Raw genomic sequence first — 57,474 nt, forward strand, 5'->3', positions numbered from 1 at the left:
TAAACTTTAATTGTCAATAATTTTTTATTAAAGTAGTTGGTATTATAGTTTGAAATAAAAATACTTGTTGGATAATTATGTAATAAAAACAACGTTATTATGAATAATTTAATAAAAGAAAACGATATTAATAATTATATTTGCATTTTTACATATGAAAAAAATATTAAGGCTTCATTTGCTTTCTGAAAATAATTTCTATTTTTATTTTAAGGAAATGATTTTTATTTTCTATTTACTGAAAATGACAAAACATAAATAGAAATAAAAAATTGTTTTGATAACGACAATATCAAAAATGTTTGGTACATATTTTTAATTAAAACAATGAAAATAAAATTTTATTATTTTAGTTTTCAATTATTTTATTTTAAAAGATCATTTTAAAAATTGTAAAAAATATGTTTTCTTTTGATATTTTAATTTTCCGAAAAAACAAAAATGAAAATGGCCGTTGTTTCTTAAAATTAAACCGAGCCATAATTTTATAAATATACAGCAATTAGGGGCATATTTTAACACATCTAATTTTTATTTCCAATTAGGAGAGGCATCCAATTTGACCAAATACCATAAACTCTCCCAATTATTAAACGACGCATTTCAAAACTTTAATTTGAACAATCCAAAGTCTTATTCGGTCTTCCCCTTAAATGCAAATTACTTACTTATTTACAGTGTGGCAAAAAAACTCCAATCTTTATTCATAAATAACTTTCTTTGTTTACTTTGCTCTTTTCTTTTTACTTTCTCTCTCTCTCATTGTGTCTCTTTGCCAAATCTAAGAATATAATGCTAAGAAACTCATTTGGAGAGAGAAAGAACCAAAAAAACAAAAATCACAGAAGAGTTTGTAAGAGATAACAGAGCAATGGGGTAACTTTGAACAAGATGCGGCTGAAGATTTACTATCACAGCTGCTGATCATCAAAATCCCATTTCCCGGTTTTTTTTTTTTGTGTTTTTGGTATGTTATTTTATCCAAACTTTTGTTAAAAACTTGTTCTTTTGCTGTTTTCTTAATTACCCATTTGCTTAAAGTTCATGTTTTTGTTTTTTCTTTCTTGCAGTTTGCTTAAATTTTATGTTTTTTTGTTGAAAAAGATAGCTATTTTTCCAGATTTTGTTCCTTTTTGCAAGTATTTGATGTTGGTTTTTGGGAAGAATACTTAAATTATTTCCCAGTTTTGTTCGTATGGTTCATTTCTTCTTCCTTTTTTAAGACCACTCTTAAATAAAAGTTCATGATCTTTTCCCAAATAGAACCAAAAAAAAAAAAAAACAAAACAGGGTCATGTGCTTCTTTGAATTGTAGATTTGTATGATGAAATTCCTTCTGTAATTGGACCACTGGGTCCAAACAACTTTTATGGCTTTCTTTTTTTTATTGAATCACTTTCACTGCAAAGTACAAATGCTGTATGCTATATGCTTACTTTTGGGAATCTTTGTTTTGAATTCATGGTATTTCTATTTGTTTAATTGATTCTTTACAAAATTGAAGATCTGATATAATCCTTTTTTTTCCCTTTTCAGTGGAGTGCTTGTTAGCTTTGAAACATGGAAGAGAATCTCATCGTTGCACATCATTGATCTTTGACTGAATAGGTAACTTAGGTTACATAGATTATCGGGGATTTCTATCATTCGATTATGTGAATTTTGTTGCTCTAAATGCATTCCAAGTAGTTTGACTTGAATATCTCTGGTTGTGTATAGGTGCAAGTGATTCAGAATAAAGATCTATTAGAGTAGTGGAACAGAATTAGATTGTTATTCTGGCCTGGACCCATTACTTGAGTTTTTGTAAAGACCAGGCTTTTGCAAAGCCGAAACTCGTTGCGTTATTGCTTGTTGGTGGAATTATGGCAACTTCATTACATTCCGAGTCTAGACGCTTGTATTCTTGGTGGTGGGATAGTCATATCCCCAAGAATTCTAAATGGCTTCAAGAAAATCTTACAGGTATGAGTTTTCTTTCTAAATACTTTGCCGCGATGGTCTATGATGATATATGTGTATATATATGTATATAGTTGATAATCCATTTATATCACTATATGCTACACTCAGTTGCAATGATTTTCTGTTTCAACAGATATGGATTCTAAAGTTAAAGCGATGATCAAACTGATCGAAGAAGATGCGGATTCTTTTGCAAGACGAGCGGAAATGTATTATAAAAAACGGCCGGAGCTCATGAAATTAGTTGAGGAGTTCTATAGAGCTTACCGCGCTTTAGCAGAGAGGTATGATCATGCAACCGTTGAGCTTCGCCATGCCCATAAAACCATGTCGGAAGCCTTTCCCAACCAGGTTCCTTTCGTATTGGATGATGAATCATCCTTGGGCTCTTCAGGCCCTGAGGTTGAGCCTGACACACCAGAAACCCCGCATCCTTTTCGTGCATTCTTTGATTTGGATGACTTGCAAAAGGGCTCTGGGATAAACAAAAGGGGTTTAAAGCAGTTGAATCAGATGTTTGAATCGGGAATAGTGTCTCCAAATGCCAACATTACTGTGAAGAAGGGGAATGGTGGTGAAGCCGAGGAAAATGAGCAGAGTGGGTTATCTCAGTTATCGATTGAGAATGAAAATTTGAAGAATCAAGTTCTTTCCGAATCTGAGCGTGCAGGTAAAGCTGAAACTGAAGCAGAGTTCTTGAAGAAAACTCTTGCCGAGATTCAAGCCGAAAAGGAAGATGTCCTTCTTCATTACCATCAGAGTTTAAAGAAGTCATCTAGCCTTGAGAGAGAACTTAACGAAGCACAAATGTATGCCGGGAATCTTGACGAACGAGCCAGCAAAGCTGAAATCGAGATCAAAGTTCTGAAAGAAGCATTAAGTAAACTTGAAGCCGAACGAGACGCTGGTCTTCATCAATACAATCAGTGCTTGGAAAGAATATCCAGCTTGGAGAATACCATTTCCCAATCCCAAGAGGAAGCAAAAGGGCTTAACGAGAGGGCTTTCAAAGCAGATATTGAAGTTCGGAATCTTAAGATAGAGCTTTCTAGGTTAGAAGCTGAAAAGGAAGCTGGTCTTGTTCGATACAAGCAGTGTCTTGATATGATATCATCATTAGAAAATAAAATCTCACTTGCTGAAGAAAACGCGAAAATGCTCAACATGCAAATCGAAAGAGCTGAAAGTGAAGTTAAAGCGCTAAAAGATGCTATTGCTAAGCTGAAAGAAGAGAAAGATACTATGGCTCGGCTGTATGAGCAGTGCTTGGTAACGATTGCCGAGTTGGAGAGTGAAATTTCTCGTGCCCAGGAGGATGCAAAACGATTAAACAATGAGATTGTAGTCAGTGGTGAAAAATTGAGAAGCGTGGAAGAACAGCGTGCTCTGCTGGAGAAATCGAATCAATCTCTACTAGTAGAGGCCGATAATCTGGTGCAGAAAATAGCGATTAAGGATCGTGAACTTTCGGAGAAGCAAAACGATTTGGAGAAACTTCAGACATCATTGCAAGACGAGCATTTACGATTTGTGCAAGTCGAGGCTACACTGCAAACTTTACAAATGTTGAATTCGCAATCTCAAGAGGAGCAGCGAGTTTTGACATCGGAGCTCTTGAATAAGCTTCAAAAGTTAAACGAGTTGGAAGCAAGCAACCAAAAATTGGAGGTAGAAATTGATCAAGTGCAGGGTGAAAACCGGAGCCTCAATGAATTAAACAGTTCTGCCACTGTTTCGATGCAGAATTTAGAAGATGAAATTCTCGGCTTGAAGGAACTGAAAGAAAAACTTGAAAGTGAGGTTGCAGTACAAATGGAACGAAGTAATATCCTCCAGCAAGAAGTTGACAAATTGAAGGATGAAATTGAGGTCTTGAGTAGTGCATACCAGGCATTAATTCAACAGCTGCTGTCTGCAGGTTTAAATCCTGAATGTCTTGAACTGTCAGTGAAGGAATTACGAGAGGAGAACTCGAAACTGAAGGAAGAATTCAGCAAGCAAAGAGGGGAGGCCGAAGTTCTTTACAAGAAACTGAGAAGCATGGATGATCTTTTGGAGAAGAATGCTGTTTTGAGAAGTTCAGTGTCGGAATTGAATGGCAAATTGGAAGGGTCGAGGGAGCTTGTTGGGGAATTACGGAAGTCCAGTGAGTTTCTTTGGGGAGAAAAATCTTCACTTGCCGCTGAGAAATCGGTTCTTCTTTCTCAGTTACAGAAGATGACTGAGAATATGCAGACGCTCTTTGAGAAAAACAGATCGTTGGAAAGTTCCCTTTCTGGTGCTAATATCGAGCTTGAAGGCTTGAGATCAAAGTCAAAGACCTTAGAAGAATTCTGCCAGTATCTCAAAAACGAGAAATCCGTTCTTGCAGGTGAAAGAGACAGCCTGATCTTGAAGCTCGAGGATGTTGAAAAGAGGCTATGCATCCTTGAACTCCGATTCGATAAACTGGAGGAAAAATATTCTGACCTGGAGAAGGAGAAAGATTTGACACTCTGTCAGGTAGAGGAACTACGGGATTCCCTCGGTGCGGAACAACAAGAGCGTGCCTGTTATGTGCAGTCAAGTGAATCACGGTTAGTGGATCTCGAAAACCATGTCCATTTACTACAAGAAGAAAGTAGGTTCCGGAGAAAAGAGTTCGAAGAAGAAATTGATAAAGCTGTCAAGGCTCAGGTCGAGATCTTCATCTTCCAAAAGATCATAAAAGATCTCGAGGAAAAAAACTTGTCTTTGTTGATTGAATGTCAGAAACATGTCGAGGCGTCCAAATTGTCGGATAAACTAATTAGGGAGTTGGAGAGTGAAAATCTTGAGCAGCAGATAGAAGGTGAATTCCTATTGGATGAAATCGAGAAACTAAGATCTGGGATTTATTTAATTTTCCGAGCTCTTGAGTTTGATCCTGTTAACAAACATCGGGATGTAGTTGAATCAGATCAAGTTCCTCTTTCATGCATTCTGGATAATGTTGAAGACATAAAGAGTTCACTATCGAGAAACCAGGAAGAGAAGCAACGACTGGTAGTTGAGAACTCGGTGCTGTTAACTTTAATCGGACAACTTAAATTCGAGGGCGGCGAACTTGAGTCTGAGAACCGAGCCCTTGAGTATAAGTTCGAGATTGTGGAAAAGCAGAATGCGATGCTGCAGAAAGACAAGCGGGAGCTTCAAGAGATGGACCAGCAGTTGATGTTGGAAGTGCGTGACGGAAAGATTGAGAAAGAAATATTAAACGCGGAATTGGAGAGTGAACGTGGAAAGTTGAAGAGCATGCACGGAGCTTGCTTGTTATTAGAGGAGGAAAATTCCAAGCAGCTCGAAGAAAACAGACTTTTGCTCGAGAAATTCTCGGACCTCAAAGAGGATATGCGTGTTCTTGAAGATGAGAACAGTGTTGCCCTACAAGAAGTGGTAGCCCTTAGTAGTCTCTCTCTCATTTTAGAGACCTTTGGTGCCGAAAAAGCCGTTGAAATCAAGAAATTGGAGAAGACGTTGAACAAGAAAGAAGCTGAAATCTCAGAATTGAGTGAAACTGTTGAGAAGTTACGCAATGGACTAAATGGTGTCAAAGATTTGAACGACCAATTAAATTATCAAGTCGTTATCAGAAGTGATTTGCTAAAACAGAAGACCATCGAGCTTTCAGAAGCAGATGAAAAGCTTCAGGCCGCACATAACTTGAATGCGGAACTGTACCAGACTCTCGAGGAACTGAAGAGGGAATATGAGGAATCTAAACAGATTAGAGAAAACTTAGAGAGGCAGATTGTTGAACTATCGGAAGATAACAAAGAACAGAAAATGGAAATCGAACACCTTCGTGAAGCAAATGACAATTTGGGTTCCAAAGTTGTTACATTACACAAGGAAATCGAAGAAAAAAAGATTTATGGACAAAACCTGAGTCTAGAGCTACAAGAAAAAAGCAATGAGTTCGAGCTGTGGGAAGCTGAGGCTGCATCATTTTACTTTGATTTCCAAGCTTCTGCCGTTTGTGAAGTTCTACTCGAAAATAAGGTACACGAGCTTACTGAAGTTTGTGAGACACTCGAAGAAGAAAGTGCTGTAAAGAGTGCACAAATAGGACAGATGAAGGAAAGGGTTGAGTTCTTGGAAAGTGAAATTGGAGGGTTGAAGGTCTCGATGTCTGCCTATGTTCCTGTCATAGCTTCACTGAAAGATAGTATAATATCCCTCGAGCAAATTGCCCTTCTTCAGCCAAAGCTTTGTGTTCCAAATGGTGACGAAGATAAGGTAAAATTAATTTCTACATTTAGGGAATATTTACGGTTGAAACTGTTTAGATATGCTTGCATTATACTACATTTAAAGTTCTATTTATTTGTTTTCACCAGGATGTAGAAATGGTTGATGAACTTTATGTGGTGAGCTCGGAGAAACTCGAAGAAGGACAAAGTGCGTTTTTGACATCTGGGATTTCAGACTTGCAGGAGATGTGCACTAAGGTTAAAGCAGTCGAAAAAGCTCTGGTGCAAGAGATGAATAGGCTTGTGAAGCGGAAAAGTAACAAGAACAGCCACGAGATTGATGCTTCATCTAAAGCCATTAACCCCTCTAATTCAGAAATGAAGAAAGCTATGCAAGTTGGTGAAGAGGTTGCTCGAAAACTCAAGTCGAAGAAGATGAAACCTGAAATTTCTGAATTGAGAAATGGGATATTGTTGAAAGATATTCCCCTGGATCATGTCTCTGATTCTTCATTATACAGAGGGAGCAAGAGTAAGAGAGAGACCAGCACAGCTGATGATCAAATGCTTGAACTATGGGAGTCTGCTGAGCATGAATGTGGTGTTGATTCAAAAATCAATGACATGCAAGAACGGGTGTTTGTACCGGGGGAGATCATTGCTTGTCATCAGTCCAGTGATCTAGAACCTGAAAACGAGAGTTCTTTGGGAGCATTGGTGGAGAAAGAGTTGAGCATTGATAAGTTAGAGATATCTACCAGCATTAGAGAACCAAAGAAACGAGCTAAAAACCGAAAGGTCTTAGACAGACTTGCTTCTGATGCTCATAAATTGATGGCTCTTCAAACCTCTGTCAAACAACTGAAAAAGAGAATGGAAATCAAGAAGAGGAAGAAGGCGTTCGATTTAGAATACGGACAAGTCAAAGAACAATTGCAAGAGGTGGAGGATGCAATCAAGGAGTTGTGCAACGTCAATGGTGAATTGACCAAGGATGTCGAAGGGAGTTCTTCATCTTTAGACGGGACAAACTCAATGGAATTGGAAGGACCTGGAAAGAGCAACTTGAAAAAGGTACGTGAGCAGGCAACAAAAGGGTCTGAAAAGATCGGAAGGTTGCAGTTCGAGGTGCAGAGCATCGAGTACGTTATGCTGAAACTAGAAGATGAAAGGAAGAACAAAGGGAAAACCCGAACCGGTGTCCTCTTAAGGGACTTTATCTACAACGGTGGAAGACGGAGTGGAAGACGAAAGAAGGGTTGTTTTTGTGGGTGTGCAAGACCTTCTTCTAGTAAAGACTGAGGCTAAGCATATACAGACAGACAGAAAAAAAAAAGCCCTGTTGTTGCTTGATAAGATTCAAAGCTTGCCTAATTTTCAAGGAATTTATATGCTTAGAACCTGTTTTTAGAGCAAATTATCACTTCTAGAATTAGGTCTTGATGTAATCAGTTAATAAGCTGTATACAGCACTCTATCTAGTAATTTTGAGCAAACTAGTAGAACTTGTTATATATCTAGTTCCATTTTAACCTGTTTTTATTTATAACTACAATTCAGGGTATTTTCAAGTTTGAGTTGGGTTTTTTTCAACACAGCAAGACTACAAGCTAATTTTTTTATTTGAAAAGCAAATGAAGTATAAACATCTTAAATGTGACCCTATATGACATTCATGTATTTGTCATTCATATTATGAATATTTTAAGGTAAAGATCATATTTATTTTTTACCAAAGGGTAACATATTGTTTACTCAAATATTAAGTTGCAAAATCATATCCTTTTAACATCAAAACCATGGAGAAATTCTCTACTACAATTTTTCGACAAAACTAAAATGATCAGCAAAAACTCCTAGAAGCATAAAAAAACAAGACAAATTCATGGACTATTGTTCTTCGTTCAAGCTCCAACAACCTCTGCAGGAGCCTCAGCCATTGTCTCATCAGCAGGCCTCTCTAGTTTCACACCAACATCCTCTGAGTAGTCACCATGAACCTAAATGAATAAAGAAAACAAGAAAATTAAGAAATTAACTAGGCAAGCTCCATGGGATAATAATTTTATTGAAAAGTAAGAGAATAGATGCCAGAAACTTACCTCCATCAACTTCCCGAGATCAAACTTGGGAGCCTTCAAGATTTTGACCTTACGAATAAACACATTCTGCAAAGGATAGATGCTAGATGTTGCCTTCTCGATTTCTTTTCCAATCACCTCGGGGATGAACTTTTGAACCAGTTCCTTCAAATCACAAGATGTTGCCTGCGCAGTCATTATTTCCCTCATCTTTCGGCGTATCTGAAAAACAATAATTTCACTTGGTCATCATGGGATTGACAAATTCACAGAAAGCACACAAACACTGCAAACAGTCCAAGTACCGGGGTAGTTTACCTGTCTAATCTGGCTGGACTGAGCATAACAAGTCCTTTTAACCTGGTTCGGGCGTCTCTTAGTGAATCCAATGCAGAACAATCTCAAAGTGTAATTGTCAGTTGTCTTCACATCAACATGAGCTTCAATCAGGGTTTGCCATTTACGCACCAAAGACCTCAGCCTGTCAGTTGTAAAATTCATTCCCTGGAAATTTGAAAAAGGAAAACGAATCAAAATTTTTAAACTTCTATTGCTAAAAAAGCTGGGATAATATAGTAAATAAAGGAAGTTTATATTAATCATACCCAGAAGTTGGTCAAAACATTTTTTCCTTGAACATCTTCAGCTCTCAAACGAATCTTTCTGTAAGCATGATCCTCATCACCACCTTGAAGATCAGCAAGGAAAACCTCAAACACACGGTGTTTGAGTCCTTCAGAAGCAATCTGTCAATGAAATAACCAAGTTCAAACCACATACATATAACTCAAACAGTAACTATACGTTAAACATACAGAGCAGATCTAAGTTCATTGTGCTGTTTCTATGCGGAAACTTATATATCAAGAACACACATCCACAGCATATCATAAGTAGAAGAAAGTCATAAAGGTGATTAATCGTCTAAATAACTGAAGCCGACCAAGACAAGTAAACAAATAATAAGTTACAAGTTTCTCAAATAAGTCCACTTCAATTGTTGCATCCTTCTCAAAGAAGTAACCATGAAGTGCAGAGTCAAAATAAATTTATAGTTTGATAACAGATACAAAATTTCCTCACTCAATTGAGAACCTTATGCGTTCAGTAGCCAATTTTCTTAATACAAGATATTGGTATTTCAAAAGAAATGGTAAATCAGCACTTCAAATAACAAAAATAACATCATGGTCATAAAAAAACAACCAGCAATACAAGCAAGGCTCAGCTCAAAACTGCAGTTCCCATTTTACAGAGCAAACCAGAAAATACCATGAAAAGACAACAGCATTAAACTTCCATATTAACTTCCAATAAACGCTAAGAAAAGTTCCAAGCATTGGCAATGGAATGTACAAAGAATATAAACAAAACCCAATTTCCTCGAAGGTTGAAAGAATACAATACAATGCAAACATTTTCGAAAAATAAATAAATAATTTTCTAAAAGAAAACAAACCTTGGTACCCTGAGTACGGGAGACGAGAGTTTTCCCCACATTTCTGGTAGTGAAAACTGAAGGGGCCTTGATATCGTACCAATCCTTCTTAGCAAAAGGATCCGCTCTAAACAAAAAAAAAATCAAACATTTAACGAACAGATCTGTTAGTAAAATACCCAAAGCGCGATTAAAGCTAAAAACTAGATCGATAAAAAACAGTACTCACGCCTTCTTCTTTCCTCCCTTCTTTCCCTTGGAAATCCTCTTGTTCTTCCTACATTACAAAAAGAAAGACCCAGAAACAGATCAGGTTTAATAAAAAGAAAGAAAGCCAATTTGAAGAACGAGAAAGATGAAGGAAAAGGAAATGAGTACCCGACGGCCATGCTTCACAAACTTTGCTTTGCTACAAAGAACGGAGCAGTCGGCACCTACTTAGTTTATTAAGTGTAGGAGTGGGGAGGAAAACAAAAACCCTAATTTTAGTTGCTTATATATGGATGCTTGGCTCTCTCAAGCTGTACTTATTTCCGACTGTTTGAGAATCCCGGTTTGTTATCCGGCCCAGCCCAATTAGAATTATATTAATATAAAGGTTAAATTCTGTTGTTAGTCCCTGTACTCTTTGTAAATTCAAATTTTAGTCGTGCACTTTTATTTCTAAGAATTTAATACCTCATATTATTAACACCTTCATATTTCTTTTTTATTTTGTTTGTAAAACATTTTGTAATAAAAAATTATTCACTTAGTAATTATTTAATTAAAAATGGCAATAAACCTAAATCTAATTGCATTATCAATTGAATTCCAATTTTAAATCTTAAAAATAGAAAGATAAAATTCCTTAAAATAAAAGTAGAGGGACTAAATAACAAAAATACAAATAGTACAAGAATTTGGAGCATATTTTTACCTAATTTAAATAGTAAAATAGGTAAACCCAAGTTTATATCAATTTTAATATTTTTAATATTTAACATTTTAATTTTTTTCTGATTTTTATATTTTTATATTATTTTAATCACTTTTATGGGAAAAATATTAAATTTAACTCAAAGTTGTCATGTGTCACCATCTAGTTGATCCGTCAACTTATTTTAATGGTCAATGTGGTAAATAACTAAAGCTGTTCACGAAAAAATTTAATTAGGTGTAAATTTAATACGATTGCCTTAATTGATTTTTAAATATTTTTAAACGGTTTTTTATATAAACCTTTTACAAATTAAATTAAAATTAACAGGTGTATTAATTTAAATTATAATTTGATTTTTAAGTAATTTTACAATTGAGTAAGTAAGCATACTTTTTTTATTTGAAAAGTATTTCATAATAAATAAAAAAATGTTTTTAGAACTTATTTATCATTCAATATAATTTTTGTTATATTCAAGTATGCAACTATTTTGTTTTGAAATTTATTTTAAGCATAGGACATTATTATACATTTGAATATGTTTTAATATTTAATATATAATTTATATAATCAAATTAAACTTTACAAATTATTTTCTTTTACTTAATTAAAAAGTATTATATCAAAAATATTATAATAATGAGTTACAATAAATTATTTTTGATATTTTTATTGAAAATATCATAATATCAACAATTTTAAATATAATTTAAATATACATATTTCTATATGTTTTAAAAATAAATTTATTTATCTTCATTTTAAATATTATTCCATCGACTGTATATAAAAATAAAATTATTACATTATTACATTATTTAATTTTAAAAGTACAAAAGAGATGAACATAAAGTAGAGAAAATGTTTACGCACATTGCATTGAAAAGCAAAAATAAGAGTAAAGTTCCAGCTTTTGAGCAAGCCATGAAGCTTGTGCTTATTCTAATTAAGAACATACTGACTTATATTTTAATATAAATAAATGTATATAAATACAATCTTTCAAATACATAAATAAAAAACCTAATCATCAGAAAATAAATCAAACAGAGAATTTCTATTGACACAATGTTACTACATCACTAGTCCCTGCAATTTTCGCAGGTCATTGTTCACAGTAAAACTTCTACTTTAGTCATAGAAGTCATTTTTTGGCTCCTGATTACTTTCCCTCAGTTGAATCGAGCTAATTCATTTTCGAGATTCCATTTGGTGTTATTTCATACTCTTACATCGTACCCGAAATGGGATCTGCAGTAGTTGGTGTTTGTCAATACCGTACTGGTGGAACCGCACTCACTGTCTATAAGTGAAACCGATGATCTATCGAGTTTGATGGACCAAGGGTACTGATACTGATACTGGTACTGGGAGTTCTTTTCGGCAGCTCCGACATGTGAAGACGACCGCTTCATTTTCATTGCCTTTGGGACATGATTCCGGCCTTCAGTCGACGATCTCCGCCGGCCGCTAGGTTGTCTCTCGATCGAATCCGGTCTCGACTTGGGCGCACTTTGTGACCTGGCTTTGGCTCTTGATGATTCGGTGTTGGCCATGTAATTGGGGCAGAACGAGTACTCAAATGTCTCGGATTCTGCATAATGGGGACTGCTTTGTGCTACGGTGAAAAAATGGTCTTCGAAATGACCACTGCAAGCACCGGGGCTTATTTGATCAGCCAAATATGATGATGTTACCGGTGATGCCTGATGATTTGAGAATCTGTGTTCCATTGAATAGCTGTTTCTACTCTGCAAACTTGCCTTTGAATCACCATGATCTATCTCTACAATCTTAATGTTTTCCTCCACTCCACTATCAATCTCCTACATTCTCAAATACCACATTGCAAATTAGACAGGTCAGGTTCGTTTTGAGTTGCGTAAATTTGAGTGAAATTATCGTGTTTATAAAATATTCAGATCAATTATCAAGGGGTTAATTTTTTATGTGGATCATTTCGTCGAGTTTAGTGGATTCATATTGTTAACTATTTTAATTATATTAAATTATATCGAGTTTGGATTTAGATGAATCAAAATTTTGAGATTGGATCAGAATTCACAGTTATAATAATATATTATGCGGAGAAAACGTGGATCATTGAAATGAATCGAAACTTACATGATATCCATGCCGGAGCCGCTGATCTGGTGTTGTGGACCTTCTATGGGGCGATTGTCTTCGGCTAGCAGGCCTGGAATCTTCAACCATCCGAATCCTCTGAGCTCGAGCTCGAGCTTGTGCGGTAACCAAAGCCTGCATGCATTTAAGAGTAACACTAGCTTGTCTTCTCACCAAGTGACCTCTTACCAGTGCCTGTAACTTCACTATCCCTTTCAACGCTTTCAAAGCTTTCCTTGCCTGTTCAACAATAGCACCCACTTCCGATCTCATCAAAAATGTCTCAAATAAATACATAATTAATTCAGCCATCAAATCTAACAAATTATAACATACCAGGTAAGATCGAAACACAGCTTGAATCATCTTAGCAGCCGCCTCTTCACCTGCATCAACTTTCTCATCGTCAGCACTACCACTTACCCGGATCACATCCGTCACAACCGGCGGAGCCGGTGGTGGTGGAGGTGAAGGGGTAACTACTTGTTCTACAGAATTCAACTCCCTAACAGGCGTCGCTGAAGCCGAAGATCTCCGGAAACTCCATCGTCGTTTCTCTTTAGGAGTTGTCGGTGGCAGTGGGATCGAAACGGTCGTCGTTGGATTCTCAGGGACAACTGAAGAATTCTGATTATTACTTATGTTTCTACTTTTGTCTTTCTTACCAGTCAACAAGCTTTTCAACCATTTCGCTGTCTTCCCCATCGCTGTTTAAACCATTCTAGTATTCACAAAAATGAAGATTTTATAGATCTCGTAGGGTATATTATATATCTAATGAGCATTAGGTAAGGACACTAAATGATAGCTAATTAAACATCTTCATCTACCTGTAATAAGATATCAATGGTGACATCCTCGATGTTTCTTTAAGTAAAATTTCGGGTTGGAGTTCATTAGATCGGGTTATTACAAAACAATGTTTTGGTTGATTTGGAAGGGAACATAGCAGAAAGCCATGTGAAAATGGGACCAGGGAAGATGGAGAATCCGTATAAAATACTACTGATTTTTGAGGTGTATTAATTTGGGGAGTGGCATTTCGAAGATGGAAATGCCCTGTCGGGGGTGATAGTGGGATCCACTTAGAGATTAGCAGAGTTATAGCTTTGGGATTGGTCGTTGGGATCTATGACCAAGCACATGCTCGTTCTTTCAAAGCTAAGTGTGTGCAGTATTGTTTTGTCTTTTGCACCAAGTTTTCTTCTGTCAATAGACATGGTCCCCCATTGAAGGCTGCGATTTAGGTTGTAAAAATGGAAATTTTTGTTAATTTAGTAACTGATTATAAATTTAAAAAGGTGATTATGGATTTAAATCATATAATTAACAGAATTTTATGTCAACAACTTAATCATTAATGGATTTCAAATCATCTCACTTTCAACAAAGTACGTTTTTTAAGGGGAGAGTATTTATAGTACCGAGTAAGATAATTTTCTTTCGATTATGAGTATGAAATCCATTTTAATGGTGAAGTTAAAATATTTTTTTTGAAATTAAATTATATATTTTTATGATTTTTATTATTTTAATAAATGATGTTTTATACTTTTTTAATGATTAAATCATTTTTTTTATCATTTTGGGACCAAATGTAATTTTACAATTACTAATTTAAAATTTTATAAATTATAAAAGAGTTTAAACAAAAAAAAAATTATTTTAGGGGGTCAGGGGCGGGGGCCTACCAACCCCCTAGTTTCACCATTGATCCGTTTCTGAAATTATTATTTTATTTTTATATATATAATTATAAAAAAAGTAAAAATATAAGAATGTGTTATATGAAATCTCGTATTTTTTATAATTATTTTTTAAAAGAAATGTGTTTAAATATTTATTTGTTTTTAAAATTATAAACAATTATAAACCATTAACAAATTAAATTATGAAGATGGATACATTTAACTTCATAGAGGATAAGACAAATAATAGGATACATTAAAAGTGAATTTAACAATATCTATCTCGCTTATTTCCTTGTCAGGATCAATTAAATTTATCTAGGTTACGGTAACAATAAAATAATGGATTTAATTAAGGGGGAAATGTAATTGCTTTGGTTAAGCAAAACTAACTAATTTACTTATGCATAAATGAATTGCTTTTAGATTTTTGTTTCTGATATTAATAAAATGTTGAAAATTTAGTAATTTTGTTTAATGTGATAATGTCGTTTGGTAAGCGGCATAATTTCACCGCCTTTAAACACACCAATAAAATTTCCAATCCCATGCAATACACCAAGCCCAGTAATTCGCAAATCTACCCTTGTCCTCTCCTCATCGAATGCTTTATTAGTGTATAACTGTACTATAATTGTATTTATCATATATTTATATTAGATTTAACACATGAATAAATAATTATTTTGACTTATCATGTATTATTGACAGTAAAGCACTCACGTAATCTTTTTATACGTAGTAATGTATATTTTTTTGGTACTTAATAATGCAAGGTTTGGCTGTCAATCACATGGTAGGTTTATATATGATCCCTCATGATCCTTTTTTTATCTTAATTCCGAGCTAATGGTATCTAATCTTACAAAGGGTTAAAAGCAAAACTTAAATCTTATTGGCGATCGTTTTATCACTTTGAGTATATATGGAAATATTAGGGTATCCTAAAGTTATAATTTAATAAGTAGGTTGAAATAACGAAGATGTTTGGTAAACAGAATTCTGGGCTTTTTTGGTTGATTTGGGTATAAATGGAGTATTGGGTAGTCAAATCCTCTAAATGTAGTGTTTGGCGAATAGAGGTTTGTAATGACTTGTTGAGCTAAAACCTCCAAAACAAAAAACGCAAGGATGAGCATCATTTTTCACAGCTGATTGAGAATGAGATATGTAGAATGGCATATCTGACTATGTTTGTTCAAGAATTACTCTCTTTGTCACATGCTTTCAAACCTATTAGAGGTGTCAAGATATCAGTAGACGACAACATCGTGTTTCTTAAATATTTATTTTTACTTGTTTCGATATGTATATATTTCTTGAAGATTTATGTATTCTTAATTTATTTTCAATTTACCTGTGTAAAATAATTTCTTATGCAACTTTATATTAATTGAAATATGTTACTTGACAAATTTATCACTAATTTACATACTAAGAACATGACATAATTATCACTAAGAATATAGTTTACAATTATATTGATACACTATTAATATTTATTAATTTCCACAATGTTAATATTTACAAATAAACAACTTAAGAAATTTGTTTATTTAAATTTTCAAAATTATTCACTAATTAATTTCATTAATTGATGTTTTAATTTCTTGGTAATAGTGTTTTATTTCAATAATATCATGTCATTATTTGTCATTTTACATGTATCAACTTTCACTAAGTTTTACCAAAAACTTTTAAATAAACAGTTGATAGAATCAATTGGTCAAATCAATTAATAGAATAAGTTGATTAAACCACTACTACAATCAACTATCAACCAATTATCAAACATGACCAATAATAATTATCATATTTTATAAAATTTAAAATTTTATTATTTTACTATATTTTAAAGCGACATGTGTCGAAATACTTTCCATGCAGAAAAGATATAAAAGATAAAAATGCATTTTAAAAAGTAATATAAAAAAATTGATATTCATAATTTGTTGAAATTAACAAAAAGGTCAAATCCTCACGAGAAGATCTAAAACATGGTAGCCAGCAAATGTATGTGATTGCTTATTATTCTCTCTGGCACTAATAAAACCAATTACTTTCATATACATGTGATTATGGTCGGGTCACAGGATTTGGACCGACTTTATGCATGGTGTCAATATATATATAATTACCAGTTTTTTTTCTAATTAAAATATAAATTATTTTAAATTTAATATTAAAGAATTTTAAAAATGATAACACATAGAAAACATTGAGAGTGAAAATTAAAAAAATTAAAAATTATTCTTTAAAATAATATTTTACAATAGTTGTGAACATTTATATGAATTTTAGAATTTTAAAAATTAAAAAAATTATATATGCTATCTTACATTTAAATTAAACAATACATATTTTATGATAATTTTAAATTTAATGAAATAATTAAAATAAATTTTAAATTTAAATTAATTTATAATGATAAATTTTAAAGATAACAACAAATTTAAATATGAAGATAAATAATATTTATCCTAATGATAATTAAATAATGTTTATGTTTATGTTTTTTTAAAATTTATGATAATATAATTTATCTTTATGATTTATGTAAAAATTTACTTAAAATAGAATTTATCTAACCCTTTCAATGGGAGAGTGTACTAGTAGAATGGTGAGAGAGTGTCACTGGGGAGAGAGGACGAAGCACCAGGTGGGGGCTGAGATTGGTGTGGTGTCATTTGGTCAAGATTGAAAGCTGATTTCTTTGTAACCAGTGTAGGTGGTTGAGTCTGTGTTTGGTTTGAAGGAAGCTTCAAATTGGGGTTTGCTGGGTTAACAAGGACATCAATCGAAGGAGGAACTATGGCTCAATCAACAAGGAAAGAGATTGGAGGAGACGATGATGTTGACAAGGAGACTAGTTCACCTTAATAGGTGGAGAGCAATAGTAGGAGAAGTGAAGAGAAGGGAGCTAAATGTTGGTAAGGGAAATTGTGTGTTGGGTTAAATGTTTAAGGTCGGTGAAGGGGGAGAGAAGATCTCCTTATCATCATGTGGTTTCATATACATAGGCGAAAATCCCCTTGTCTGGTAGTGCAACATCGCCAACAACTTTGAGATATGACAAATAGAGAAGTTGTTACACATTACTGCTTTGACATTCCTTTTGTTGGGGGTAATCTAAGGTTATAGGCCTTAGTGGTTCCCTATTGGGAAATAAGTACATACTTGCTAAAAAGTGAGTGGCCTAATGGAGGGTTTATTATTTAGCGAGTGGCTGGTCATGATACAGTGTAAATCAAAGGGTTGCGTGTAAGTTTTTATAGGTTGCTTCTCATGATGCCACGTGTCCAAATCAGGGTAGGGGTATAACAAATTTATTTATTATTTATTGTGGATTTGTTGTATTATGGATTATTATATGCATAGAATGAGATGATCTTATTGTTTAATTTATGTTTTTTTTTGTTTTTTTTGAGTTTGTTTAATGATTTATATTTGTGAAGCTTATTAAAAATGTTTTATATAATTGATAAATATTTTAAATTTGAGATTTATTTAATCTCATTATTTGTTATTTGTAAATAAATTTATATACATATATCAAATGATTTTAAAAAATAGCGATAATTACAAAATGATACACTAAAATAAATCATTATCAATACATACTTGTATCAATAGAAAATTTATATATATCCACCGATACTAACTACCTTAATCGTTAAAATCCAACTACAAGAAATAATTTTATTTTGTTTTTCTCGAACTTATTGTTTTTGAATCCCTAAACCTACATCTATCCATGAAAAGTTTATACAACTTAACACTATTTTAGCTAAGACCTTTCACCTCTTAAATTTAATACTTAATAACAATATTATCAATAATTACAACCATAGATGTCAATATGGTGTTGGTGTCGGCCATATTCCATATTGTTCTAAAGTAATGCTTCATCCCTATCAAAATTTTGATGTGTTTTGAATGGGGATTTAATTGAGTGGAGTTGAATACTAATAAATTTGAGTTTAATTTAAAATTCGAAGTATGAGATTCAGTTTGAGTTCGATTGAATATTTATTTTTAAGTACTCGAGCTCAAGTTCGATTAAGCTTGTATATCAACTTATGTATATTTAAGTCTGAAGTTGAGTTCAATTAAACTTGTATGTATTCAAGCTCAATTTCAAATTCGACTTGATAATTAAACTTGTATTGGCCCCTTTCCTTAGCGATACACAACAACACTAGAGCATTTTTCTTCTCCTCGTAACATTGGCTCTCCACTTGTCATAGGTGATTGACACTCTTTTCATTGTCCTTCCCTCTTAACATTGATTTTTTGTTTGTCACAGGTGAATTGGTACTCCTCTTTACCATCCTCCCCTCCTCCTCAAAATCGATTCTTCACTTGCCACAAATAACCCATATCAACAATAATGATTTACATCCTTAATTTTAACTGTATTAATTCATCTCGACTAACACGGAATGCGTACCTACCCATATATCAAAACACGTAAAAATCAACACATACGACTTTAAAAAAACAAAAAAAAAACAATACCAGTAATTAAACTCAGCCTTAACTTCCAACTATCAACGACTTATAAGCCGAAGTCCACTCCACGTTAATGCTCCCACCAGTCAAATTCACCGTCCATTTATTGACAAGGCCCCCCTTCGCCGCCTTGTTTTTTCAAACTCTTCGACCCTTCCAGGTTCCTCCAACTCAATAAAAACACAACACTTATACAAAAAACCACCCTTAGTCCTCCAACATTCCCCTCATGGCTTCTCTCAATTCCCTTCCCTTCATTGCAATCTTCCTTGTTCTTCATCTTAGCATTGCTAAATCCGACTTTTTATCACCCCTTTTCCCACCTATCTTTGGTTCGTCACTTACTTCCCTTTTTTCAAATTTTAATCCTTTTTTTTTCTTTTTCTGATTGGTTTCTGAGATCCTTGGGTCTTTTCATAACTTGGGTTTTTCTTAATTAAGATTTTTTAGTGAGATTTAATCATGTATTTGGGTTTTTTTTGTTCTTCCCTTTTTGTTGCAGATGATGTATGCAAAGAAGTGCATTGTGGAAAAGGAAAATGCAAGCCTTCATCAAATGGAACACTCCCTTATACTTGTGAATGCGATATTGGTTGGAAACAAACAGCTGCTGATCATGATGATCATCCCAAGTTTCTCCCTTGCATATTTCCCAATTGTAAATAACCCCTCTGCTTGCTTTTCTCTTTACTTTTTTAAGCCTAATCGTCACCTTTAATTGTTACCTGTTTTAGTTCCTACAAGTTATTTATGTATTGGTTATGCTTTCTATGTATATAATATCAAATCATGAATCCTCTCTGGCTTTGGCATTAATTTGATGATGTTATGCAAGGGAAATCTTGATAATTTGTGGAAATTACAAAGTGGTCTTTGGGGTAGTATTGGGAACTCTATTAGACTAAATTGAACCATTGATTAATCCCGCCTCCATCATGTGAAGCTGATTGTGTTGTTGTTTTTAAGCCTTTTTGGTAGCAGTAGTTTTTGTTTTAGAAGCCAATGAGACCTTGGTTGTGTTAGCAAGGCATTGAGCGCCCATGTTCTAGTGGCCGTGTTGAAAATTATGCTTGGGATAGTTCAGTTTAGAGCTCTTAATGATTGGTTTTGATTGGAACTATTGACAGTTGGATTGTTGGTACGGGGTTGTGATCGATTAATTTGCGGATTTCAGGTACGCTTGATACTTCTTGTGCAGCTGCTCCTTCTCCTGTGCAAGAAAAGGAAGCCAAAGCAAATCGATCTATTTTTGATAGTAAGCTTTGTACTATTTTAAGCTTTGGATTTGGTCATTTTATGTTCTTTTCTTCTTAATATTAATGCACTTGTTCATGGTTTAACAGTCTGCCGTTGGACTAATTGCGGTGGTGGATCGTGCAACAAGACATCACCGTTTACGTATGACTGCAAATGTTCAGAGGGTTATTTTAATCTTCTTAATGTCTCTGTCTTCCCGTGCTACAGAGAATGTAAGAACACATAGGCTCCCAGTTTTAGTGTAGCATCGATAATGGTGGTTAAGTAGTATATGCTAAATGAGTTTGAGCTTTGTGAACTTTAAGGTGCGATTGGACTGGATTGTGCAAACCTTGGGATCACCACGTCGAATAAATCTACTTCCGCAACACCATCATCGTCCCAAAACAATGCGAATAGAGGTAAAAACCGAGCACATAAATCTCTGTCCTTCTTTGGTTTGACTAAAGGAAAAACAGCATGCTATGACATTGTCAACCGAAAAATAAAACCCGATATTACTCCGGCTTTCATTTTTCTTAAAGTACTCATATCATGAAAGAAAATAACATCTTTCTATTTCTTCTCTCAGCTGGGTCGAAGCTGCTAGAGAATTGTCAATGGGTGATAATGTTGGTATTGTTGCTGGTTATGGTAGTTTGATTTGTATATATATAAAGCCGATGCTCGGAGTTTCGTGTTCCATGGATAGCGCAATTCGAGCATGAAGACGATGCAATATTTGTATGTAAATTTTCATATCATATCAATAAACTAGCCATTTTAGGAAGAAGGAATCTTTTATAGTTAGTAATTTTGCCTTTATGTTATAGGAAATTTGTAGATGGATTTCCACATAGGGTTGTATTATTTCTTATTATGCCATTTATGACATTTTTCATTGTTTTTCTTTATTTTTTTGTAATTTATAGCCAAGGATCCAAGCATATTTTTTTAATATCATTTTAAGGTCGACTGTATAAATCAATTAAGTTACACTTGGGATTTCTTGATTTAAAAGGTAAAATCTTGTTGTATATTATAGGGTAATCGACCTATTCATGGTTTAGATGGTTCCACAAATTGGGTTTTGGATAAGATACTTTTGAATTCAAACTAAAGAATTAGAAAATATTATTATAATATATATTACGGTATAAAAATGGACCGTCGGACAAGATGGGTTTAATTTTGGTCTAAACATTAAAAAGAGAAAATTTTGAATTGGGCCCTGTCTCAATTCGGCCCATTGGCTAGTCTATTGTATTATGGCCGTGTCTCTCAATCAGACTATATTTGTGCCCATTTGTATTTTTTAAGGATAATATACTGAGTTTAATTTTGATATTTAATATAGTATTTTTATTTTTTTAATTTAAATTTTAATCATCATTTAATTTTTTTATCCCAATTAAATATAGAGCACATATATTAAATATTTATCGGTCACAAAAATATAATTAGATTTAAGAATCGAATTGAAAATTAAACTTAAATTTAAGTACTTAATTGAAAAAAATATTAAATTGAACAAAATTTAGATATGTTAACTTTTTTTTTTCTTAATATTAAATTATTTTAAAGAAACTTTTGGGATGATTGATTGGAGAAGTAATGAATTAGGACAGCAGACTGAACAAACATCCCAATCTGTCACAAAACCCTAATCACTAGTATCCCTCCACCTTGTCATTCATCTTCAACTCTTCAATCCCATCAAATCTCCTATCAATTCACAATTTAAAACATTTAATTTTTTTATTATATCATAGTTTCAGTATTCCAAAATAATTAATACAACATAATTTATTTGATTATTAAATCTAATTTTGCCCTTTCCCATTTTATGTGTTGGCATTAATTATGGGTATATTTGTTTTTTAATTAAAAATTACATTTATTAATAAATTTATATTTTATTCACCTAACTTTAAAATGTTACATAATAAATTTTGAATTATATGAAAATTTTATTTAAATTACTGGTCCATTATTTTTAAAAGTTTGGTTAAATGATGTCTCAACGACGATCCGACGATCGAAATCTACCAATGAGTAACAATTTTAAATTCAAGTCAATTTGACTATCATTGTTAAATATTAAAAAATATTTAAATTTTGATTCAGAATTCATAGTTTAAAATTATTTTATTAAAAAATTAAACTGTAGAAGAGATGAAAATGAAAATTTTCGGTTGATAATCGATAACTACGATTTTAATAATTTAATTCCTTAAATAAACACTTTTAAATATTTTAATGATAGTTTTTTAATTTTTAAAAAAAATTAATTTATAAAACGTAAGTGTGTTTTTCTTTTTCAAAATTTTCATACCATTGTTTACTTTCACGAAATTCCGAGAGAAGGAGAGTTGACAGTGGTGGCTATATTTATGAGTAAAGAGAAATTGAATTTAGTCTTTGGAAATTGGAGCCGCCAATCACCCTTCTCCTTCTCTTCACTCTCACCTCTCTTTTAATTAATTATTGGACAGTAATTAGGTGTACTTTTTTTGAGAGTAGGTGTAATATATATGATATAATAATCGACTAATACCCTATATTTGGTCACTTAATTTGTGTACATGTAGGTCAAAGAAACAGGGTGTCAAAAGAGAACATAAAAGAAAGGAAAAATAATTAGAATTTATAGTAATTTTTATCTATTTTAAAAAGTTTTAAACTAAATTATTAATAATACGATTGATTCTAAAATTCAAATAATTACATATAAAATAAATGCTTTTCTTTTCCAAGTAAAGAAATGCTTTTTTATTTAAAAAAGAAAAAGAAAAAACACACTTTCAAGCCTTTTGGTCAGAATATGAAATCAAAAGAGGGGACGATGACGCCAGCCAACCTCGCCCACACCCAATTTTCCCGCTAAGAATAACCTTTTACGTAAGGTGATTCTGATGAGATTAAAAGTAAGTCTTATTTCCAAAATTAACCCTTAAATTGTACTATTTTTTACATTTTGGTATACTTTTTAAAGAAACTGGCAGATATCAATTTAGTCCAATTTTACTTAAAAAGTATAAGACATTCAATAAAAGCATGTTGTAGGTCATGTTTTTATTGGTTGATATATTGTTTTAAGGTAAATAAAATAAAACATTATTGATAGTTTAAGTACTATTTTAAAAAAATTAAATATTTATGTGAAAATATTGTATAATTTAAGAGTAATTTTATATTTAATAATATGAAGTAATATTTAGTCTTTAAACTTGTAATTTTTCAGTTTTGTCCCTAATTTTTATCCATATTATTCTCGAAAAATAGTAGTTTTTCTCGATTTTATCCTTAAACATTAATTTCGTACGATTTGATGACGTGATACTTTGATATTATATTACGTCATTACCTAAGTTTTTAACTTTATAAATTTTAAATTTTAAGTGATTACGTGATAAAATTTCAAAATATCAAGTAATCACGCAGCTCTACCAAATTAATAATAATAATTGTCAGACTAATATAACCAAAACAATTCAAGGATCACACAGAAAAATTTACCGAATTCAGGGACTTAACGTTGCTTTAACCCTATTTATGTTCTTATTATCCCGTTCTAGTTACTACCTTTTCTACTTCATCATCCGGCGCTCGACACACAAAGGGAAATCCGTATTTCCAATTTTATCCTCACCTCGTTACACAAAATTACAACTATTAACATCTCCCAATAAAAAGTACGGCCATTTCCTCACTACTGTCACATTACATAAAACTCAACTCAGATCCTTTTGTCCCGAAAAAGCTTTCCTTCCCAAAAGAGAGAACGGCAAAGAAAATGGAGAAACCCGTCGTCGAACAGTGGATGCCGAAGCCAGTGACGGTACCGTTCCGGCCACGGGAGATAGTACGTGAACCAATGGAGTTTTTATCACGTTCCTGGAGTGTTTCAGCTCTAGAAGTTTCAAGAGCTTTATCATCTTCATCGTCAACCCAACCCGTCAGTTCTCAACAAACGTGTTTAAAAGGCTCTTCGAGTGGTAACGGCATTATAAAAGAAGACATTTCCGGCGAGATTGAAGACATTGGCTTAGTTTCAAGCAACCCTTTTACTTTTGCTTCTTCTGAAACTTCTCAAATGGTCATGGAAAGAATCATGTCACAGTCTGTAAGTGTTGTAGAACAATGGGGTTTTCTTTTAAGGTTGTTTGTTATTTCTTCTAACGTTAATTTTCGTCTTTATTAGCAACAAGAAGTATCTCCAAGAACTTCAGGGAGGCCATCTCATAGCAGTGGACCATTAACTGGTGCTCAAAGCTGTGGTTCATTAACTGATAGTCCACCAATTTCACCTTCAGAGATTGATGATGTTAAGGTTCGTACATTTAAATTTGATTTTTGATGGCGTTTTAATGGTGGCACTTAATGATGATGAAAATAACAAGCTTTTTTATTAGTTTAATGGCACCTTTACCGTTTTTTTACAGCAATTTTGCCGCGCTGGTAACTCTGTCAACTCGCAGTTTCGTACAACCTCGGCTGTTCCGGCGACGGTGGCTGTCCCTCCTACGACTTCCGTGGCGGTTGGTGGTGGAAAGACGGTGGGACGATGGCTGAAGGATAGGAAAGAGAAGAAAAAGGAAGAAACACGGGCTCATAACGCTCAGCTACACGCTGCTATTTCAGTTGCCGGGGTTGCGGCAGCTGTGGCAGCTATTGTGGCGGGGACGGCAGCTTCGTCGGGTGCCAGGAAAGACGAACAGATGGCGAAGACAGAACGGGCTGTGGCATCAGCCGCCACCCTCGTTGCTGCACAGTGCGTCGAGGCGGCTGAAGCCATAGGAGCCGAACGTGAACATTTAGCCTCTGTAATCAGCTCCGCCGTCAATGTACGGACCGCTGAAGACATAATGACCTTAAACGCCGGTGCAGCAACAGGTATATATATAAAAGATAACCATTAATCAAACATCTAAAACATAATGAAATTTGTTTAATTTTACTGGGGTTTCATTATTTAGCATTGAGAGGAGCAGCCATATTGAAAGCAAGGGCATTAAAAGAGGTATGGAACATAGCAGCTGTTATCCCTATGGAAAAAAGCGGTGGCAATGGCAGCAACGGCAGCTCTAACGGTGGCTTTAGCGGTGAACTTCCCTCTGAAGAGAATTTCTTAGGGATTTGCAACAGAGAATTGCTTGCTAAAGGTTGTGAACTTCTCAAACGCACTAGAAAAGGTATATAATTTCATCCATATTCCATGCAAAGCCCGTAGACAAAACTCTTCCGGTATTGTTTAATTCGAGTGTTTTTAAAATTTGGGTTTGTTTTTTATCTAATCCATTTTAGCTTCAAATTATGTTGAAAATTTCACTTAACCATTGAAATCATTGTTTTTCAGGTGATCTTCATTGGAAGATAGTCTCGGTTTATATAAACAGAATGAACCAGGTAAGGTTGCATTGCTCATAATTAGGAAAATATATCATATTTGCTCAATTATTGGGGAATCAATGGAGGTTCACATAATGTTAAGTCCTAAACAAAAGCAAAGAATCTAAAAAAAAAAAGAAAGAAAGGAAAGCTGATGACATAGACTGTGATCTGTTTGCTTTGTTTCTCCTTTATATACATTCTTTTTGGACATGGAAATTTGTGTCTTTGTATATAGGTTATGTTGAAGATGAAGAGTAGACATGTTGCTGGGACCATTACAAAAAAGAAAAAGAGTAAGTGATTATTATTCTTTTTTTGTCTTCTCTGTAATAAAACTGTGTAAAAAGAAAGTGTAGAAATGAATGTGGGTCTTTGTTCCATTTGGGGATTTGAGAAAAGTATCAAAAGGGATTGGGTCATTGTTAACTTTAAATGTTCTTTTTGGAAATTTTGCTGTAGATGTTGTGATAGAAGTGATTAAAGATATGCCGGCATGGCCCGGTCGTCACTTGCTTGAAGGTGGAGAGAACCGGAGGTACTTTGGGTTGAAAACGGCAATGCGTGGGGTCGTTGAGTTCGAGTGCAAGAACCAAAGAGAGCATGATGTTTGGACTCTGGGTGTGTTAAGGCTGCTCTCCATAGCTGCTGAGAAGAACAATAGATATAGAATTTGATCTTAGGGGGTTGAGTGGGTGGATCATTTTGTGACCTAATTTTGAACTGGAAAGTGTAAAATGTTTTTGTGAATATTTATTTCATCCATATTGTGATCTATGTTTGATTGTTCTTTTTCACTGTGTGTTGGACTAAGGGATGGTCAAAAAGAGGCCAATTAGATGAAGGAATAAGTATGGGATATGATAAAAAGGATTTAAAGAGACCCAACCTTGGCTTTATTATTTAATGCGAGGGGTCTAGTTTTTGAATTTGCTTTTCGGCTCTTGGATTTAGGTCTTGTTTATGCCTTATGGTGGGTCTACTTTTCATGTGTTCTATGGTTGGGAGGATCTTTCACTTTCATCACTTGGAACTCAAGCTGGGAAAAGGATTGCCCATATTGTGACTTGACTTGACTCCCAAGGTTCATTATTCGTATTACCTCATATTTTTCTCTTTTGTAAATTTAATAATTTAATTTAAATCGTTTTAAAATGTGATTTTTATTTTACTTTTGTTAGGCCCATGAAATTTTTTTTATTTAAGTTCTCTAAAATTTTTAGAATTTTAAATTAGTAAATTTGTACTTTGATCTCTTTTAAAAATTATTAAAATATAAATTATTAAAATGGTAAAATTATTCTTGCTATTGTAAAAATTACAATTTAATTTTGGCTTTCCTAATTTTTTTCTAGTTTCACCCTTCTACAAAGTTACCTTTGATCACACTGTAGTGCGGTGTTTTAGTTTATTCGTGGTTTAATACATAATTTCATCTTTGAGTTTGATATTTCTTTTTAAAATGATTTAAGGTAAAAATTAAACTCTTACCTTAATAAAAATATATTTTTTGGTGATTTAAGGTAACGTTATTACTTTTTTTATTTAATTTGGGTTTTAAAATTGAATTGATGAAATTTTATAACCAAATCAACTTTGAAATCAATTAAATCATATTCATTAAACTGTATTTTGCCAAATTAAATAATTTCACAATTAACACTAAATTTATTCTTTTAGTAAAATTGTGAAATTTTCAAATATGATAATATTAATAACTTTCACCAAATCAATCATAAAACTGGAATTAAATATTAAAATGTTAACATTATTACTCTTGGATATCAAAATATGTAACTTTTATCAAATACAAGCACTAAATGATATCTTAAGCCTTTATTCATTTTGTTGATTTGAACTGGAAGTGTTCATAAGCTAGGTCAAGTTGCGTTCGGGCTGAGTCTAAACTTGATATTAACACACTTTATGTTTGCCCAAACTCAGCTCAACTCAAAATATGGGTCTAAAACCTTGCTCAAGTCTACCTATAGTTGTAAATGGTTAACCCAAACTCATTTTAAACCCGTCTATATTATTTTTAAAAAAAATTAAATATATATTTTTCATTTTGTTTTATTTTAATATTTAATAATTTTATATAATCATCTTAATTTTTTTTAATGTTTATATTATAGGAGATTTATATATTACTCTGTATAAAAAAATAATATATTATTATATTTAATTTGTGTTATAAATTATATGATATAAAACATTATAAACTTAAAAGTCGAGTTGCACAAATTCCTTTTTCGGCTTAACATTTTTATCTAAACTCTCCTAAATTTCAGACAAACTTTCAAGCTTATACGAATAACTTGACCCGTGAACAGATTTAAAGTCAACTGTATAAATCTTGATTTTGGCCCATGACTGTGGGGTAAAATAAAATAGAGTTATTTTATCTATACGCTAGTCCGATAGTTAAAAGCCCAATTGCTGTAAAAGTAAAACTACAATTAAGCCCAATGTCAGTATTGCAAAGACCTAGGTTGGGCTTTAATTTGGACCATTTTTATTATTGGACTGATCCTAAACCAGGATTGTGTACTAAAATTTGTGATGATCCATAGGTTTTTATTAATATTTCATTTTCATCCATTATCTTTAAAATTTTACATTAAGCATTATCCATGACGTTTATAAATATTTCATTTTGGTATTTGGAAGGGTTTGAATAAAACTATTAAGCTCGAACAATAATTTCAGAAAAAAATATTATGTCCATTTAAAATACGAGGCATGCCTAAATATTCAAAGCTCAAGCTTGGTCCAATCTTTTTAAAGTTTATGTTTAGGAATATGTTATATTATAAATATGTAATATTTATCATGTAAAAATAAATATGTTATACTATAATGTAAATTCTAAAAAGAAAATAATGTTTTAGTGAAAGGAATATATATAAGGGTAGTAAAAATATATATTATTTAAAAGTAACTAAAATTACATATATATATATTTAAAAATATGACTAACCTAAAAAATTGAGCGAATTAAGCTTATATTTACAAATATGGATGAAAACGAAACATTATTAAAATTATAGATACATCTCATTAACTAAAAAATGATATTCTTAATAAGATTTATTAAAATATAAATCTACTAAAATTAAAAACGTATGGAAAATATTTAATTTTATATAAATATCTTGTTTTTAAAATTAGATTATAACACACATGTGATGTGCATGAAAAATAACCTAAAATTTATATATAAGCTTTATTTAAAATTATAAAATTAAAAGTTTAAATATTATTATATGGACATTTTTTATTAATTTTATATAAAAGTAAAACCATCCCAACACCATAACAATTCCAAAAATAAAATGGTCTAAACCTAAAATATTTACTAACAATGATGAGATGGTCACAACTCACGACTGATATTCATTCTTGAATTTATATTAATTTTTTCGATAAATTAGTAAATATAAGTATTGAATGTAATTATGTTGTTTGATAAATTTGTCAGCGTGACATGTTGAATCGAAAAAATACTTACTTATTCATGTACTGGAAAATGATATTGCAATAAACTTCAATTTAACAAATAAATTTAAGAGTGCTAACAACTCTTAAAAATTACGTCATTATTTTAATCAAAATAAAAATATTTAAACTAACTAATAATATTATAAAGTTAAGATATTAAATTATGTAAAAATAAAACATAAAAGATTAAATCTTAAATTTAAACATAATATAAATACCAAAAGTGAAAATTAACTATTAATATAGAAATTAAAAACTGCAAATGGCAGTGAAAAAAAAAGGCAATTGAGTTGACAGGTGTCACAATAAGAAATAGGAATGGATATTACTTTTATATAGTAAGTATAGATATTTTGAAATGTAAAAATATATATATATATATATATTTTTTTTTCATTACAAAGTTGGGAAAAGAGAAGATGATAAAAGTTTGAATTGGTAATTAAAACTGAAAACAAAATTATCATTTCCGTTAAAAAGAATAAATAAATAAATTTGTAAAAAGAAAACAAATAAATATTACATGTAATAATAAAATATATTATATTCTTAATAAGAGAGCGCATATCATTATTAAACCATAAAATATAAAATAATTAGAAATATTATTTTGGTTAAAATAAATAAAATAATTTGATTAAAATATCTCTACACAAAAAAATTATTAAAACACAATAATAATTGTCAAATCAAACATCACATCACATCCAAATTTGATGCAAGGTCTGAGAGATTGCCAAAGGAGATATGGCCAAACTGACTTAACAGTAAACGCACTCTCCTTTGGGATTCCAATTATTATAAATAAAAAGCTCAATTTTTAATATTTTTAAAATATTTTTATATTACTAAATTGGTTAAAATAATAATTAATATAACAATAAAAAATTATTAATTCATTAAATATAATTCGATAGATAAATAATAAAAATTCTTACATGAATGATAAATAAATTTTACATATATTTTCAATTATTAAATGATGGATTTAAAAGTAATCTAATGGTAAATACATTTATTTACTTCTATGCTTTGTTTAAAATTTATTGATATAAAATAATTATTATTATAATTATTTTAAGATTTTCTTTATAAGAAATAGAAAATACTTTTAATTATATTTTATTAATAACTTAATTAAACATTAGATTCAAATTAATTTTTAGTTTTTATCACTTAATTAGTTTTAGAATTATATATGAATGAATTAAAGTAAAATTATTTAACACAATAAATAACTATATTGAATTTAGTGTTATGATGAATGTTGCATCACTGTATACATACTTATTACATAAACAACTAATTTTAAACAGATATAAAAATAATTAGATTTATTTATTTATTTACCGATCAATTCAAAATTGAATTTTTATTTATACAAATAAAATAAAAACTTTATACATATAATTATATTAAATCAAAAGTTGTATATTTTACTATACATCAAATTAAAATTTGTGTATAATTGATTATATTATATTAATCTAATTAAACGGTACTGTTTTCAAAATAAACTCAATATTTTATTTACCATGTCAATTAATTATTTTAAAAATTTGAAAAACGGATAATATGTATATATATAAAACGAACCCAAGTGGATACTATCATGTCAGTGGAGTAAATGCGATTTATTTTTGAGGGTACTATAAAGATTTTTTACTACACTTTATAAGGTAATAATTATTTTATGAATAGAATATATAGAAATATAAATACATATTTATAAAAAAATTCATACATGACATACGTAAAGGATGATAAGATTGGAAGCTTAAATGCTTAAAACCTAAAACCTTACTGCTTTTGTGAAATGGAAATAATAATAATAATAAAACAATAAAGGGATACAAATAATAATAATGATATCTTTCCCCTATAAACTTTGAACAATGGATTTTGACTTGTAATTTTTGAAATAAGTGATAAATGTTTGAAATTGTTTTGGATGTGATCATGAGTATTTGGACATTGATATTATAATGATATATGTTACAATGGAGATTATGATGTTAATGCCCTATTAAATGATGTTAGACGTAGGCCGGGTATAGTTGGCATGCCAAAAGGTTACTGATATGGTGATTTGCCAGCCATCATTGATAGGTAATCCAATATGGCTGAATAAATAGTACGAATAATACTAAAACCATCGTTGTCGGACAACGCAGGATGGTAGAATAATCACATGCTAAAAGTCATCGTTGCCGGCAACCCAGGATGGCAAAGTAAGATAGTCCTAATTTCAGAGGGACGTGGACTTATTTGATATAGAGATCCAAGTATTTGTTCTAATGTCTATCATCAGATAATATGGATCAAATTGAATAAGCAATTAAATTGATATTGAAATGTGAAGTTCATTAGAAAGTTGGAAAAATGATATATCAAGTTAAAGTAGTAAATATTAATGCAATTGATATTTGTTATATATATTTTTGAATTGTGTATATATATTTACTTTAGTTTATTCTCAATGAAATGTATTTAAATTATATTAGCGCCACAAAATATTCAATATTTAGCGCATGATTTTGTTTATTTTCGTGCACAGATCTCGAGTAAGGTTTTCCGTAGGTTGGCAGTGTCAAAGCATCCATTCTCAACAACTCAACTCGTGAATCATTTTGCTACCTTTTTTGTATGTATATATGTGTTTAAGTTAGAATAACATGTACCTAGGTTGTTTTGGTTATGTTGTTTAAATGATCATTTTAGTATATTGATATTTGGGCTATGAAGTTTCATAAGTTGAACTTTAATCTTTAATTAGTAGATAACTAGGCTTATATAAGTTCGATTATGAGAAATAGATAGTTAAATGTTGATGCGTTGGTGGTTATGATTTGATGATGTTTGATTGTGTTTAGATGTGTTAGATTGAGATTGATGGTGTTACTTTGATGTAACGTTTAGGTACACTTAAGGTGCCATTTGGTTTAGTTTGGACCATTGAAAATGTGCATTCAAGGCAAATTTTACCATTGTGTCAAGAGAAAGTATGATCATGTATCAAGACCACAAGAGCAAAATTTACCTTATATTTTGATCTTCATGCTCAGTGTCTTGAGACTTGGCATGTTAGTCTTGAGACAAATAAACTTCAAAGCTACATTAGTTTTACCCTGCTCCAAGTTTTGAGACAAGATCCCTTATTTCGAGACATCGAAACACCGAAACTAAAATAAGAAAATAGGGGAGGTTGGTCTTGAGACCCAGTCTCAAGACAAAAGGGACCTTGCCTTGAGACATGACATCTAGTGTCTCGAGACATATCGACATCAAAGCAAAATTACCTAAAATAAAATAAAGCCTGTCTTGAGACAAGAAGTCTTCTACCTCGAGATACAGCATTGAAATTTGATAGTTGAGTTTGGATTCAAGTCGTAACTCTAATTTTAACTCTGCTTAACCCTGAAACATGATGATTTGAATCCTAAATACTATGAATGCATATGTGTGTCAGTACGATTGATAATTTAAATTGTTTTGAACAATAATTTTGATTTAAATTTTATGATTATATAAGTGAGATAGCTCGAGTTGCTTCAGTAACATAATGTAACATTACGCATTCGGATTCGACAATTGAATGATGCGTTGAGTGTTACATGAAATATTTCACTTGGAATAATGTAGTATATGAATCATAATTCAGAATTAGGTGAATGCACTAATTTTTAGATATGAAAGTACTTAAAATTGAAATTTTGGGTTTTATTTATTTTATATATTGTAACAATAAAATATGTAGGTAATAAACAAATAAAATCATGGAAATTTTAAATTTTAATTATTTCACATAATTTTAACATTTAACTACAACCATTTCTATTATATATATTAAAATTAAAATAATTAATGCATACATATAACCACAATCATAATCAATCATTATAATGCATAAACGAAAGGATTATTGACCTAAATCTACCTATTTAATGGTAGGTAAGGATTTGGCCCTTTAGTTAAATGGGCAAATCCTATTTTAGTTCTTCCTAAATCTATACTATGTATAATGTATTTAATTAAGTCGTTGTCACAAGTTGCGGATATTGACTTAATTGAGAAATTACTAAAATCTCTTTCCTTTTACAAAGAAACAAAAATTATTTTAAGGGTATTTTATCTTTTACATTTTATATAAACACAAACTATCATGGTTTTCGAATTCTAAATTTATCATTTCAACCAACCTCACGTTTATTTTAATGTAAATTTTTATATAAAATATCATACGAGTTTTTCCATCTACATGGTGGGTGTGTCATAATTCAAGATTAACAATTGAATTTATACTTGATAGCCTATTGAATAAATAGAAAATGTTTACGTTTGGTCCGTCTTAAAAATTATATTTAATTTAATTTAATTTTTTTATAGTAATTTCACCTCACCCATGTTGAATGTAGAGAAAAAAAGATGGAAGGGGGAAATGAAGAAAGAAACAAGATGTCCCATTGATACTCTTTATCTATGTAACTTCCGAGTCCCTACTCCAAATAGAAAATAATGGAACCCTCTCCCTCCGTCACTTGCTTTTTGATTCCTTTTTTGTACACATTTTAAATCATGGTTCTCATAATAACACCGTGAGAGTGGTATAGGTTAATTATTACATATTACATATTAAAGATTTAAGTCCTGTTTTCATATTTGATATAATAAAGACTAAACATTTTCAAAAGACCTCAAATAAGAACATTTCTCACATTTTACTCAAGCATGGTATATTTTCATGATAAAACATTTTAAATATAATAAAAACATGAAAATATATACATAAATCCAATTGTAATATCAATTAAAATTTAGACACAAATATTTTATCTCCTACAAACTTGTTTCAATGCAATTAAGATAAAAGGAGGAGTAAAAAAATAAGAGAGAAAGAGAGATGATTAGAGATACCCTTGGTAATCTCACATTATAAAATAACTTACATTTCCAAAGCTTTTACTGTCTTTCACAGGAAGATGCAAATTCATTATATAAACATAGATAGAAAGCAACCAACACTGTAAAAAACTTACTAAAATAGCAATACTAACATTATTATACTTTCATAATTTTTTTTTATTTATTATTTTTTTTGGTTTGAGCAAAAGTCTTGGATTTCAGTGTACTATTTTTGCTTTTGATTTTTTAGGGCATGAAAATCTTGTTGCCACACTTGCAACGCCAAGCTTCGGGGTAGTACTCGAGTGGCTTCATAACTAAACCTGGTTGAATCGGGACGTGAACCGGTTGACAAGGCGAGCAGCTCCCACAGTTGGATCTACAAGAAGGTGGTGAAGAACCCGGCCCACTGAGTTGTTTTTGGGATAAGAACCGGCTCAACACCACTGACCCAGTTCTCTTCTTGCTCCCTTCTCTCACCTGGAACTCACTTTCTGCACAAACAACCACGAAACTGCACTGAGTTCAGACCGAGTTAATGGTTTATATCGTACATGAGTAGTTTAAAAAGTTCAAAAAAAAATGAAAGGAAGGGGGTTTTGAAGATAGTTACCGAGTTGAGAAAGAGTGGAAGCAAATAAGAGAAAGGTGAAGGCAACTAAGATGTGGTGGCGGAGGCGGAGGCGGGAAACGCCCATGCCGAGGAGGAGCTGGCGGAGGGAGAAAAGGTTATCAAGGTCACCTCCGAGAGTGCTATTATTGAAGGTTCTTTTTCTGGTTTTGCGTGAGAGAGTGTGTCCCAAGTCAAAGACAGAAAATACACAGAAAAAAAAAAATTCAGAAGAGGGCATATATATTGTCTGAAAAAATTTTAGACTAAAATAAAAATTATCTAAATATATATATAACTTAAAAACTTAAATAAAAAGTTCATGTTTACAGTTTTTTTATATTTTACAATTCATTAAAATAATATTACTTGTTATATTAATGATGAAATTTAATTTTATAAGAACAATTAAAAAATATTATGTAATCAATTTATTTATTATTTTTAAAATATCAATCTAAGTGCATATAGTATTGCACTGGTATTATAAATAAATATTTATACTCATTATAAAAATCTTTAACTGAATTGATTAGTTAAAAGATAAAAATATTAGTAGTTTATAAATATTTATAATTCTTATTCATCAAAGTATATAATAATTTATAATTCTATTCATAATGTTTGGAAAGTATTTATAATCAATAATTAAATTTAATAAAATTAAAAACCCAAATCTGAAACCTTAAAGGGATTAATATTTTTTTATGGTTTTTCATAAGTATGGGATGAAACTAGAGGTGCTCATGGGCCGGGTTCAACTAAAAATTCAGGCCCATTTACTAGGTTTAGGCTCAGTCCGAAAAATGGGCTTAAAATTTTATCTAAGCCCAATCCAATTAAAAATACTAAAACTCGAACCCGACCCGACCCGCCCGTATTAATTTTTTATATTATTTTTATATACTTTTTAAATATGTATAATACATTAAAAATACTAAAAACATCAAAATAAATATTTCCCAACAAATTGAAAATAAAATTTAAAAAATATGTAGACTTAAATAACACTAAGATAAATGCAACTTAACAAGCAAATGCCTCTAAAATAATAACAAAATTAACAAATACCTTTAAAATATTAATAAAATTAACAATAAAATAAATTTTATATAATATCCAAATAATAACAACATAATAGTAGCAACATAATAGTAAAATAGTAGCAAAATAGGGAGAAAACAACAAGAAAATAACATTCAAAAATAAAGAAAACAGATTTTTTTATCCTTTAGTGAATTCGAGTTGGGCCAAATATGCCTTACCCGAAGCCCAACCCATTTTTTATACTGGCATTATTTTTTTGTCCAAACCTATTTTTCAAATCTATATTTTCATCTAAACCCTTCTACCTTTCAGGCGAGTCTTTAAGCCGAGTTGGATAGTCCGACCAATAACCAGATGGAACACTAATGAAAACACACCATCACAATCATTCAGGGCAGTGTAGACCCAGGCAGCAGCCCCACTTATTTAGCCTGATAATAAAACAAATATATTTCTTATATACTTTATTATATGTTACTTTAGTAAATTCACCCAAACAAAAACTTTTAAAAGTTAACTTATCACATTTTTAAAAACCCACATTCACATCAATGAAAAATAAATAAACCACACATTATTGTTTATATCACTTATCATTATTAGAAAAATATAAAATTTGTAAAATTATTAATTTTTAATATAAAATTTATATATAATATACTGAATAAATTTGTCATATTTTGACTTTTAATAATTAATTCTTTTCAACTTTAGACTTTTATTTTTAATATTATTATAGATAAAAAATTCTAAAATATATTATGAAAACTTTTAATTAATTTTTAAATATATTTGTAGAGATTTAATTTAATTAAAATATTGAAGTCAAGTTTTAAAAGTTTTAACCTAAAAATGTCTATTATTTTCATCCATAATTGCGACAAGTTCTAGTATTAATTAATCTCCCCATTCTTAATATTCTCCCTTTTCTACCGATAGTCGAATCGGTCATATTATCGATTTATCTAGTCAATTAATTTAATCAGTTTAATTGATTTGATTTTTCTAAAAATTTGATTTAATTACCAGATCCAATCTATTTTTATCCCGTCCGTATCGGTTCTTTAGCCAATCAATTTAAAGCCTCCTTTTGAACTGATATTTTGACCGATTTCTAGTCTAACCAATCGATCCGTATTTCCTTACAAAAGGATATTATAATGCATGTGTTCCAATTATACATGCGTATTTTAAATATCGTATTTTATATTTATATAAATTTTAATATATTAGTATAATGGTTAAAATATACAATTGGCTTTTGAATTTGGTAAAAATCTTATCCCAATTTAGTATTTTTGATTTAGGTACCTTAATATTTTTTGTAACGCCAGTAAATCTAAAATACATGTCACTTTGATAGCGTAACACGTGCAATAATTTGTGATGCAGTCGTCTAGAATTTAAAGGTTGTAAAAAAGGTTGAAATATCTAAAAATGGTAAAGAACATAAAAATATTTTTTTAAAAAAGCATCAAATAATTAGCCATATAACCTTATAAAATCAATCTATATTCATTGTATATATAAAAAAGAAACGTTAAAGCAATCCTAAGGTTGCACTGTCCAAATTTAAAATGCTTTCAAGTATATGTCAATAAATTGGGGAACATCGAGTTGGGTGACGATTTAAATTTTTTGTCTAAATTGATATCTTTTTTACGTTTATTATTCACAGTATATTTTAAAATTAAAATTGAATAAAATATTTTTAATCACATCATCCCTGGGTTTGGAGAACATTTTTGCCCTTACTCACATTTCAAGAGTATTCATATTCAAGACTTTTGAAGATTTCTCCGCTTGAAGCATACCTTTATTTGGGAAGTTGAGGTGTAGCAAATGGGGTAGTGGACTTGCCCCTTGACTTAAAGGGTCTATTGTAGGTATGAATGATTCAATTTAAGTAAATTATATTTTTAACTTTCGCCACTAAACTTTTAAAATTTTATTTTAACCCTAATATCATTTTCTTGACTTCGCCCCTGTCGAGAAGTACTAGACCTTCTAGAGTTTCATCCATAATAGAAAAGGGTTAAGGAGAGCCCTCCAAGCTTGTTTAGCAAGTAGTGTCTTATTAAAGGTTTGAAAATATCGAAAACCCAAGCCGTTCCTTCTCTTAGATTTAACTAGTTTCAGCCACCTCACCCAATTATTTCCACACAAAAATGACATAAGTTGGAATAGCTGTAACAACTGCATTTCTTATTTCTTCATTGGTATTGGGCGAGAAATAAACCGATGATTTAGAGAAATTTACCTTTTTCCTCGTAGCATGTTGGAACTTGTCAAGGATAATTTCTAAGCTATTATCATCCGCATAGGAAAATGGAGACAGCTTATCTGCAAACAAAAGTTAATTTACAGATGGATCTCCTTGCTGAATTACCTACTAAGTTATTCATAGACAAAGAATCGTCTAAGCAAACAAGTGTTGAAACACACAAGTCTTGGGAAACCGTACACAAAGATGAGGCAATAGTGGATCTCCTTAGTTGAATTACCTAAGTGATAATAATTGTAACACTTATGATTAAAATTTATTAATAAAATAATTATAATTATTGTTATTTTATATTAAAATTGCATGCCCGATTAAATTATTTTTGTTATCAAAGTTTTTATTTTTATATTTTAAATTGTATATAGAATATAGTTTAAAACGTTAAAGCTGTCCGTAGGAATGTTCTTTAGGAAGAAAAAGCAAGTGTAACGCATTGTCGAGGCCTCGAGGGTCTTCATATTCTAATACTAGGTTTCGTTTAGCATTATTCATATCCCTTTTACTGTTTATTTTTTAGGTTTATAGCTTCCATTCAAAACTGCCACGAAAAACATGCATTCCAGTTACGTGAAATAGGGTGGTTTCATCTCATTTCTCCCATCTATATAAATTGCTGATTCACTTGTTTAATAAGACTACAGTAATCTAGAGATGGCTCGCTTGCTTGTGGTGTGGCTTTTCTTAATTTCTCTATGTTTTTCTTCTTGGGTCCAATTGGCAAGCGCTCAACCATTGCAGGTGGGGTCTCCTTCTCCACCACCTTCTACTGGTGGTAGTACTGGCGGCAGTAGTGGTGGTGGAGGAGGAGGTGGAGGTGGTGGTGGGTAGCAGTTCATCAGGTGGGACTGGATATGGATCAGGAAGTGGCACTGGTGGAACCAGAGGTGGAGGAGGAGGTGGCGGCGGCGGAGGGACTAGCAGCGGGAGTGGCAGCAGTGGAAGTGGATTTGGGTTTGGGTTTGGAAGTGGCGGCTCTTACTAGAATGCATTTGGCTCTTACATGTTTTCACTTGTCTGTGCACAACTATGCTCGGTTCTATGAATCAGTAAAATAAAGTATTATATATGGTGAAAACTTTAATAAACATATAAATTTATTTAAAGTGTTTTAAATCTAAAGCATTAAAATCTATATTTTAAAATTTAATATTTCAGTAAGTATTTTCATTAAAAAATAACTCAATTCTCTATAAAAAAATTGATGACCAAATTGATAAAAGATACAACTAATGAGGCCTAAATTTATTATTATAGATTTTGAAAATTAAAAAAAATACCTTTTAGTATTCCACTATCTATTTTACCTCCATCCGTGGATGTCCTTCCCGATGATATCTGTCTCTATTATTTCCTAAAAATAATATTACTAAAATAATAACATTTATCAATAATACTACTTTTATTAAGATAAAACTAATCGAAAAATCGAATCTGAAGCTAATATTAGTTGAAATTTTAAATATTAATAAATTCTCATTCCATATAATTTATATATTTTTTCTGTCAATATACATAATTTGTATTATTTAAGAACACTAATAATGGAATCTTTTGAGCAAATATAAATTGCACCAAAAGTTAAAAAGTGTCTGTTCACGTGCAATTTGACGTGACATATATTCATCATATTTGGGGATATGAATAGCTCTCCCAGTATTTCCTAAAACTGTATACTTATTTAGTACTACATACTGTGAAACAGTAAAAGTTAAAAATCATTTTGAAATTTTGATAGAGACCATTTGGCGTATTTTGTTTTTGAATGGTAGAAAGTTAGTTGCTTCAAACTACTCTTTTTCTTTTTTAATTTTAAAAAATTAATAATGTTCCAAAATTAATAATGTGAATTTCATGAAATTTCATTGCGTGCTACACTAACTCTGTCAAATTCTTAATAATAAGAGTTAATTGTATTAAACATTTTAAATTATTTTTAGGGTGAAATTAAATTATAATTTTACGATAATAAAATATAATTTTATTATTTTAATAACTTATATTTTATAAATTTTAAAGTATTAAATCAATTTTTTTATCATTTTTAGGGGAAGCCAATGTGTAATTTTATCTTTTCTAATTTAAAATTTTAAAAAAATTAGAGAGCCTCAATGTAAAATTTTTCATTTTAGGGGGGACCGAGGCCACTAGCCCCCCTAGCTACACCCTTGATTATGATATTCATTCTAAATTGGTTTCAAACTTCAAAACATTCAAATTGCATCTCTAAACTATCGTGTCATATTAATCAGGTCTTTTCATTATTAAAATTGTTATTTTAATCATCAAATAAAAAATCTGAAAACTAAATTTTTTTAAAAAAATTATTAACTTTTATTATATTTTTCATTTTAAATTATGTAAAATGAGATTTGAAGAATAATTTAAAATAAAAATAAAAATTTAAAGATGTTTAATGTAATTAGCTGTAAAAAATTATAAATGTTCAAGGGCAAGAACCAAAGGGCCTAGCCATGAACCCATTGGAAGGGGGTGATAGGAACAGTGTCCCTATTAAAGGGCTACATTACTTCCAAGTTGCAACATTCCACTTTCATTAGGCGTAGAAACTAGAAAGGGACACTTCAGAGATTTTGTTATTTCTCTTTTAATTATGAAAACATTTTCTATAAAAAGAAAAAAGAGGAAAAATCTGCATAAACCTGTTTGGTCCTTATTGCTGACGTGTTATAATTTTGTGTATTTATATTAATTTTATGTTATGATTTACTTTATATGAATTAAATTATGCTTTTTTATACACAATTTACTATTTCAACTATCTTTATTTTGTTGGTATTTTGAATTTTGTTTTCTTCACTTCGATACTTAATACGAAAAAACCACAATTTTATCTCAATTTATTGCAAAAAAAGTATTAAACTGGATGATGTTTTACGTTCTTGTTGGTTTTTCTTTGAGTTGGTATGGATTTGGGCAGCAAAGATGCTTCAAGGGGCTTGATGTGATCTGTAAAATTAAAGGACGTTACTGTACATTTCAACCGTTTTCTAATACTTAAGTCAATTTATGAGTTAAAAGAATTTTCAGATAAAACTTGGTGGAATGAGCATATAAAGAATGATAAAAGACATCTCTTTAGGTCATTCGCCCATCAGCTTTGTATGGTGAACTGACCATGTTAGTCATTTGTTTGGCGTCAATCTCTGGTCTCCTTGCCGTTTGTTGCCCAGAGTAACGACGGGTAAACAAAGGTCTAACTTGGACTCCGATACTAAGAAAGCTATCACGTGTAAGTAGGGGAGAAGTCAGAACAAATTTTTAGGGGCCGAATGAAATTTTAATTTTTTATAGTCTATATCTTTATAATTTTTAAAGGATCAAGTTAAATTTTATAATTTTAAGGGGTTAAAGTATAATTTTACTTTTATTAATTTAAAATTTTTAAAAAAATTTAAGGGCCTGGGGGCCGGAGCCTCTGCCACCCCTAAATCCGCCTCTACGTGTAAGGTAGAAGGGAGGTTAGCATAAAATGACTTAAAGAGATATCTTGTCAATTTTCATATACACATTCTATCATCTTCCTAATTTTTTTTTTCTAAACATTCGTTTAACCCAGAAATTGACTTAAGTATTAAAGTGGCAACTTGGACGCCGTTTAATTTGTCATTTGATTTTGCAAATAGTATCAAGCTCCTTGGAACACTTCTATCAGCCCAAATTCATACCGATTCAAAGAATATCTTAACAATTTGTATTGAATTTTTTGAGGTAAATCGAGACAAAAAATATCAACATAAACAAAAAAATTTAAGTATGAAAATGAAAATTTTAATATAATTAATTCTAAATCATGAATTATGTAAAAAAATATATATCAACTTGTTTCCCTGAAATAAATAAAACTATTCGATTAAGGAAAAAAATTCATAATGTATATAACACATGAGAGAATTTCATATTTAGTCTTATTTTTCCACATGATCATTAGGGTGGTAATAGTTTGGTTCCTATCGGTTTTAGAAAAAAAAAATTGCAATTACCCAGTTAACCTATAGTATTTTAGTTCTTAAAAATCCAAATCAAAATTGAATACCGTGTGTTGGCATGATAGTTAGGGTGTTCATCATCCCAGGTGTGGTCTAAGCTCGAGTCACGCTAAACACGTTGTTGTTAAGACTTTTCGTTGTAATTCACCAAAAAAAATTCAAAATCAAAATTCAATCGAATCTGAATAAGCATCAAACCGAACCAATTTCCATTCATTCGAATTGGTTCGATATTTTCACTAATTTATAATATAAAAGTATAAAAAGTTATAAGTTATAAATAACTGTAAATTAAATAAAATTTTAAATTTGATTTGAATAATAACAATTTTTGTATAGGTTTTGATCACGTTTGTTCTTTTTTGACGCAACTCATAACCATAAATAAGAAGATAATGCAATTAAATGCACTCGACCCCACGTTCTCCTATATTGACAATCATATTCATACCAATCAAACTAAGACTTAATCTACAACAAATCAAATAAATTTAAATAATAATCAAACCCAAGTTAATAATACTACCATTCCAATCGATGTAGTCTTCAAGTTTTTTTTTCTTAATAATACCCTACATTTAACATCAAAAGTTAAACCCACTAATTTGATTAAAAAATTAAGCCCAAATTCTTTTACTAGTTTGTAAAATATAATTATTTTCTAAAATTCAGTATTCTTATTTTAAAAGATTTTTAACACGTGTGGCTGTGATAATTTTAGTAATTATAATTCATCTCGAAATTTCATTTCATAATTTAAAATGACCATAAAAAAGAATTGAAGCAAAAATTGGTTTTATATATTAAATTAAATACCACAAAAATAACAAGAGAAAACCAGAGGCGACACGTGGGAATCAACAATGTTAAAATCTATCATGAGGGGGTAACTCAACGTTGTCGATAAATACGAAACGGAGGAACTCACTAAACTTAACAAACAGTTGAATCCTTATCCCAGTCACTGAGTCTCAACACCGAGTCATCATCACTCATGGCTATCGAGGTAAGTTTCTTCAACTTCCCAGTTTCAATCATATAACTTCAATGGTAATGGGAATTTTATTTTTTCAATAACCGATAAAAACAGGCTTGGTTTATGGATGAAAGCAAAGAAGACCAAAGGCTTCCTCATCGACGCAACCCCAACGAACCTGTTTCGTTGGAGCACTTGGCAGGTGAGTTCTAGACGTTTCTGCTGTTAGATTTTCTGGGTTTTTTGTTTTTGGCTTTGGGTTTTAATTAAAATGATTGATTCTTTTGAATAATGGTAGAGCTGGGAGTGTTGTATTGGCATTTGAACCCCAAGGATTACGAGAACGATGAAGAGTTGAAGAAGATTAGAGAAGCCAGAGGTTATAATTACATGGTAATATAACTTTTTTTATAATATTTTTTGTCTCAATTAGTGTTAATGTCTTGCTTAAGTTGCTTTGCCTATTAGCTTTGTCCTTTATGCTCTTATAATGAATTTTATTGTGTGTGATGGGAATTAGAGAAAGCCTGTTCCTGTTGTATTACTTTTGGGGGGAAAAGGGGATTCCAATTTGGTTTTGATGTACAAGGAACCTATGTTTTCTGGAATTTTCATTTTCGCTAAGTACTCGTGTCCGACACATTCGTCTCCTATATGTATTTCGAATTTGATTCTCCAAGTATATAAAAGTGGTTGGACACTCAATAGGAGTCCCTACGTACGGATAACATTGGAGGAAACTGCTGATGCAAACCAAACTATTGAGCTTTTCTGCTTTGCAAACTCAATAGTATAGTAGTCTTATCTTTCTTGTTTTCGAATCTTGATAGGACTCTTTATTTAGAGTGACGACATCCCCTAGATGTGGATCTCGGTTTCTAGTAACATAGATTCATGCATGCATACATACATACATACACCAAAAAAGAAAATAAAAACACGTTATTTGTGCTATAAGCAAACGAGCAAATAGTTAATCTGTTATTATGTGTATTACTAAGATGAGGTATTGTGAAATTATGATTCGAGATGATTTCTTTTTTAGTTCTGAAAATGAGATTTATTGTGTGATTAACTGTAGTCTGTTAGGTAATGCAGAATGTAAGTTATAAGTTACGAGCTAATTTTAAGGTATATAATATATAGTTAGTTTGCATTTCATTCGCCTTTGTACCCAAATGGTGGGATTCTCTTGCATACGTAGCTTTTACTTTTTAGGTTGTGTTAACTTGGGATAATGTTGTAAATACGAAGAGGAAGTTGATAGATAGAATAAGGTGTTGTACTCAATTCCAAATCAAAAGCAAATTGCAACACCGATAAGAGGTTGGGTCACAACTTACAATAGGACATTCCTGTTTCTTAATAGAGCATTTGTAAGGGGTATTGAGTTGTTAAGTTGCTTTGCCTAGTTATGTCATTCCTACTCTTCATTTTTCACGAACCCGAGGCACATTTGGATATGAGTTTGGGGGATACGGCACTCCAAAGATACTCTGAATACATGAAAAGACTTGGTAAAATCCATGTTCGACATTCACATTTGAGTTCGAATATTGTAGTTGCCTTGTTATTCTAATTTGAAGAGGAAGTTCTTAGGACCTTCATTTGTCTAAATCATTATATTGTACATATAGGATTTGCTTGATTTATGCCCTGAGAAAGTTGCCAACTATGAGGAGAAACTGAGGAACTTTTACACCGAGCACATCCATGCCGACGAAGAGATACGCTACTGCTTGGAAGGCAGCGGGTATTTTGATGTTAGGGACAAGGATGACCGATGGATTCGGATTTGGATCAAAGGAGGTGATCTTATTATATTGCCTGCTGGAATCTACCATCGGTTCACTCTTGACACCAGCAACTATGTCAAGGTAAGAAAATGTGTAAGATCAAGGGAACTTAATTTATAAGCAAGTTATGGATACCTCGGAGCTGCAGTTGATCGAACTTGCGTGTTTACATTGTGCAGTTGATGAGGTTGTTTTTGGGAGAACCGGTGTGGACAGCGTATAATCGGCCCCAGGAGGATCACCCTGCAAGGAAAGAGTACATTAAAAGCTTGACTGAGAAAGTTGGGATGCCATTAGCTGCTCATTAGAGCTATTTGTTACATGAAGTTCCCCTCTATATATATGCGTGCATGTATGTATGTACACGTATTAGTTTCATAAGTTTCTCAAAGGCTGAACTTGATAAAACATTATGCATCTGTATATCAAAACACTGAATTGCATCTATTAATGTATAAATATCATGTTATTTAGGATAAATGTGTTTTATTTACTAACTCTTGTTTAATAATATCTATTCAAGCGAAACAGATACTCATCGAATTAAGGGGAAAAGGTTAGAATTAGATGGGTATTTGTTTTTATTAAAAATATTTTATATAATTATATTCAACTATTATTTTTGGGTTAGTATTTAGTATACTTGAGAGTATTTTTTTATTTCGTGACTTTTTTTATTAAATATTTTTTATTTTAATATTTTACTATATTCTTATAGGACACTTGTTAACTTCGATCTTGTTTGTAGGGTTCAAAAATTTTACTAGCAATTTACTAAAATATGATTCGATGAAATTATTTATTTAGATTTAATCTAAGTTTATTGTGAAATTAATAAAATAAACCAAAATGGTTTAAATTAAAATAGTTTATTCTAATTAACTTAAACTTAAAGGGACCAAATCAGCAAAATCTGAAATTAAGATAATTTGTGTTCAAAATGGTTTAAATTCGAAGAGTTTATGCTTGTTCAGTGGTCTTAAATTTTACCAAATTCGTTTAACCCAAATACGTTTTAGACCTTTCCATATTTATTCCCATTAAACACCTATACTTTGGTTTGGTAGATTAAATGAGTATCAATCTCACATATTTGAGTGTTTAGTAAGAGATTTAGATTAAATATCTGTAACTAATAAAACTATGATTTGTGCAAAAAGAAGATTAATTTTATGCTTTATTTAATTTAATATGTTTTTTTATTAAGATTGTAAACATAGAATTTTGTGTATATACATCATAAATTCAATTTTGAATACTATAAATTACACCATATATAACAATAAAATGTAACAGTATTAAAAATAAGTTACACTTGGTTGAGCTCGAGCTTTCAATGTTGTAAGTCAAATTTAGTCTATATTTTAAACTGACTTAAATTTTTTTTATCCATATCCATTTTTCGTGTCTAATATTGTTGTTCTAATTAAAACAAATAACTTGAACATTGAATACATCTATAATTACATCAACAGTGAAACACTTAATTAAATAACAAACTGAAATCCACCTGAATCAATCTAAAATTTTCTCAAAATTTGAGAAATAAAGTAGTCGTAGATTGGAGTCCGAAATAATTAGAAAAGGTGAAGGTAATGAACAAAATCCAGTGGTGGTGATGTGAGATATGGGTTCTGGAGAGTTCCCCATTGAGGAGCGTATGGGAATCTTGTGGAACCAATAATGAAGGGAGAGACAGATACAACACACCTTGTCTTTATATAATTAAAATCATGTTTTTAATTCTTGAATTTGATCTCATAACCTAACCTAAAAGTACCAAATAATTATCAACTTGGCTTTGAAATTCTCTATAGGGTTTTTGGTGCATCGGGTATATCCGGTGAAGCTCTACAATCAACCGAAAACTATTTCTTTAAAATATTGTTTTATTCCCTTACAATTAGGCCCATCTTTCATCAAATCAAACTTTATTTCACTCTTTTTCATGATTTTGTGGACTGTTCATTCCTTTGTCAAAAGCATGGTTTTAGAATTATATTATCCAACTCGATCCATTTTTATCTCGAATCATATCGATTTAAGAGTCAATTGGTTCTCCCTTTTATTTCGAACCGAAGCATCGATTAATCCAGTTTCAATAACTAAAGTTTAAATTTCTAATGACAATTTCCACATAAAAATCACTTATCAATCAATATAATTTGATACACAAATGATATCACCCACCCAGGGGCGAAACCAGAACAATTTTTTAAGAGGGCCGAATAAAATTTTAATTTTTTATAGTCTGTATTGTTATAATTTTTAAAGGATTAAATCAAATTCTTATAATTTTAAGGGGGCCAAAGTGTAATTTTATATTTACTGATTTAAATTTTTTTTAAAAAAAATTAGAGAGCCTAAATGGCAATTTTTATTTTAGGGGGGCTGGGGCCCATGCCAGCCCCCCTAAAATCGCCTCTTCACCCACCAATATATGATAATAATGAGGTTTTCAAAAAAAAAAAGAATATACAATATTTAGTAGATATCTATTTATATATATATATATGTACTATTAATGAAATCTCTTATTGAGTTGGTATTATGGGCTAAATGGGTACCAATCTGATTAGGAAATAGCTAATATATCCTTTTATTAAATGACTATTATTATTATTTTGAGGGCCTTTTGTCTTTTCACACTTTTATATGGTTTTAAAATAAAAGCACAAAATTAACATATCTAATGAATGAACCCATGTTTAATAGATTTATAAACAATTTTTTACTACTATACTAATAATAATTCTTAATTAAATTTTAAAAATAACTTTTAACATAAAATATATATATTATTATTTTCAGATCTTACGTTTCATTATTTATTATACATTATTTTCAAATACACACTTATATTTTAAATATGTGGTTTCTAAATATTATAAAAATTGTGACTGAGTTTGATGTAACTCGACTCATTGACACAAATTCAACAGTGAAATGACAAAAAAAAGGTTGAAATTTGATTACAAGAAACTAATCAGTTAAGGATAAACATGTCTTTTAACGTGAGGAGAAAACTACCCACTATCTATTTAAGCCATGCTAGTAAGTAACTAGCATTAAAATTAATCATTCACATCAAATGATTTATATTTTTAAAATTTCAAACTTTTTAAGCATAATTATTTATAAAAAATACTATTATTGTTTATTGAGAGAAGTACAATTACAATACAACACAATTATAAGTTCGATCAAGTACGTATAAAGAATCGAAAATAACCAGACAAAATCTACATATGACACGCGTATAATATGAGACAGAGATTCACACAGCGCAAGTACACATAGTGAGACTCAAATTTGAATCACAAAAATTCATATATTTATTTTATATATTTTAAAATGTAACTTTAACCAAGGTAATAAATATCTTATCAGTGGATATATCATTTTTTACTTGTATCGATACATTTTGATATCGACAGGTTTCAAATTTTGATGTATTGTTATGGATTTGTTAATCACACAATTTTTAAGATACTTTTATTTTGATCACCCAAGAAAATCATACAATTTTATCACTATTATTAGATAAATTTCTCATATATATTAAATATCTGAATTAATTTGAAAGTGACACTTGTTTTTTTTATTTATATTGTTCATGTTCGTTTTATAGTCCATGTTAGGGGTTTGTGGTTGCCCCTTCCAACAAAATCATTTCTAAAGTTTGAACTTGAATCCCCCCCTTAAAGTGCAACGTGCCTCACCATTGCATCTAATCCTTTCTTCACAAATGGTATTTGACTTCTATATATAGTGTCTTTTTTGAATTTGTTTAAAAAATATTGTAGATTATTGAAAAGATTAATCACGGATACAAATTTTGTTGTATAATGAAATTTCATGACAATAAATTTTAACAAATTAAATATTTATGTATTGATCAAACTATATATGTAAAGAATGTTCTCTAATTTTTTTGTGTATATAAAAGTTTTATTCATATTAAAATTTTCAAAGAAGGTTTTATGGTATAATTAATTGTTATGAAGAAAATAAATGATAATAAAATTTTCAGCATTATTCGTGTACCGGTTTGTGTGCGCATTATTTCAACCGGTTAACACAATTAACCCCCCTTTTCACCAACAAGTTCCGTGTAACCCTTAGTTAAATGAAATATCTGCATTTTGGCCCCTCTTAATAATTAATATTTTATTTTAACACTAAATCTTCAACTTTGACCGATCCAAAATTTTATAATTTTTAATTCGATTCACCAAGATGAAATTTCTAGTTTGCCCTTTGTATGTTTATAGGAATCTAAACAACAATAATGGTCTAAATTCTAAACATAGATTTTAGATATAGGTGAAGTAAATAGATGAAAGTATAATGATTAGGGTAGTAATTATAATAAATTTTAATTATCTAGACATGTTTAGCTAACAAACTGTATTTATATTGTAACTTTCTTTGTAATATTTGGTAGTATAAATTATAATTATATAATTACGTAAATTTAATTCTAAAAATAATATTAATTATTATAAAATAATGAATAAAATTAAATCATCATATATAATATGTTAGTTCAAGAATGTATCCGATAATACAATTACTAATAAAATTAATAAAAATTTTAATATACTATGTAATTTTATCTGATTACTCTAGTACTCCATGTTTATTTAATTCACATTTGAATAATTACACTCAAATTTAATTTACTATTAATTAAAAGTATTTTTAGTCTGTACTTAAATTAACTTTTGACTTAATGTTCACTTTTTGGCCACTTATTGGAGCATAAAATCCAAAACCAATGATATTATGACAGGTTTAAACACCTTTGGAATTTACCAAATCGAGAAAAACAAAGTTCATACAATTAAATTCTATATCATACATCATGATTCGGACTTTAGGTGCTAAGCAAATATATATATAAAAAGAATCAAAATATAAATTAATTGAAAAGTATTAATATTATGTGAATTAGATTCTTATATTAGCTTAAGATTACATTTGTAAACTCAGATTTAATCAAGAGAATATTCAAACAAGTGATCAAATTTTAAATATAGAGAATTTAAATTTGATGTGTTAAAAATATACTGCATGGTTAGAAATTAGGAAGGTTGCCTTTTTTTTTGACATGTTAGATCCAAACCATCATTACGATGCGGGTAGTTAAAATTTTATTTGTGTTTTAAATATACCCTATGCTATATATGAGTTAACATTTAGCACCCAAGTTAATTGGTAGCTAACAAAAATATCTAATTGATACAATATTAATATTTTGAAGATTCAATTAAATTTTTTAATGTTTGTGTATTAATTTAGAATATGTAGTATAATTTAAAGGCATCCTATATGATTAATCCTCATTAGAAGTGTCATAAATAATTAAAAATAATTTTACATTGATACTTATACATTTTTATAATTAAATTTAAATAAAAATATTTATTAATTCTTAGACAATGAAACAAACCATTTGAGTAGAGGTGCTCATGGCCGGGCGGCCACACGGCCCGTCCGAAATATGGGAGGGTTTGGGTAAAAATATAGGCCCGAAATATGAGCTTTGGCAAAAAAATGAGGCCCGTTTAGAAAACAGGCTGGGCCTCGGGCACTGCTTTTATGGCGCGAGCTCGGCCTGGCGCCAATATAATAAACATATTTTTTTATTTTTTTATTTTAAAATATTTTTAAAATATTTTTAAAATAAATTTTAAGTGTTTTATTAAAAAAAATAGGCCGGGTCGGGCTGGGCTCGGGCTTAGGAATTTTTTCCCAAGCTGGGCCTGGACAAAATCTTAGGCCCATATTTTGGGCCGGGCCGGGCCAGGCCTTGACCTAGGATGCGGGCCGAAATTTTTTCCTAAACCCGACCTGGCCCATGATCACATCTACATTTGAGTCGGTTTAGGCGAATTACCAAGATAGGGGTTGAATCTTTTTTTTTTTAATAAACATCTTTGATTGTACATGTGTCAGGTAAATATATCATCTAATTATTGTTTTTTTTGCAAAAGATTTAGTTATTTGTATAAAATATATAATCTCTTTTGTTAAATAATATATACATATGTTTAGTAATTATAATTTATACAAATATAACCTAGAAAAAGGGAAGGGGGATTGGCCATTCCAAAATTTAAGCATAAAGCCAATGAACCCTTGCCTCAACAACAAGTATGAAGTTTTAAGAATGTTGAGAATTTAGATTCCAGTTTTATTATGTGTAAATGTATGAATTATTTACTAGATTTATTTTAGGCGGTTAGTTAATTACATTTAATTTGTAAGAGTTAGGTTAGTTAATAATCAATCTAATATTTGTAATTATTGATTCTATTTTAACTTAAAAATAAATAAATAAATAAATTCAATGAACAACAAATATAAAAAATTATAAAGTCTCATAATCAAGATTAGATTTGTTTAAGTCAACCGAGTTTTAGTTCAGTTGGTATCAGCATTGTTGTCAGTGTAATAGATGTGTATTCGAGTATGTTGAAGTGCATTATCCTCTTATTTAAAGGTTGGGGAGAGATTGTGGATAGTTCTAGACATTATATCAAAAAACAAAAATTAAGAATCGTTATATATACTCGCTTATATGAAATGAAGTAAAAAAAAATGTTTAATGTTGGAGCTTCTTACTCAATTCAATAAATTGAGATTCGTATAAAGCAATTTTAATCGGAACATATTAACTTGAAATTAAAATGTTAATAATATAATTAAAATTTTATTTTGATTTAATTATAAAATTAATAAATATTAATTTAAGATTATTTTGAGGCAACAAATGAATTATTCAGATCAAACTAGATCTAGCCGGAATGTAACAATCTTAATTAGATTTCACTTTGATTAGTGCATAAAATAATACTTAAATGCTTAGATATTTTCCAATAAAAAAAGGACTATTTGCTAGATATTTTTGAAAACCCTAAATCCTTTCCCCTAAGTCTCCCACATAGATCGGTCAAAAAGAAAGGGGGAGCCCTTTCATTTAGAATAGTAATAAAAGTTTGCTGATTTCAAAAAAAGGGCTACATTTTTATTTCAAAGATTTAAATTTTAACTTTTCTTTTATAAATTATATAATATTTGAGTGTGTAAAATAAATGTATTATACCAATATTCTAACTTGTAATTACATAAAAGATTACAACACAAAGTAAATGAAGGTTTTTTGGGGTCTCATTGTAGCAAATGAAGTTGAACAACTTTCAGAATCGAAGTTAAATTATAATTTTGGTCTCTTTACTATGAAAACGTTAAAATTTAATCTTGCTACTTTAATTTAATATACTTTTATTTCACTACTTTCTAATATTATTAGTTAACACAAAATAATTAACGCTATTAAATTTTCTTATTAAAATAAAATGTGATTTTTCCTTGGAAACATTGAACTTAATTTACTATTTAATCCTTGAGGTTTAATTAATTGATGTAATTTGATAATCCTATTATTATAGTGTCATTGGTTAGTCCAAAAATTTGTGTGAAATTTTCTTAGAAACAGACTGTTTAATTATGATTTAGTCATTATACATAATTTAATTCCTCTATTTTTTATGTCATTAGTTAATTCAAATAATTAACACTATTAACTATTTCGAGTTAAAACACCAAATTAATATTCTTTTCGTGTAAATTATTAAAACTAAGTATGATGTTTTTAAAATAAAGATATCAAATCATACCAATTAAAATATAATAATTAAATTTCAAATTTAAACATGACAAAAAAAACACAAATTGACCCTAAATGAAATCTATTTGGTTAAAAACATTTGTCTTGAGAAGAAATGATTATATGAAACCGTGATTTCACGTTATTCTTATTCCTTTCTAATAGAAGTACAGCAAATCGGATTTTTACTCCTGATTTTTAGTTTTTTCCTCATGAAAAATTCAAATCCAACTAAAAATACTAAAAATCAGAAAGAAAAATCTAATTTATCATGCTCCCATTAGAAAAGAATAAAGATGACGTAGAATAACAATTTCATACGATCTATTCTCTTGTCCCAAGACAGGTACAAGATATAGTATAATAATATTACAAATAAAAAACAACAGGAATAAATAAAGCCAAAATGACTTTCTAAAAGGAGAAAGTTGTGGTGGGGAATATAGCAAAAATATCTCGTTGTCATTGCCATTGCCAAATTTTATTTCTTGCTTTTTCACAACATCACTCAGCGTCCTAACCAACCGAAAGTAAAAGAAATGAGCGAAACAAAGAAATATATATATATATTTATAAACAATTTTTTATTATATCAAAGTTCCTATGGATTTAACCTAATGAGACCCATGTTCACATCTGTCTCTTGTTTCTCAACTCTTCCATGTCTTTTTTTCACCTGCAGTACTGAACTGTTTTTGGTCCATCCATGGCCTGAATCTGCAAATCAAAGCCCTAACTTTTTCCCTTTCTTTTGGGGTTTCTAAGCAAAGATGAATCCATATGAAAGAATTAAACAAGAGTTTCAAGGAACAAGCTCATCATCCTATCATGGTGATATACTGTCCATGGCTACCCCTCAACCAATAGAAGGACTCCATGAAGGAGGTCCTCCTCCGTTTCTCACAAAAGCATATGATATCATTGATGATTCAGGCACCAATCACATCATTTCATGGAGTGGAGGTAACAACAGCTTCATTGTATGGGATCCCCAAGCATTTTCAATGATCCTTTTGCCTAGGTACTTCAAGCACAACAATTTCTCAAGCTTTGTAAGGCAACTCAATACCTATGTAAGTAAATCTTTTTGAAACTTTGGTTTTGTAATTTAGTTCCATACATAGAATAAGATCTTTCTTTTTCTTTTTATAGGGGTTTAGAAAAGTAGATCCAGATAGATGGGAGTTTGCTAATGAAAAATTCCTTAGAGGACAAAGGCATTTACTTAAAACCATTAGAAGAAGAAAAACACAACAAGTTCAAGCTTCGTATGGTGGTTTAGATCCTTGCGTTGAAGTTGGGAGGTTTGGGGTTGATGTAGATATCGATAGGTTAAAGCGTGATAAACAGGTTTTAATGGCGGAACTGGTGAAACTAAGGCAACAACAACATAATACCAAGACATATTTACAAGTAATGGAAGAAAGGTTGAAGAAGACTGAGATGAAACAACAACAAATGATGAGTTTCTTAGCTAAAGCAATGCAGAATCCCAACTTTGTTCAACAATTAATACAACAAAAAGATAAAAGGAAAGAGCTTGAAGAAGCTATAACTAATAAAAGAAGGAGACGAATAGATAATCATAATCAAACGTTTGTTAAAGCTGAACCAGTTGAGAGCTTTGGTGGTGCATTTGAAGTTGTAGAGTTGGATGAAATTGCGATGGACTTGCAGGAAAAGCATGATGAAGAACATGGAAGCTGCTATGATAAAGGTAAAAGAATTGATGATGGAGGGTTTTGGAATGATTTATTGAATGATGATATGGAGGAAGAGATATCAGCTTTGCAAGCTAATGGGGTTGAAGATGAAGAAGGTATAGATGTTTTGGTTGAACAGCTTGGGTTCTTGGGCTCTAGTCCAAAGTAGAGCTTTTGCATTTGCAGAAATGGCGGTTTCTAACAGGTTTCCTTTCTGGCTTCAATGGCGGCCTTTGGGAGGGGCAAAACCAGGTAAAGCTTTTCTTTCCTTTAATTTGAGGTTTTCGGTTTGTTGAAATCTTAGAATTTAAAGCTTGTAGATTTACATATTAATAGAAAGAACATATTGGTAAAATTCATTGGTGGAGCTTGGGAGAAGAAGACTCTAGTAGATTACTATAAGTTTAAGTATAACTGTCTTTCATCCTACTTTCTTATTTCTACTTTGCTCTAGAATGTGCAATTGAATACTTTTATTTTAATTTTACATAATTTAATAATATCATTAGTACTCAAAACAAGTTGGTATGCCTAATTTTCTCTTAAATAAATCTAATCATCTCCTTGAAATATAAATTTATTATTGATTGAATATAATTTCTAACAATGTCGTATCCAAACATTATACTCAAAATCTGTTGATATGCCTAATTTTCTTTTAAATAACTTTAATCAGTTATTTCTAACAATGTCGTCTCCAAACATAAAACTCAAAACTTGTTGGTATGCCTAATTTTCTTTCAAATAACTTTAAGCATCTGGCTGAAATGTAAATTTATTATTGATTGAATATAATGAACTACATAGAAGCTTATAAATGTGCCAATAACACCCGTGCTTCTTCGCATCATCACTTTAATGGAAACAATTAAATCAAAATTAAAGTAAAGGTATTTGATAAATATTAGTTTAGGTAATAACTAATAAGATTAAAGACTTAATTTGATAATTTTGGATGTAATGAAAATTTTACCTAATTTCATAGTTTTAAAATGTCTTCATAATAAAATAAAATTATTTTAATAACTTCGAGGTCTTGCAATCAATTTTGTTATGAATTGTATTTATAATTGAATTCGGATAGAAAGCAAGTGCTTGATTAATTTGAAAAAAATTAATCACAATAATATACTTGTATTTAATTTGAATATTTTTATAAAAAAATCTAAATGTACTAATCTTAATAAATGTATACCTTCGTTGGCAATTCTTTTAAGTCTGTATTTATTTTAGACAGGCATTAATCGAAATTTTATTGTATCAAATATATATTATGTTGATTATTGCTCTCTCAATAAGCATGAAATAATAAACTTACTTCCCTAAAATACTATTTTTCACTTACAAACTGACTACAATAAATACTAGTAATAATTAGGGTAAGTTAAAAAAATTTATGTTACACATTTTATGGGAGTAAATATAGTGGCATTTAACCGTTTCATAATATTTCTTTTATGTGGTTAAAGTATCATTTAACCGTTTCATAAAAAATATTTTTTAAAATTATGAGATTAGTAATTTCAACAATGTTGTATCTAAAATTTAAACTTGAGTTTTGTAATACCTTTTATTGCAACATCCAAAATTTATTGGTTATGGTTGAATAATAGAAATGATAGTGAGAGATGAAAGATGTTAGTAAATTTGGGGAGTAATGATAGTGGGCATGGGAGCTGCCATGGACGCATCGTGTGAGACTGTGAGTTGAAGCAGGCAGGCAAAGCGAGGGACCAGCAACTGAGCCATGCATGTGCAGTTAGATCTTTAAAAAAGGAAAACAAAGGGTTTGGGTAATTATATATGAAAGGGGCAAATGGCCCAGGGAAAAAGCTTAGATGATGAAGTGCAGGAAGCTTAAACAAGAAACTTGAAAATTTAGGCATGGTTGCCACCGCCTACAAGATTTGAGTTGGCTCACGTTTTAACACTCTTTTCTCTCTTGCCTGTTTAATGGATAGGATTCCACGTGCTTCTTGTCACTCTCTCTATCCCTTCCATTCATTGGATCTTACATTTACTTCAACATTAATATTTAATCAAAATGAATTCCTGACCATCTCTAAACTGCACATCCAAGAGATATATATTTTTTATGAAGAAATTGGGTAACGAAGGAGATGTCTGTCCATTGACATTATTAGTATATTTCGTAAAAAGTTATCGACTTAGCACGTTGATTGGATTATCTTCATATGATGTGATTTATGATTGATAAATAAATAAATATGTCTAATTGTTAATAAATACGTGAACTTAAATTTACTAATTTTTGCATATAACTTATTGAATTGTTGATTTTAATTGGCGAGACTTTCTAAATCTACGATTTAATAGCAAAAGTTAAACAATATCATTAAGTTGTACTAACTATTTGAGTATAAAAATCAATTTTTCATAAATTAAAATACAACAATTAAATTCTTAAATTTCATAAAATAGAGGAAATTCAAATTTAGACGATTATGCTTTCTAATAGTGTGAAGTTGGGTGGAAAACATTCCCAAAGATTTAACTTTTTCTTCACTTTCCTATTTGCTAATTCTTAAAATAGTTTTGTTCTAAAATCATAAAATCAATCTTATACAACTTTCTTTTTCAAGTTATTTATTGGAGCGAACCCAATAATTAATTCTCCACATTCTATAGGCCTATTAAGTAGTAGATGTTGACCATGAGTTTAATTCCATGCCTAAATTTATTAAAATAAATCACTCTCTTTATTGTTTTTACTTGGGAAAATTAATTAGTAAATTAAGATAAATTCAATTCTTAACATTTATATCTTTTGTCAATTTAGTCATCATTTCTTTTTAATAGCTAAATTTGGTCTTAACTTTTAAAATAGTCAAATTTAACCATCAACATTTTATAAAAAGTTGAATAGGTGTTTTTTAACATAAATATTAAATTTTAAACAACGCAGTCTACATGACAATTCACTTACATGTATTTCATACCTTTTTTTCTTTAATTTTAGGAACTTTTATATATTTTTATTTTTTAATATTTTGTATATTTAGTTAGAATTTCTATTAAAAAAGATAATTTAATTATTTTTAAAGGTTAATGGTCAATTTTAACTAAAGAAAAGAGAACCAAATTAACAAAAGTTATAAACATAAAAGACTAAATTTACCATTATTCCATAAAAGTTACATTAACTTTGGGTGTGTGTATTCTTTATTCGATCAGTAGGATTCTAAAATTCCACTCTTTATTCACCATTATTAAGAACTTCAAGTTTTACAATTTAATTAATAAAGTGACATATTTATTAAAATATTTGGTATATTGATAGTGCATACTTTAATTGTATAAACATGATTAAAAATTTGCGACATTTTAGGGTGTAATTAAATCTAGTAAAATTATCAAATAAATAGTAAGCTCGAGTTTCAATTG

The 57,474-nt window shown here is 30.4% G+C and overlaps 8 protein-coding genes across 11 annotated transcripts; 5 read left to right on the top strand and 3 right to left on the bottom strand.

Annotated features, from left to right (window-relative positions):
- Positions 1-740: 740 nt before the first annotated feature.
- On the top strand, positions 741-7,690 carry LOC105800538 (protein NETWORKED 1A). The gene is made up of 5 exons (XM_012631733.2): positions 741-967; positions 1,537-1,608; positions 1,720-1,965; positions 2,099-6,222; positions 6,324-7,690. Exons 3-5 carry the CDS (start codon positions 1,866-1,868, stop codon positions 7,476-7,478), a joined length of 5,379 nt encoding a protein of 1,792 aa, XP_012487187.1. The 5' UTR covers positions 741-967; positions 1,537-1,608; positions 1,720-1,865; the 3' UTR covers positions 7,479-7,690.
- Positions 7,691-7,878: 188 nt separating this feature from the next.
- Positions 7,879-10,184, bottom strand: LOC105800540 (40S ribosomal protein S3a). The gene is made up of 7 exons (XM_012631734.2): positions 10,074-10,184; positions 9,925-9,972; positions 9,717-9,822; positions 8,863-9,003; positions 8,576-8,761; positions 8,279-8,479; positions 7,879-8,176 (listed from the first exon to the last, which is right to left on the bottom strand). The coding sequence occupies exons 1-7, from the start codon at positions 10,082-10,084 to the stop codon at positions 8,081-8,083; spliced, it is 789 nt and encodes a 262-aa protein (XP_012487188.1). The 5' UTR covers positions 10,085-10,184; the 3' UTR covers positions 7,879-8,080.
- Positions 10,185-11,554: 1,370 nt separating this feature from the next.
- Positions 11,555-13,732, bottom strand: LOC105800541 (protein IQ-DOMAIN 19). 2 transcript variants are annotated; one of them, XM_012631738.2, is made up of 4 exons: positions 13,572-13,732; positions 13,078-13,462; positions 12,742-12,981; positions 11,555-12,443 (listed from the first exon to the last, which is right to left on the bottom strand). In XM_012631738.2, the coding sequence occupies exons 2-4, from the start codon at positions 13,444-13,446 to the stop codon at positions 11,838-11,840; spliced, it is 1,215 nt and encodes a 404-aa protein (XP_012487192.1). In that variant the 5' UTR covers positions 13,447-13,462; positions 13,572-13,732; the 3' UTR covers positions 11,555-11,837. The 2 variants fall into 2 exon arrangements, with proteins under 2 accessions (XP_012487192.1, XP_012487190.1); XM_012631736.2 differs by having other exon boundaries at positions 13,078-13,689.
- Positions 13,733-19,042: 5,310 nt separating this feature from the next.
- On the top strand, positions 19,043-21,091 carry LOC105800542 (uncharacterized). Of its 2 annotated transcripts, none has more exons than XM_052620659.1 (6): positions 19,043-19,273; positions 19,444-19,599; positions 20,069-20,196; positions 20,285-20,410; positions 20,504-20,599; positions 20,770-21,091. In XM_052620659.1, exons 1-6 carry the CDS (start codon positions 19,171-19,173, stop codon positions 20,785-20,787), a joined length of 627 nt encoding a protein of 208 aa, XP_052476619.1. In that variant the 5' UTR covers positions 19,043-19,170; the 3' UTR covers positions 20,788-21,091. The 2 variants fall into 2 exon arrangements, with proteins under 2 accessions (XP_052476619.1, XP_012487193.1); XM_012631739.2 differs by having other exon boundaries at positions 19,054-19,273; positions 20,116-20,196.
- Positions 21,092-23,888: 2,797 nt separating this feature from the next.
- LOC105800543 (VAN3-binding protein) lies at positions 23,889-26,345 on the top strand. 2 transcript variants are annotated; one of them, XM_052620592.1, is made up of 7 exons: positions 23,889-24,303; positions 24,382-24,510; positions 24,659-25,073; positions 25,157-25,372; positions 25,537-25,586; positions 25,807-25,864; positions 26,031-26,345. In XM_052620592.1, the coding sequence occupies exons 1-7, from the start codon at positions 23,974-23,976 to the stop codon at positions 26,243-26,245; spliced, it is 1,413 nt and encodes a 470-aa protein (XP_052476552.1). In that variant the 5' UTR covers positions 23,889-23,973; the 3' UTR covers positions 26,246-26,345. The 2 variants fall into 2 exon arrangements, with proteins under 2 accessions (XP_052476552.1, XP_012487194.1); XM_012631740.2 differs by having other exon boundaries at positions 23,890-24,303; positions 24,623-25,073.
- Positions 26,346-33,994: 7,649 nt separating this feature from the next.
- LOC105800545 (EPIDERMAL PATTERNING FACTOR-like protein 5) lies at positions 33,995-34,806 on the bottom strand. The gene is made up of 2 exons (XM_012631742.2): positions 34,585-34,806; positions 33,995-34,465 (listed from the first exon to the last, which is right to left on the bottom strand). Exons 1-2 carry the CDS (start codon positions 34,667-34,669, stop codon positions 34,218-34,220), a joined length of 333 nt encoding a protein of 110 aa, XP_012487196.1. The 5' UTR covers positions 34,670-34,806; the 3' UTR covers positions 33,995-34,217.
- A 7,951-nt stretch (positions 34,807-42,757) lies between these two features.
- LOC105800544 (acireductone dioxygenase 1) lies at positions 42,758-45,171 on the top strand. Its single transcript, XM_012631741.2, has 5 exons — positions 42,758-42,925; positions 43,010-43,097; positions 43,194-43,288; positions 44,533-44,772; positions 44,871-45,171. The coding sequence occupies exons 1-5, from the start codon at positions 42,914-42,916 to the stop codon at positions 44,997-44,999; spliced, it is 564 nt and encodes a 187-aa protein (XP_012487195.1). The 5' UTR covers positions 42,758-42,913; the 3' UTR covers positions 45,000-45,171.
- A 7,622-nt stretch (positions 45,172-52,793) lies between these two features.
- On the top strand, positions 52,794-54,590 carry LOC105800546 (heat stress transcription factor A-6b). Its single transcript, XM_012631743.2, has 2 exons — positions 52,794-53,439; positions 53,519-54,590. The coding sequence occupies exons 1-2, from the start codon at positions 53,137-53,139 to the stop codon at positions 54,236-54,238; spliced, it is 1,023 nt and encodes a 340-aa protein (XP_012487197.2). The 5' UTR covers positions 52,794-53,136; the 3' UTR covers positions 54,239-54,590.
- The last annotated feature ends 2,884 nt before the right edge of the window (positions 54,591-57,474 follow it).

Source organism: Gossypium raimondii, chromosome 9 (genome assembly GCF_025698545.1).
Source record: "Gossypium raimondii isolate GPD5lz chromosome 9, ASM2569854v1, whole genome shotgun sequence".
In the NCBI taxonomy this organism is placed as follows: Eukaryota; Viridiplantae; Streptophyta; class Magnoliopsida; order Malvales; family Malvaceae; genus Gossypium; species Gossypium raimondii.

Excerpts from the sequence above, each read along its gene's own strand:
- LOC105800544 (XM_012631741.2), top strand. Across the intron at positions 43,289-44,532 it reads CCAGAGGTTATAATTACATG|GATTTGCTTGATTTATGCCC; the intron begins GTAATATAACTT and ends TTGTACATATAG. Across the intron at positions 44,773-44,870 it reads ACACCAGCAACTATGTCAAG|TTGATGAGGTTGTTTTTGGG; the intron begins GTAAGAAAATGT and ends TACATTGTGCAG.
- LOC105800538 (XM_012631733.2), top strand. The coding sequence starts at position 1,866 with ATGGCAACTTCATTACATTCCGAGTCTAGACGCTTGTATTCTTGGTGG. Across the intron at positions 1,966-2,098 it reads GCTTCAAGAAAATCTTACAG|ATATGGATTCTAAAGTTAAA; the intron begins GTATGAGTTTTC and ends CTGTTTCAACAG. Across the intron at positions 6,223-6,323 it reads CAAATGGTGACGAAGATAAG|GATGTAGAAATGGTTGATGA; the intron begins GTAAAATTAATT and ends TGTTTTCACCAG.
- LOC105800543 (XM_012631740.2), top strand. The coding sequence starts at position 23,974 with ATGGAGAAACCCGTCGTCGAACAGTGGATGCCGAAGCCAGTGACGGTA. Across the intron at positions 25,587-25,806 it reads ATATAAACAGAATGAACCAG|GTTATGTTGAAGATGAAGAG; the intron begins GTAAGGTTGCAT and ends CTTTGTATATAG. Across the intron at positions 25,865-26,030 it reads CATTACAAAAAAGAAAAAGA|ATGTTGTGATAGAAGTGATT; the intron begins GTAAGTGATTAT and ends ATTTTGCTGTAG.
- LOC105800546 (XM_012631743.2), top strand. The coding sequence starts at position 53,137 with ATGAATCCATATGAAAGAATTAAACAAGAGTTTCAAGGAACAAGCTCA. Across the intron at positions 53,440-53,518 it reads TAAGGCAACTCAATACCTAT|GGGTTTAGAAAAGTAGATCC; the intron begins GTAAGTAAATCT and ends TTCTTTTTATAG.
- LOC105800545 (XM_012631742.2), bottom strand. The coding sequence starts at position 34,669 with ATGGGCGTTTCCCGCCTCCGCCTCCGCCACCACATCTTAGTTGCCTTC. Across the intron at positions 34,466-34,584 it reads TTCCACTCTTTCTCAACTCG|AAAGTGAGTTCCAGGTGAGA; the intron begins GTAACTATCTTC and ends TTGTTTGTGCAG.
- LOC105800540 (XM_012631734.2), bottom strand. Across the intron at positions 9,004-9,716 it reads CCCGTACTCAGGGTACCAAG|ATTGCTTCTGAAGGACTCAA; the intron begins GTTTGTTTTCTT and ends TTTCATTGACAG. Across the intron at positions 8,762-8,862 it reads ATGTTTTGACCAACTTCTGG|GGAATGAATTTTACAACTGA; the intron begins GTATGATTAATA and ends TCAAATTTCCAG.
- LOC105800542 (XM_012631739.2), top strand. The coding sequence starts at position 19,171 with ATGGCTTCTCTCAATTCCCTTCCCTTCATTGCAATCTTCCTTGTTCTT. Across the intron at positions 20,197-20,284 it reads AAATCGATCTATTTTTGATA|TCTGCCGTTGGACTAATTGC; the intron begins GTAAGCTTTGTA and ends ATGGTTTAACAG. Across the intron at positions 20,600-20,769 it reads CCAAAACAATGCGAATAGAG|CTGGGTCGAAGCTGCTAGAG; the intron begins GTAAAAACCGAG and ends TTCTTCTCTCAG.
- LOC105800541 (XM_012631738.2), bottom strand. The coding sequence starts at position 13,446 with ATGGGGAAGACAGCGAAATGGTTGAAAAGCTTGTTGACTGGTAAGAAA. Across the intron at positions 12,982-13,077 it reads CTGTGTTTCGATCTTACCTG|GCAAGGAAAGCTTTGAAAGC; the intron begins GTATGTTATAAT and ends ATTGTTGAACAG. Across the intron at positions 12,444-12,741 it reads GGCTCCGGCATGGATATCAT|GAGATTGATAGTGGAGTGGA; the intron begins GTAAGTTTCGAT and ends TTGAGAATGTAG.